The following is a 72,089-nucleotide window of genomic DNA, read 5'->3' as shown; positions in this document are numbered from 1 at the left end:
AGATTTGGTTTTAACAGAAATAGATGGAGAAGAGTTCCCTAATCCTATGAATTTTGATTCAGTCAAGCGATATTACACTTGAAGAAGAAAAAAATGAAAAAAATGAAAAAGAAAAGAAGAGAAAAAAAAGAAAAAAAAAGGAGGGTTCAAGATGAAAACCCAAAATGGATGTCTTGAAACCAAATGAGGATTCGAGTTGAAAATACATAATGGACGGCTCGAATGTTTAGGATTTGAAATGTCAGATTCTCTAGGAAGCCCAACAGTTAAGGGAAAGATTCTCATACTCATACATCTTTAGTACGATATGAATCTTCGAGACACATGTTAACTTTCAGGAAAGATTTGGGGTGAGGAAATAAAAGGACTCAACACTTGATATCCATTATATTTATCCTTTATTCTTAATGTAATATTTACCTGTTTCTTGTCCCAAAAGATTGTACTTTCTCATTACCTATTTTTAATGAAAATTTTCAAATTTGACTCATTGTTCCTATATATACTCACCAAAATACTAATCATCAACAATATCGATTATTATGCCTTACTCTGAAAAGTGTCAGAGTATAGGGATTTCAAAACAGGTATTTACCAGAAAGCATATGGAAAAATACATTTCCCTAAATTATTAAGCAGATCATTAAAAAAATGATGGTCTAAAACAAAGAAATCAATTTCAGCATAACTCTACCTTTCCCAAGCAAAGAAGTCCTAATCGAAAGATGCAAAAAAGAGGGGCCAATCCAATCAAATTTTATCGAAAAGAAAGTCAATCAATGGCCAAAGAGCCAACAAGGCAAGATAAATTTTCTCGGGGTAGATCAGAGAAACCAAGTTGAGCAATATTTAACAAGAGGTTATGAAAGTAACCACAGACAAAACCCAAACAATGGTAAACACATAAATCTCACCTGTTTCGATCAAAGATCAGGAGAAGTCCCAAATGAAAGGATCAAGCTATGCATAACCATTCAAACATGCATGCCAAATTGCATTTAGATCATCTTTAGGGCATATTGCAAGCATGAAATCATAGCATATAACCCTCGTGAATAGGTTCAAGATTAATCTCGAGTCAATCAATGTTAATTATAACTAGACTTCCTCAATAAGAAGGAGCAATGTCATTTGGCACCGAAAAACGATCAGCTCTCCTCAGCGTGAAAGAGCAATATCATTTTTAAAGTCAAACTATCCTTAGACAATCAAACTTTCTCAACGCGTAGGAACAATGTTGTCTTTAAATTATCCTAAAATGGCTAGATGTCCTCAACACGAAGGAACAATGTCATCCACTGACAAGATCTCCTCAACACGAATGAACAGTGTCATCATCTGATAATCAGAATTCCTCAATGCGAAGGAACCGTGTTGTCTCCAAATTTACCCGACTTCCTCAACGAGAAGGAACAACGTCATATGAAAACGACCAGAACTCTTCAATATGGATGAGCAGAGTTGTCTTCAACATAAAAGTATATTCAGATTGACCCAATTTCCTCAACGAGAAGGAATAACATCATAATCAACAAACAATTTATCTAAAAGCGGCCATACCTCGTCAATATGGATGAAAAATGTAGTTTTTAACTTTAAGTTTCAAAGAAACAAAGAGAACCAGACAAAAACTCACTGTCTTGTTGTTTTTACCCTATTCTTATTAACACAAGAATAGACAAAGAGGGGCAGCTGTAGACACCCGTTTTTGTCCAGGTTTTAATCGTTCGTTATTAATTATTATTATTTTAATTATTATCACTATTATTACTAATTTTATTATTATTTTTAGGATTATAACTTGGCCTAAACCCAAATTACAAGAACCCAAATGGGCCAACTCAACCCAGACCCAATTACATTCAGTCAACCCGAAGCCCAATGCATTTGCTCAACAACCCACCAACTTGGGACTAAAAGAGGAGGCCCACGTATGACTGAGCCATCAGCTAGGTTTTTAGACTCTTTCCATCCACCACACAGTATGAACTGTTAGATCTACGAGAGATCCAACGGTCCAGATGGTGATAACATTAGGGTTTTACCATCGTTGGAGCCACATCAGTCCTGTCACCACCATTTTTTGCTCCCACCATCGTTGGAGCCATATTAGTCCCGTCACAGTCACTGTCTGGTTCTTCCAACGCCGTTTCAGCCAGTCGTATACAGCAGTCAATCACCAAGCAGATCAAATCTAAAGAAAACAATAAAAAAATAAAACAAATCCAAAGAAAATCCTAACTTGTCAATCAATAAAAATATGATAATGATATCATATCTCCTCGGCAATAGAGATATCACCAAGTCCACAGGCAAGGTAAAAGAAAGGAGAAAGAAGAGAGAGAGCATATTTTCGAGAGAGAAAAACAAGAACAACAAAGGAAAAAATAAGAACAACCAAAACAAAAAAAGAGAAAAACAGAAAGAAAATAGAGAGAGATATTACTTAATAGAGAGATATGGTCGTTGAGCCCCACAGAAACTAAGAGAACCCACCACCAAAGGTAAAACCTTCTTGTTTTCTTTTCAGAACTAGGTTTTCGAGAAGGGTGGGTCTCGATTTTAGGTAGTAGAAGGGTCAATTTTCTAAGAAAAGATAGAGGGGAAGACAGAGGGTTTGTCTCAAGTTTGGTTTCCCATGCCATCGCCATTGACTTACAGCAGTTGTGGCTTTTGTATCTCTCCTTATGGCGAGGGAATGAAGAGAGAGGGGAAGAAGAGTTGAGAAAGTTTTTATGTCTCTCTCATTTGGGTTAAATGAAAATGAAAGAAACGAGAGGAGAATGACATACTGAGTTTAGTTTCAAACTTATATACTTTGCTCGAAACGACGTTGTTCTGTGAAGGGTATTTTCTCATTTATTTTGTTTGAATAAACTATGTTATGGGGCCTTTGGGTTTTGTAATTTTCTTTTACAACCACTTATTGCAAATTATTTTATTTTGTATTTCAAGCCTTAAATTTATTAAATTTACATTATGGTCACTTAATGTGTAATATCCCAAACACCTGGTTAGTGACCAAATTGCAAGATTTTAAAATTTTGGGATCAAATTAAAAAAATTGAAAAGTTTAGGGACTTAATTGGAATATCTTTGTATAGGATTGAATAGCAAAGAAGGAAGGATGGAAGGGCATAATGGTCATTTGATAAGAAAATGAATTTTTAATTCTTAAGTGGTGTATTATATACACGTGGAAAAGAAAGAATAGGGAAAACATGCCCAGAAATTTCTTCATCTTTCTTCCTCCTCTCCACCGTGAGCTCTCTAACTAAGGTAAAAACCTTTCAGTTGGTTACTTCTTGTAAATTATGAGTGGTTTTGATTCATGGAGTAATAGGAAAGCATAAGTAAGCTTAAAGATAAGTAGAAACTAAAAGAAAAATAAATGAGTGACTGAATAAAAGGGGTTTTTGAGTGAATTTGTGATAAAGAGTTTGTAAATGGATTTTGAAGTCATATTTGACTTGTCATCAGTCAGAATAAGAGGTTTAAAAGGTTAGAGAGGATTAATAACAAAGTTGAATATTTGGTAAGATTTTTAGTTTCAATTGTTCTAGTTAGATATTGGATGTTAAGTTGAGTTAAAGTGATATAAGTTGATATGAGTAAGTGTAGATGAGTTTAAAGACTTTAAAGAAGAGTAAAGTGAGGAATTTAGCAAAGTTTTTGAAAATTTTTAGGTTAAATGAGTAAGTTCTACGCAAGGGGTATCAGTACTGGATGAACAGTACCGATAGTTCAAAGTAAAAATAGGTGATTTGTGGATTTGGGTATCGATACTAGATGAACAATATTGATACCATAAGTTAAAAGTTGATGAATCCTTCAAAGAGTATCGATACCAAAATAGTAGTATCGGTACCAAGGGTATCGATACCAATGTTTAAGTATCAGTACCATTTTTAGAACTGAATTCTAGATATAGAAAATTTATCGATACTGAAGTATAGTATTGATGCCACCATAAGGAAGTATCGGTATTGTACCTTGGGTACCGATATTATTCAAAGTGAAATGGTGAATTAAGTGCTTTGTTTATCATATGTTATTAGGGATTTATTATAGTGATATGAATTCTTATATTTATAACAATCATATTATTGTGTAGATATCGATCGAAAACAAGTTCAGGATGATTCTAAGCTATAAGAGTGCTAAAGAGTTATAAGTATTTTGCTTTGACTAGTGAGGCCAAGGTGAGTGTATACAAATATGTATATGGTGTTATATGGAAATGAAACTTGTGATGGGTCTATTTCCAATGTTTTAATTGCATGATTATAAGAATAAAAGCATATTGTTTACATGGTTTCTATGTGTACATGAATACAAGCATATGTCTACATGTTATTTGCATTGTTGTACATGAGCTATGTGTTACATGTTATCCTATGTGACCTTGATCTATGAGGATATATGAGAATAATATATAAGCTATGTGAAAATGGTCTATGTGAATACATGCCTATGTGATAAGCTATGTGAAATGGTATAGAAGCTAAAGCCCATAAGTAAGTGATATAAGAGCTGAGGGTATTATCCGCTATTTGTGAGTACTATAAATGAGTGCGGATATATGTGCAAGTATACACAATCGAACAAGTAATACAGTGATAAGTTGAGTATCATCTCCACAAGGATTGGAGGAAATCAAATAAGTTTGTCAAGGCACTTTACTCTGTCACCTAAGTAAAGTTAGTGATGGTATATACAAAAGATAATGCTGTGGCAAAATGAAATGAGTGATGTGTAAATGGAACGATGGCAGTGTGGTAGCAAATAGATATGTCGTGGCAAAATGGATTGTGTTTAGTGCAAACAGATGGAAATGTCAAGGCAAAATAAATTGTAAATACTGGATTCAATTAATAAGACTTTATCTTTCTCACATGACAAGCTACTTTGGGAATGAGTTGTAGGAGTCACTAAGGAAAATCTAAGTCTACTTCTCTGAATGGTATTCCTTCTATGCCTAGTCTGCCCGACAGAGTCTACTAAGGTGCCCTATGCTATCTCTAGTAAGGGACTCGACAGATTAAAGATGTCCTGGCAAAATCGATTGGCGTAAACCCCTACAGTGATCCTATTGGTCCATATAACAGGATATGTCTCGACAATACCTTTTTGTGGCAGCATTAACATCTAACCTATTGTTCATGCATAACTCCTTTTAGTCGAATGAAATCCTAACATTATCTCTAAGGTGGATTAGGTCTAGTTACTATCTAGAACCCCTTGCTCATGTGGTTCCTCCCTAGTTTCTCTCGAACACTAAAGATATTTTACCTATGTATTCTCTCGAACCCTAAGAATCTCCTAATAAAAGGCTACTCTCGTAGCTCTTACAACCTTAAGGCACTAAGTCTCATAAACAAAACAAAACATATCATAGAAAAGCAACCATTCATTGAAATAAAACTTATCCAAGTGAACCCCCACCAAATAGGTTTAGTTCATGGTGGAGTTTGAAATAAACAAGCAAAAAGAAAGTTTCATCCGTTCCTTACAACCCAATAACAAAATATGAAAGCAAAGAACTAAGGGAAGGAGAAAAGCCTTCGACGTGCACTGCCGGAGCTTCCCTCGGCCACCACGACTGCCCCCAGCGAACTAGCTCCTCTCGGATGCCTAGAACGTCACTCTCTCAGGCTTGTCACAGAGAAATGCCACAGCAAGTAGGATTGACTAAGAAAAGTGATACCTTTTCTCTATAACATTTTAGCTCAAATCGGCGTGGAACCAAAGTCTTTTTTAATATGGTTTCGTCTTCAATTTATAAGGGAAAATTAACCCTAGGACTTGGTGTTTAAATTCCTACAAAACCCCAAAACCATGGTTAAGTTACTTGGGAGTCGGACATAGCTATCTATGATCCAGCCTGGGGTACTGGCTGAGTACCAGGCATGATCCCGCTGCAGAGGTGCAAGGACAGACAGGATCTGCAGAGCAGGCAGCTTCATCAACAAGACCGACTGTAGCAGCACCGATCCCTCCAGGCGGATCTTCGAGGTAGATTTCTCGGGCAGAGGCCACGGAAAGTCGAGGACAGCTGGCTTAAAAAATATCTTCTTTAACTTTGTGCGCACTTGAAATGCCAGTTCAACTTGGCATTTTCATTTTGCTTAGCAATGTCCTTATTTCATGGCATTTCCTTTCCTCTTTTCCTCGCTCTCAATACCTGCACATCATCAGACAAGCACCTTTCCCATAATGCAGCACCGCTTTAAAAATAAAATGCCGCGGTAAACCGAATTCACCACATGCAACTAAATGCTTCTAAATGCATCTACATGGTCCTAAATGAGCTCTTAGACATTTAATAACTTAAGTGAAAAGGTCACAAAATGTGACCTTTTACGGAGTTATCACACCCCTAAACTTAAGCTATTGCTTATCCTCAAGCAATGGATAGTAATAAGCAAAACAAAAATACCATGACAAGCTCAAAAGCAGAATAGTTTTATGGGATAAAATTTTAGCCCTCAGCACAAATTTCTTCAACATTCTAGACTTAAGTCGAGAAATCTAGTACTGTCCCCTAGGGCAAGATTCTTTGTATGGGTGTGTGCGTGTTTGTATCTAATCCATGCTTAACAAACCTAAATATTTTCTAAGCAAGCTTTCTTAATTTTCCATGACATTTACAAACTTTACTCCCACCTTATTTTCTTCTATTTTATTAATTCTGCTACGAGGGGAGTCAGCCATCACTCTACCATCCCATACTTTAGGTGAAAGGGAGCATACCTTCCACCCCTGAGTTAGTCAAGTAGAGTCATCCCGTGACTACTTTTATTCACTCATATGCCTTGGCATAGCGGAGTGTCCCTCTACAAATATGCCGAGGCATTTATTCATAACTTCATTAATTTCATTTTTTTAAGTGGGTTTTTCATCATTCAAAGTTTTATGCCACGACATTTTTGAATTTTCTTATAAAAATATTTCTAAGTTTCTCAAGCATGGAAACCATACAATTGTGTATTCAAGGATTTCAATGAAGCAAGTACTAGAGTTGGTTCTATCATCCTCAACTAGTCATGTACATACTATCCTAGCCATCAAGATTCATTATCATCGGGCATCCTTAACTAATTCCAGAAAATATTCAAACATTTGTTAATGTCATGGCATATTTATTTTACTGATACTATCATGCAATTATGCGAGAACCCTACTTCCCCTAAACTTGAGAGAACCATTATCCCCAATGCTTACTAAAACTAAGGAAAATGAAACTACATGCTATGAATGTAATGCAATGCAAAGTACCTTGTCTTTATACGGGTGGTGGTGCAGCGGTCGCACGACGGGTTCACTTTCTTAATTTTACAGGGCTAGAATATTCAGAGTCAGAAGCGGGTGCAACCGGATCAGTACTGGGACCTTCTGGGACAGTTGAGAGATAGGGCTCCTCGCACTGAGATGCCCTCTTCAGGCGGCGTCGGCTCCTACGAAAAGGAGCTTTCCATGGTATCTCAGATTGTGACTTCTCCATGAACTCAGTAGGTTGTGGTACTTCGGGTGCTCTTCTTCCATTGGCACGACAATTTGCGGCATGTCGAGATGTTCCACCGCCAGGGGTTCAACAAATTATGGGGAGTCGGGAACATGTACGAGTTAGAGGTTGGCTTCTCAATCTGCATCAGGAGACACAATATGGACTGGATCAGGGTCAGCGGGCTTTTCTACTTCAGTGGGCTCTTCTACTTCAATGGGCTGGTGACTTTCTTCACTGGGTGATTGATGATCATCAGCTGTGGCAGGACGGGGTACTTCTGCAGATGCCTCAGCATCCGACGGAGAAGTTTATATGCGGTAGAAACTCCAAGAAGGCGTTGGTGAGAAACTCATCTCGGCGCTTAGCGTATGCGAAATATGTCATCAGTTTGTCGGGCAGCTGCCTGACTTTCTCTTGAGTGCGCTGAATGGCCTTTTCCAAGGAATTTGGTTTTGCCTTGGCACGAGGAGATGCTACAGTGAGAGATTTGATCGCCTCCCTTTCCTTCCCTTTGGCTTCCTTTAAACCCAACAACATAGGGATTTTTGCCTTGGTAATTCCAGCGATGCCCGATAAAATCTCATCAAACTGTTCTTTAGGAACTTTCTTTTTACGGCATAAAGTTGTGATGAGATTTGGGAATACCATGGCACTTACAGGTCACTTCAAGCATTAATAAGCATGCTCCACAATGATTTTACTTACATCGATGGCTCGCCCAAAGATGATTGAGTGCAATAGAAGTATCCGTTGGCAGGACACTATAGTGTTATGGGCAGAAGTTTATGCTTCATAAAGTGGTTCCACAACTTTACTTGCGGTAGCAACCGCCCTCGGTCCATAGTCTTGCGGCTAAGTTGCTGGCCATTCCATTGGGTGTCGGGAAGACAGAGGTCTTCTAGAATGCCTTGGTATGTTTCATTATCTGCTTCTTGTACGAAAGTGGTATGGCGGTCTTCAGTAACCTGCAGTTTAAAGTAACGATTAATAGTAGTGGAAGTAAATCGAATAGAAATGCCACGAACCACAACGACATGCTGGTTTGGCTCGGTGATGTTTGAGTAAAACTCCTTCACTAATGACGCGTTGACATTGGCAGGGTGTTTGGCAAATTTTTTCCATTTATGCTTGTTAACAACGTTGATCACATCACTCCCTAAGTCGATCTTCTCCTCATCAGAGAAGACAAACCCCAACTCGAAAAATATCCTTTAATTTTTTATGGTTTAGAACTGGTCTCGGGCGACGTCATCACAAAGCGCGGTGGAGAAGCAGTAGCAGAGGCGGATAGACGGGTTCATACCATGATGAAAGTAGAAAACAAAGGACAAGTAGGAAAGTTTGAAGCTTGGGTCGGTTATGGAGGTAGTCGGCGCAAGAGAGGGAACAAAGAAGATGAGAGAAGAAAAAGTTAAAAGTAAAGTGAAAATGAAAGGAAAATAAGACAAAAGAAAGATTTTGTGGGGGAGAGTAACTAAGTAAATGGTGGGGTAAGGCGGTAAAGTGAAAAATATCACCCCAAAGTAAAAGTAAATAAAATGAAAAAGTGAAAATTTTCCCTCCTTGTACTGTTTTTGTTTGCCGCCCAAATTTGCCTAGCTTCCATGGTACGCCTCACGTGCTTGCTACGTTGGTAACTCTTGCAAAAATAAAATCAAAATAATTAATTAAAAATAAGATATACTAAAATAATAGCAAAGTAAAATTATTTATTCACATGAGTAAATTTAAAATGTCTTGGCATCCTCAAGATACTAGGCCATTATCAACATCGTGCAAAAGAAACACCGACTTGTCACGCAATGGTGGGACTCCTTGGCAAGCCTTTAGGCAATGGCCATTGACTTTAAAGATGGACCCATCGTCCATGTTCTTGATATCAATAACGTCGTACGAGTAAACATGGTGGACTTCAAATGGTCTTGACCATCGTGACTTTAGTTTTCCAGGGAAGAGTTTGAGCCGAGAGTTAAACAATAGCACTTTCTGGCCTACATGAAAATGTTGTAGCAAACACATTTTTTCATGCCACTTTTTGGTTTTCTCCTTTAGAGCTTGGCATTTTCATATGCTTGCGCTCGAAATTCTTCCATCTCATTCAGATCGAGCAACCATTTTTCCCCAGCTAGTTGTGCATCGAAGTTTAGCTGCTTGATTGCCCAGTATGCCTTGTGTTCTAGCTCAACTGGCAGGTGGCAGGCTTTTCCATATACCATCTTGAAGGGAGACATTCCCAAATGTGTCTTGAATGCCGTTCGGTAGGCCCAGAGCGCTTTATCAAGTTTTGGGGACTAGTCTTTCCTTCGAGGGTTCACCATCTTCTCTAAAATTTGCTTGATTTCATGGTTGGACACTTCAGTTTGCCCATTAGTTTGTGGGTGATATGTAGTTGCAATTTTTTGTCGCACTCTGTATTTCTGTAATGCCTTGGAAAATAGCTTGTTATCAAAGTGGGTGCCTTCGTAGCTGATAATGGCCCTTGGTACTCCAAATCGAGTGAAGATGTTCTTGTGAAGAAACTTGAGCACCGTCTTCGAGTCGTTCCTCGGTGTGGCAATCGCTTCAACCCACTTAGATACATAGTCTACTGCAAGAAAGATGTATAAGTCTCCAAAAGAATATGGGAATGGTCTCATGAAATCAATGCCCCAAACATCAAAGAGTTCTATCTCCAAAATATTTTGCAGCGGCATTTCATGTCATCTGGAAATGTTCCCAGTGCGCTGGCATCTATCGCATGCTTTGCAAAATTTATGGGTATCCTTAAATAGTGATGGACAGTAGAAGCCTAATTGGAGGACCTTTACAGCAGTCCTCGCACCTCCAAAATGTCCTCCGCAGAGTGCTATGTGGAAATGGTGTAAGATATCTCGTTGCTCATCTTCGGGGACATACCGTCGAATCATTTGATCGGCACATTGCTTGAACAAGTACGACTCGTCCCAAAAATAGAACTTGGCATCATGCAGAAACCTATTCTTGACCTGGTGTTCAATTCATAAGGAAAAAAACCACTAACAAGAAAATTAACAAGGTCAGCATACCACAGAATTACCGTGGTATATAAAATTTTCTCGTTAGGGAATTTTTCTTTAATATCACAAATGTCATGGCATTCAATATGTTTTCTAGCCTAGATAAATGATATGTAACCTAGTTTTCAGTACCTTTCCTATTAATTATCTCTAAATCGAACTCATACAGTAGTAATATCCACCTAATAAGTCTAGGCTTGGTATCATTTTTGTACACTAAGTATTTTATAGCTGAGTGATCGATGTGAACTATGACTTTGGTGCCTATCAAGTATGGCCTAAACTTGTCAAATACAAATACCACGGCAAGTAATTCTTTCTCAGTGGTAGTATAATTCAATTGTGCCTCATTCAAGGTACGACTAGCATAATATATAACATGAAAATTTTACCTCTATGTTGTCCAAGCACAACTCCCATGGCAAAATCACTTGCATCACACATTAATTTGAACGGTATCATCCAATCTGGGGGAACCACAATCGGTAGAGAGATAAGTCTTTGCTTCAGCTCTTTGAATGCGCCATAACATTTCTAATCGAACATGAATGGTTGGTTCTGTTGCAGCAGGGTGCATAAGGGCTTGGATATTGTGGACAAGTCCTTGATGAATCGTCTATAAAATCCAGCATGTCCAAAGAAACACCAAATACCCTTGGCAGAAGTTGGTGGGGGTAGCTTCTTGATCACCTTGATCTTGGCTTTGTCTACCTCAATACCCTTTGTAGAAATTTTATGGCCTAAAACAATGCCTTTGGTTACCATGAAGTGGTATTTTTCCCAGTTCATCACGAGATCAGTCTCCTCGCATCGCTTCATTACTTTTGCCTAATTGTCGAGACATTTTTGAAAGTCATCTCCAAAAATAGAAAAATTATCCATAAAAATTTCCAGAAAGTCCTCAACCATGTCTGAAAATATGGCTTGCATACAGCGCTGAAAAGTTGTCGGGGCATTACAAAATCCAAAAGGCATTCTTCGAAAAGCATAAGTGCCATAGGGGCACGTTAATGTTGTCTTCTCTTGTTCCTCTAGTGCGATGTCAATTTGATTATACCCCGAGTATCTATCTAAGAAATAATAAAATGAATTGCTAGCAAGTCGATCCAGCATTTGATCGATGAACAACAAAGGAAAATTATCCTTCTTGGTTTCCTTGTTGAGCTTGCGGTAGTCCATGCAGATTCGCCACCCGGTGACAATGCGTGTAGGTAGTAATTCATTGTCTTCACTAGTCACCATAATTATGCCTCCCTTCTTTGGCACGCATTGGATGGGACTCACCCAAGAACTATCGGATATGGGGTAGATTACTCCAGCATCAAGCCATTTGAGAATCTCTTTCATCACAACTTGCTTCATGATGGGATTTAATCTTCGCTGTGGCTCTATGGATTTGCCATGGAATTCCTCCAGCAGGATTTTATGCATGCAGATTGTTGGACTTATTCTCTTCAAATTTGTCATCATCCATCCTAACACTCTCTTATGTTATGACAAAACACTTTACAAACTAGATTCTTGGTTAGGAGTAAGGGCAGAGGAAATAATCACAGGAAAAGTTTCATTACTACCCAGATAAGCATATTTAAGATGTTGTGGCAAATTCTTAAGTTCTAGGGTAGGAGCATGCTGTAATGAGGGCTTAGGAGGAACAAACTCTTTAAAATTCAAAGGTTCAAAATGCGTACCTGGGCTAGCTTTGAGGAAGCTAGCCTGTTGTTCCTCGGATGAAAAATCATTAGGCTCTTCGGCCTTTAAGTCTTCCAGTAGCCCCTCTTCAGCATCCAACTAAATAAAATTGTCATGAAAAAATTGATCTGCTTCTTTTGCAATTACTGTATCCACTTATAAATTGCTCTGGCATTCTTCATAATCATCCATGTACTTGAGAGATCGGAAGACATTTACAGTGGCATATTGATCGACTACTCTCATGGTTAGCTCGCCCCTCTCGCAATCAATGAGTATACGACCGGTAGCTAGAAAGGGTCCAAAATTATGGGTGTTGTGGCGTCGACCTCATAGTCCTGAATCAGAAAATTTGACAGAAAAAATGAACTTGTCGACTAATTGTAAGATGACAGAGATGGGTCTCGCATTTTCTATCCCAAGCTTTACGAAAATTAACTTAGGCATCAAGTTTACACTTGAGCCAAGTTCACATAATGCCTTCCCAACAAATTTATCTCCTATTGAACATGGATGATAAAACTGCCCGGATCATGTCTCTTTGGTGGCAGCTTGCTTAAAGAAGAGCAAAATTCTTTTGCCGTGGCCATTGTCTCGTACTGCTCAACCTTTCTCTTCTTGGTAACGATTTCCTTGAGGAACTTCTCATATGTAGGCATCTGCTCCACAGCCTCTAGAAAAAGGAACATTGATTTGAAGTTGACTCAGAATGTGAACGAACTTCTTGAACTGAATATCTTCGTTATGATTCTTCAGTCTCTACGGAAAAGGAGGTGGGGGTCTGACTTCCTTTACTGACGGGGTGTTAACAGAAGTTGTCTTGGCATTTTTATTTTCCCCCTCAGTTTCTTGATAAACCCTCATCCTTATCCTCTTCTACTGGTGCTTCTTCTTGCACTTCTTGCTCAGCTTACACGGTCACAGGGGGTGAATCATCCTTCGGTATTTCCCCAAACTTATCTTCAACATTAATTCATGTACCACTTCGGAGAGTCAGTACACTGCATTACTCTTTTCCATGAGGTTTGGTGACTTCAGTGTCACTCGGCAGATGTCCTGGTCTGTGTTCTTGTAATGTCGGCAATTTGACCAACCTGACTCTCCAATACCCTCAGCGACGAACAATGGCTTGAAGTAGGGCCACTTGATTTTTGATGGAGGTCGCATGGTCTTGTAGCATTGTCTTCATTGTAGCTATGAACTCTTACATTGTGGCCTCCAAAGAATTGGTGGTAGATGAAGATGGTCCTCCCTTGTTAGAATTATGCTATGGCATATTCGATTGAAATCCCTAGGAGTTATTGAAATTCTACTGCCGAGCTGGTTGATGAGCATTACTGATACCTTGATTTCCCCATGAAAAGTTTGGATGTTGACGCTATCCAGGATTAAATGTGTTGGAATAAGGGTTGTTATTACCTCGGTTAAAGTTACAGACATAATTGATGGATTCTTGATTGGTCGGGCAGTCACTCTCATTGTGATTGTCGTGGTATAATAAACATGTTGAATTGGCTGCCTTCACTTCTCTCATCTCACTTGGCCTTTGCAAATTTTTCAACATATTGGTGATAGAAACAAGTTGGGCGGACACCGAATCTTTAGAATCTAGCTCGAAATCTCCATGTGATTTGCGCCCAAGTCCAAGCCTTGTAGATGGAAACTGATAATCGTTGGTGGTAATCCTATCCAGAATGTCAAATGCCTATGCTGATGATTTGTCAATTAGTGTCCCATTTGCCGAGGCATCTAGCATCATCATCGTGGGCGTATTAACTCCATTGTAGAACATCACCACTTGCATCCAATCTTGAAAACCATGATTCGAACATTTACAAAGCAATCATTTGTATCGATCCTAGCACTCATACATCGACTTGTCATCACCTTGACGAAAGGAAGCATTGTCGTTCCTTAGTTGGGTGTTCATGTTTGGGGGATTATATCGCAACAAATTTTTTTTCACATATCAGTCCACGACTCCATTGAACCCGCTGGAACGCCACTTAACCAAGCCCTTGCTCAGTCACGTAAAGAATATGGAAATAATTTTAATTTCAGAACATCTTCGTGCACTTCTTGGCGAAAGGAATCGTACACCTCCAAGAAGTTACGAATATGCTGCCTAACATCTTCATTTGGTATCCCCCAAACTGGCCTATAGAATTCAACTTATTGAACATGAGAGGTTTGAGCTCGAAATGGGCTGCCTGAATTTCTAGTGCCACTATTCCAGGATTTAAGTCATCTAAGATCAGGTTTAAGTGATCACGAATGTCGCGAGGTCTGGCTGCATTCCCAACATTTGGATTTGCCTCGGCATTCCGATCATCCTCATGACCAATGCCTTGATTTCGATTTAATACATGTTTGCACTTTGAGCTCACATTCTTCTCCTAAAGAGCCTCTCAATCTCAGGTTCAACCGGTTCTAATGGCTCGTCAGGATGTCCTCTGGTCATACACAAAGAAAATTTTGAAAAAGATAAGAAAAATAAAAGGTAAAACTATATAAAAGAAATATAAACAAGTAAAATAAAAATGCTTTGACAAAATAATTTAACTTCTAGTTGTCAATCCCCGCAACGGCACCAAAAACTTGTCCGCTATTTGTGAGTACTATAAATGAGTGCGGATATATGTGCAAGTATACACAATCAAACAAGTAATACAATGATAAGTTGAGTATCGTCTCCACAGGGATTGGAGTAAATCAAATACGTTTGTCAAGGCACTTTACTCTGTCACCTAAGTAAAGTTAGTGATGGTATATACAAATGATAATGCTGTGGCAAAATAGAATGACTGATGTGGAAATGGAACGATGGCAGTGTGGTAGTAAATGGATATGTCGTAACAAAATGGATCATGTTTAGTGCAAACATATAGAAATGTTAAGGAAAAATAAATTGTAAATACTAGATTCAATTAATAGGACTTTATTTTTATAATACAACAAGCTACTTTGGGAATGAATGATATGAGTCACTAAGGAAAATATAAGTCTACTTCTCCAAATGGTCTTCGTTCTATGCCTAGTCTACCCAACAGAGTCTACTGAGGTGCCCTATGCTATCTCTAGTAAGGGACTCGGCAAAACCGATTGGCATAAACCCCTGCAGTGATACTATTAGTCCAAATAATAGGATATGTCTCAGCAATACCTTTTTACGGCAGTATTAACATATAACCTATCGTTCATGCACAACTCCTTTTAGTCGAATGAAATCCTAGCCTTATCTCTAAGGTGGATTAGGTCTAGTTACTATCTAGAACCCCTTGCTCATGTGGTTCCTCCCTAGTTTCTCTCAAACACTAATGATATTTTACCTAGGTATTCTCTCAAACCCTAAGAATATCCTAAGGAAAGGCTACTCTCGTAGCTCCTACAACCTTAAGGCATTAAGTCTCATAAACAAAACAAAATATAGCATAGAAAAGAAATCATTCATTGAAATAAAACTTAAACAACCAAGTGAACTCCCACCAAATAGGTTTAGTTCATGGTGGGGCTCGAAATAAACAAGAACAAAGCAAGTTTCATCCGTTCCTTACAACCCAATAACAAAATATGAAAGCAAAGAAATAAGAGAATGAGAAAAAACCTTCGACGTGCACTGTCGAAGCTTCCCTCGGCCACCACGACTACCCCCAGTGAACTAGCTCCTCTCGGATGCCTAGAACGCCACTCCCTCAGGCTTGTCACGGAGAAATACCACGACAAGTAGGATTAACTGAGAAAAGTGAGACATTCTCTCTCTAACTTTTTAGCTTAAATCGGCGTGGAACAAAAGTATTCTTTAATGTGGCTTTATCCTCATTTTATAGGGGAAAATTAACCCTAGGACTTGGTGTTTAAATTCATAGGAAACCCCAAAACCATGGTTAAGTTACTTAAGAATCGGGCAGAGTTGGCTATGATCCAGCCTGGGTTGCTGGTTGAGTACTGGCATGATCTCGCTGCAGAGGCCCAATACAGACAGGATCTGCAGAGCAGGTGGCGTCATCAGTAAGACCGGGTGTAGCAGCGCTGATCCCTCCAGGAAGATCTTCGAGGTATTTCTCGAGTAGAGACCACGAAAAGTCATGGACAGTTGGCTTCAAAAATATCTTATTTCACTTTGTGCGCACTCGAAATGTCAGTTCAACATGGCATTTTCATTTTACTCAGCAATCTCCTTATGTCACGACATTTCGTTTCCTCTTTTCCTCGCTCTCAATACATGCACATCATCAGACAAACACCTTTCTCATAAGGCAACACTGCTTAAAAATAAAATGTTGCAACAAACCAAATTCACAACTTACTACTGAATGCTTCTAAATATATCTACATGGTCCTAAATGAGCTCTTATATATTCAATAACTTAAGTGAAAAGGTCCCAAAACATGACATTTTATGGAGTTATCAGGTATAATTGGCATGAAAAAAGTCAAGGGTTCTATGCGATCCTTCGGGACAATTCTACGTGGTCCTTTGAGACATTTCTACACATTCATTTGTGACAATACTATGTGGTTATTCGAGACATTTCTATATGGCACTTCAATGTAAATTTCTATGCGTCACTTCGGTGCAATTTATACGAGATGTGGTGACAACATTTATGCTCAACCTCAATGTACTCACATACCTTAAGTTTTCAAGATTGTACCATGGGCTATTAAAAAAATAACACGAATAAACAATACATAGTATTACATGTTCTTGTTTGGTGAAGTGTTGATGTTACATGTTATTGTTTTGTGAAATATATGATGTATTTTGTACATTATGAAAGTTTATGATTACATGTTTTAATGTTTCATTTATGCATGATATGTCTCACTAAGTCAAAGACTTAGCATATGAGTGTTTCACACGTAAGATAAAAGAAGCCAGAGGAGAAAAGATAGAAAGTCAAGACAATATATCTCTACCAAGGATCATATCAGAAGCGATTTAAAACCGTAGGTTCTCTTATTGTATTAAATATTGTTGGCATGCAATTAAATGTTTGAATCGTATATGCTCTGATAGGTTTGTAAACCTATTTTATTGTAATTAATGTAAATTATTCAGTTTTATTTTAATGTGAATTTATACATTTTAACTATCTTTTAAAAGTAAATATTTTGAAAAGTCAATGTGACATATTGGATTCGTATCTGGGTCGGATACAGGTTAGGTGTTACATTTAATGGTATCAGAGTATGGTTTAGTCGATTCTAGACATAAACTAAAGTCAAATATGTTTTTAAAAGTATACATGCCAATAAAAAGTGAAAAACTTCTGATCTGATAAAGTAATGAGTATGATGTCTTACTAATAGAGTTATATGGTTATGTTTTATTAGATGTCTGGTCACAAGAGATCCCAAAGTGAAGCGGGAGATGATAGGCAAGAAGGTAATAGCAATTCACCTGCCCTGACTAGGCAAGGTGAAGAACAAACATTTGAGGGAGTGCCTGTACAAGATCAATGAGCGTTTTTCAGGACGTTGGACGCTATCCTGACGCGTTTCCAACCTCCTACTCCCTCAACTCCTAGAATAAATATCGCCAAAGAGTTGAAAGAATTAGGAACTCCTGAATTCAAAGATGAAGCTGAGAAATGTCATGTTGATGTGGACCTTTAGTTAAATGATTTCAAGATAATGTTAGAAGGTCTCCATTGCTCTGAAGTGGAGAAGTTAGATGGAGTGGTTTCACTAATTCAAGGGCAAGCTAGAGTATGGTGGACCAATGTCACCATGAGAATGACAAGTAACCAAATGACATGGTCCTTGTTCTTAGAAGAGTTCAAACATAAGTACATTCGAGATAAGTTTATAAAGCAAATGAAGCAAGAGTTTATGAGCATGAATCAAGAGAATCACACTGTGTATGAATACGAGTGCAAGTTCAATAAGTTGAGTAGATTTGCTACTGAATTAGTTCCGACTAAGAAGGATGCTTGTGATTGGTTTGTTGAAGGCTTGCGTCCTAGATTGAAAGAGATGTTAATAGTCTTAAATCTGTCCTCGTTCCAAGAGGTGGTTAATAATGCTAAAGCTCTAGAGAGAGCTTCGAATGAGAGGTTTGGAGAATAAAAAGCTCAAATGTCCAAGAGAGTTGGTGCTTCGTCGAGTTTAACATCATCAAAGAGGGGCATAGATTCTAGTTTTTGATCTCAGATGAGGTCTGAGTCAGCTGCATCCTCTACCTGAGGATCAAATCTGATGAGAGCTAGACAAACTCAATCAGTAGGGTCTGGTGCTGGGAGATTGAATCAAGGTCAATCGAGATAGTGTCAGCATTTTGGGAAGAATCATACCGAAGCATGTCGAGTGGTCCCTGGAGCCTGTTTTCGATGTGGGAACACCAGATATTTTATCCGGGATTGGCCCATGATGACGGGAGAGACTGCCTAGTCTAAACGATCTACTTTTGTATCTTAGAGAGGTAGAGGAAGAGGTAGAAGAAGGAATTAGTCTGAGTCATCCACTCAACAGGAGATGTGTTCAACTGCCCGAGTTTACAATATTAAGACAAATGAAGATCGCGATGATCCGGAGATCATTGCAGGTATTTTCTAGTTACTTGATAAATTTTTTTGGTATTGATTGATCCAGGTTCCACTTATTCATATATTAGTAACAAGTTGGTGAGAGAGTTGAAAATCCAACTAGAAGCAATAAGTAACGATGTGATAGTGACTAACCCATTAGGGCATAGTGCTCAGGTAAATCAAGTATGTCAATGGTGTCCCATAAAGATTCAGGGAATTGAATTCCCTTCTAATCTGATAGAATTACCCTTTGATGAATTTGAAGTAATTTTGGGCATGGACTGGCTGTATCATTATCATGCAAATGCCGACTGTAGATTGAAAAGAGTATCTTTGATAAGTCCTGATGGATTAGAAGTGATAGTAATCAGCGAAAGATTTAATCAGTTAGTAAACGTTATATCAGTTATGTCAGCAAAGAAGTTATTATTGCAATGATGTCAATGTTTTATTGCTAATGTGATAGATACTTGGGTTAAGGAAAAAGGACTAGATGAGATTTCAACGGTCAAAGAATTTCCTAACATTTTTCTGACTGAGTTGCCATGATTACCTCCAAATAGGGAAGTTGAGTTCCAAATTGAGGTAATGTCTGGAACAGCACCGATTGCCATGTCTCATTACCGAATGGCTCTAAAAGAATTTAACGAGTTAAATAATCAGTTATAAGAGTTGTTGGATAAGGGATTCATCAGACCTAGTGTGTCACTTTGGGGAGTTCCAGTGTTGTTTGTAAAGAAGAAATATGGTTCAACGCGTCTTTGCATTGACTACAGACAGCTCAACAAGGTGACCATAAAGAACAAGTATCCCCTTCCAAGAATCGATGATTTATTTGATCAGTTAAAGGGAACTTTAATTTTATCTAAGATCGATTTGTACTCTGGTTATCATCAATTGAAGAATCAGGAAAGAGATATTTGAAAGATGACTTTTAAGATGAGATATGGTCATTTCGAATTCATTGTTATGTCGTTTGGATTGACTAATGCACTGTTGCGTTTATGGATTTAATGAATAGAGTTTTTCAACCCAATCTTGATAAGTTCATGGTTGTCTTCATTGACTATATTCTAGTGTATTCAAACTCTAACGAAGAGCAGGACACATATCTTAGAGTAGTGCTTTAAACTCTACGAGATAAGAAGTTGTATGCCAAATTGTCTAAGTGTGAGTTGTGATTAACTGAAGTGGCATTTCTTGGTCATGTGATATCTGTAGAAGGAATTTGAGTAGATCATTAGAAAATACAAGCAATTTTAGATTGGGAAATTCCCAAGAATATGTCAATAGTTCATAGTTTCCTAAGTCTTGCAGGTTATTATCGAAGGTTCATTAAGAACTTTTCGATGATAGCTTTGTCTATGACCAAGTTGTTGAGGAAAAATGTTCCATTCGATTGGAAACCTGAGTGTCATGAGAGTTTTGATTCTTTAAAGAAACTTTTGACAGAAACTCCAGTATTCGTCCAACCCGAATATGGCAAGAACTATATGGTTTACAGTGACGCGTCCCATAATGGCTTGGGATGTGTATTGATGCAAAAAGGTAAGATAGTTCCATATGCATCAAGGCAATTGAAACCACATAAGAAAAATTATCCGACCATGATTAGGAACTGGCTGTATTAGTTTTCGCTCTGATGATATGGTGTCACTACTTATATGGTGAACGTTGCTACTTTACACGGATCATAAGAGTTTGAAGTATCCAATGACTCAGAAAGAGTTAAATTTGAGGCAACGAAGATTGGTTGATTTTCTCAAAGATTATGATTTAGTAATTTACTTTTATCGTGGGAAAGAAAATATGGTGGTTGATGCTTTGAGTCGGAAAACGTTCGTAGCTTTGCGAGATTTAGATGTGAGATTGTCAATGACTGGAGATAGTGCATTACTTGTAGAATTAAAGCTTGAGCTAACATTTTGGATCGAATCAAAGGCTTGCAAAGTAAAGATGAAAAGTGTTTGAAATGGATGAAGCAAATGGAAAATGAAGGAAATAAGGATTTTGAGGTTAAGCTAATGAAAATTTGTATTATCGAGGGAGGCATGTTATTCCGGATGATGAAGAATTAAAGAATGACCCGTTGAAAGAAGCTCATTGTAGTCCATTGACTATGCACCCTGATGAAAATAAGATGTATATGGATCTTAAGAGTCGATATTGGTGGCTAGGAACGAAAAGAAATATCACAGAATTTTTGTCCAAATGTTTGACGTGTCAACAAGTCAAAGTGGAGCATCAAGTTCATTCAGGATTGTTGCAACCAATCTCCATTCCTCAATGGAAATGGTAGAATGTGATGATGGATTTTGTAACGGGGTTACCTTGGACTCCAAATAAGAAAGATTCAATATAGGTGATAGTTGACCGATTGACCAAGTCAGCACATTTCATTCCAGTTCGAGTGGATTTTTCTATGGACAAATATGTTGAGTTGTACATTAAAGAAATTGTTCGGTTGCATGGTATGTCTGTTTCAATAGTTTCTAACCGAGATCCTCGATTCACATCGAGATTTTGGACAGCTTTGCATGGAGCCTTAGGAACTCTATTGAATTTTAGTACAACCTTTCATCCTTAGACAAATGGATAGTCTGAGAGAACTATTCAAATCCTAGAAGACATGATAAGAGCATGTGTTATCAAGTTCAAAGGATCTTGGGAGAAGTATTTGCCGCTTTCCCAATTTGCTTACAATAATAGTTACCAGTCAAGCATTAAAATGGCTCCCTATGAGGTTATATATGGAAGGAAGTGTCATGCACCATTGAACTAGTATGAGCTTCAAGAATCAGAATGTTCTTGTTCCTGATTTGATTAAGGATGTAGAATAGAAAGTTCAGTAGATTCAACACAATCTCAAAGTGGCATCCGATAAACAGAAGTCATATGTCGATTTAAAGAGAAAAGAGATTGAGTTTGAAGTTGGAGATAAAGTATTTTTGAAAGTATCTCCTTGAAAGAAAGTGCTACGTTTTGGCCGGAAAGGAAAACTTACCCCTAGATTCATTGGGCCATATGAGATTGTTAAAAGAGTGGGACCAGTGGCATATCAGTTGGCTTTGCCACCGGAAATGCAGAAGATTCATAATGATTTTCATGTTTCCATGCTTCGAAAGTATCGATCTGGTCTTTCTTATATTATTGCATCGAAAGAGATAGAAGTTCAACCTGACATGACTTGAGAGGAAGAACCGATGAATATTTTGGCATATTAAGTTAAATAGTTAAGGAATAAAACGATTTCGTTGGTCAAAGTTTTGTGGACGAATCACAAAGTAGAGGAAGCAACATGGGAACGTGAAGAGGATATGCGTAGACAATTTCCCCATCTCTTTGTGTAGTGAAAATTCGAGGACGAATTTTCTTAAGGGGGAGATTTGTAACATCCCAAACACTGGGTTAGTGACCAAATTGTAAGATTTTAAAATTTTGTGATCAAATTCAAAAAAATTGAAAAGTTCAAGGACTTAATTGGAATATCTTTGTGTAGGATTGAATAGCAAAGAAGGAATAACGGAAAGGCATAATGGTCATTTGATAAGAAAATGAATTTTTAATTCTTAAGTGGTATATTATATACACGTGGAAAGGAAAGAATAGGGAAAACATATCTAGAAATTTCTTCATCTTTCTTCCTCCTCTCCATCGTGAGATCTCTAACTAAGGTAAGAATGCTTTCAATTGGTTATTTCTTATAAATTATGAGTGTTTTGATTCTTGGAGTATTAGGAAAGCTTAAGTAAGCTTAAAGATAAGTAGAAACTAAAAAAAGAAGAAATTATGAGTAATTGAATAAAAGGGGATTTTGAGTGAATTTATGAGAACGAGTTTGTAAATGAATTTTAAATTCATATTTGACTTGTCATCAGTCAGAATAAGAGATTTAAGAGGTTAGAGAAGATTAATAACAAAGCTGAATATTTGGTAAGATTTTTAGTTTCAAGTGTTCTAGTTAGATATTGGATGTTAAGATGAGTTAAAATGATATAAGTTGATTTGAGTAAGTGTAGTTAGTTTAAAGGCTTTAAAGAAGAGTAAAGTGAGGAAGTTAACAAAGTTTTGGAAAATTTTCGAGTTAAATGAGTAAGTTCTGGGCAAGGGGTATCGTACTTGTAATATCCCAAAATAGGGTTGGTGATTAAAATATACATTTTGAAAACTTTGTGCTCAATTTTGAAATAAGTTAAAAGTTTAAGGACTTAATTAGAGAATTTTGATGTTGGATTGATTAACAAAGTTAGAAAGATGAGAGGGTATAATGGTCATTCTATAAGGAAGATTTTTATTTTCCATTATAAAGGATATAAACACGTGGAGTTAAGAGGAAAAGAAAGAAAATTCCGGAGGCTTGGTTAATTTCTTCCTCCCGTGGCTTCAGTGGTAAGGTGAGTTGGATTCAACTTGATGGTTTCTTTAATTTTAAGGTTTATTTTGATTCTTAGAGTGATAAGAAAGCTTAAGAGAAGTTTTAAATGGTTTAAAACGCAAAGATGAACAAGTTATTAGAGATTAAGTAAAAGGAGTTTTTAAGTGAATTATTGAAAAAGGAGTAGATGGATTTGGAAGTTGAATTTGACTTGTCATAAGTTGAAATAAGAAATTCAAAGTGTTAGAAATGAATTTGGAACATGTTGATTTATTGGCTTGATTATTGAATTCAAGTATGTATGTGGGATATTGGATATTATGATGAGTTAAAGTGATCTAATTTTATTAGAATAAGTGTAGTTAAGCTTAAAGGACTAAAAGGAGGTTCTAGTATAAGATATAAGTAAGTTTGGTAAATTTTTGGGGTATGATAAATGAATTCTAGGCAAGTGGTATCAGTACTGTTCATCCAGTACCTGATACTTGAAAGAGGAAATGAGTGTTAATTAAATCATGGGTATTGATACTGGTTGAATGAGTATCGATACCATAAGGCACAAATTTATAAATTTTACAAAGAGTATCGATACCAAGGAGCAGTATTGGTATTGGGAGTATCGATACCATCTAGCAAGAATCGATACCATTTTGAAATAAGGATGGCATAATCGAAATTGGGTATCGATACCGTGGAAGGGTATCGATACTACAAGCTTAGAGATATCGGTACTGTGCTTGTAGTACCGATACTACTTGAGCTGGAAATTAGAGATTAGTGCTTTAATTAGCTTACAATAAGAAGAATATTTGCAAGTAATTCGAATTTCGATATTTATTGGATTGTGTATTCGTGTAGATAACGATCGAGAGCAAATTCTAAATAAGTCGACCAAGTAATAGTCATCGAGAAAGAGATAAGAGGTCGGCATTGACCAGTGAGGCCAGGTGAGAGTATATCGGTTAATATATGATATTTGATGGAAATAAGACTTGTGATAAGTCTATTTTCCATATTAGGGCTTATGAATATGAGTGTATGTGTCACATGTTATTACATGAGTTACATGATATACTATGTATGTTAAATGAGTTATGTGAATGCATGTTGGTATGATAACTTATGTTAAATGATATAATTGAATTATGTGATTTGTAAGAAAGGATATGAACTATATGAGAACATGTATATGTGAATGAGCTATGTGATAAGAAGTTATGTGATTAAATGATCAAGAGATATAAGCCATGTGATATATGTGACATGTGAATTATATGGAAATGATCTATGTGTAAGTGAACTATATGACTATGTGAATATGTGATAAATATAAAAGATAATGCCCATGTTATGTGCTATGAGAGCTAAGGGTATAGTTGGCATGCCAAGAGTCGAAGGTTCTACGTGGTCATTCGGGACATTTATGTAATCCTTTGGAACATATATGTGGTACTTAGGTACATCTATTTGGTGCATTGGAATATGTATGTGGTCCTCAAGGAGTGGTCCTTCGGGACATCTATGTGGTCCTTCGGGACATCTATGTGGTCCTTCGGGACATTTCTACGTGGTCCTTTGGGACAAATTCTATGTGCCCCTAGTGGGAATTATACGAGCTGTGGTGATAGCATAAGTGCACAACCTCTATGTACTCGTATATCTTTAGTTCTCATATGTGTACATGGGCTAATAAAGAGATAACAATAAAAATATTACATGTGAGTATATGCTTTTGTGATATGGAACGTGTTACATAAATTATATGATGATGTGTTCATTGTTTGGTTAATAATGTTAGGTACAATAGCTTATAATTAAGAGATATGAATGATAATAATGCTAATAATGATAAGAATAACAATAAGGATAATGAAATGATATGTATGTATTTATGTTTTGATGCATAATATGTTCTATAGTTTAGTATAATTACATGAAGTGTGCATAGTAGGAATTAGTAATGAGATGTTATAGTTAAGTTTATTTATGCCTCACTAAGTCATCGACTTAGCGTGTGAGTTTTTTACACGTAGGTTCCGGGAAGCAAGAAGATGAGCAAGACAAGTCAGACTCTCCTTTTCGAAGTTTAGATCAGAAAAGAGTTTTGAATCATGTGTATTTTGTGATATTAAATATAGTTGGCATGTACTAAGAGATTTGAGTTGAATATGCTCTGATGTGTTTTGTACAACCAATTGATTTTGGATTAATGTAAAATATTCATTTTCTTGAATTGTGAATTTAAATTTTTGTCAATCTATAAAGAAAAACGTTTTTAAAAGTCAACGTGACACTTCAAACTCGGATCCGGGTCGGGTACGGGTTGTGCTTGTTACATAATGCAATTTTAGTATTTCCATTTCCATTTCGAGTTCATTATTCATTTTATTTTTTATATTGGTTCCTGTAGACTTGCATTTATGTTTGTTTATATTCAAGTTTTGGTTGTTGCTTTTGGTATAATATCTCTTTTGGTCCTTTGCATTTACCTGTACATAAAATCGGATAATTATTGCATTGGGTTCCAGGTTTAGCTTTATATTCATTTTAGTCTTCACTTTATTTGTTGTGTTTTGGTTAAACCTCTATCAGGTGGATGAAGTTTCATTTCTTTAAATTTTGGTCATGTAGTTTATTTTGGAATTATTACTACTTAAATACTCTCGTTATATAATGTTTGTACATTGGACATGATTCTTGATAAGTTCACTGATTATATTTAAAATTGTTGCTTTTATTATTTTAACCTTTTAAAGCATGATTAGTTTTATTTTAATCCATCATATTTATACATTTATATTTTAGCCCAAATTTGTATCCCTATGTTCTATTATCAGTTTGTATTATAATGCATGATTTCATATAGGAATATATATAAGTATGTAGATCAAATAGATGTTACTAGTCATTAGTATTAAAAATAGTTTTATTTTATTTTATTATTTGTATACGTGTAGTTATATATATAGGTATATATATTTTCAATTTATTCATTTTTTATTACTATTTTATACTACTCCATTTATCGATGTATTACTCGAATATTTTCAAGAACTGTATTTGTAGAATGGGAGTGAAAAGTAATGCTTGATCGAAGTAATCCGATACGAACGTTCAAACGGAATATGAACTTGAAAACACGAGTTTTTTTAAATAATGTTTTTTTATATAATGTTCTACTTTATTTTAATTTTAATTTTTATTTTGTTATATTTAATGTTGGTATTAATGATGTATGCTTTAGAAAAATGAGTCATATTTTGGTTTTATGCAAAATTTCGATATTAATTAATTTATTTTTAGGTAGAATATTCTTTAACAGATAAGAAATATGTGAGATAACTTTCCGATAGAGGATTGCAAATCTCGAGATTTCTTGTCAAGTTAAAAAAATTTCTATAATTAATCAATTTGGAGTAAATTAATTAATATTCAATAAATAGATCATATTTGTTTTACTTTTTATTCAAGTTCCACCATTACAACATTGTATAAACGGATAAGTACTAATTTTGGGCATTGCGGGGTGCTTATTCTTCCTCATGCGTAATCGATTTCCGGACCCGTTAAGTCGAATTTTTGGTAAACGCGGACCAATTTTTGTCTTAAAAATGATTTTTCCTTAAAATGATTTTAAACGATGTTTTTAGATATTCAACCTACCTAGTACAAAGGTCGATGACAACTCCTATTCAAATTAATTCAAATCATTAATTTTTCAAATAAAGTCATAATTATTTTTTTAAACTTAAATATTTTTCAAAAAAATGATTATGACAATCAAAATTTGAACTCGACTCAACTCAACTCAACTCATTTACAACCTTAATTGTTCCAACCTTTTCCCGTGTTTCCCACATTTTAGATCGAGCCTTCTTTCATTTTGCCATAATTCTCAATTTCTGCAAGTGATTAACTCTCTCGATTTTCCCCTTTTCTCTCCAATGACCATGACATTTTTGTTTATGTAGATAACAAGAAGAAAAAAAACTTCTTTCTCCTTTGCAAGTTCTTGGTTCTATCATTTCCAACTTTTTCTTTTATAATTTATAATTGGTTTTAAAAACAAAATTGGGTAGTAATTATGTCAAATTTAAACAAAACCAAAATATCATATTTTTTTATTAAATCAGTCCTCGTTCATTCAGTTTTAAATTATTCAAAATAAATTCATTTTAACGATGTTGTTTGATTATCGTATCGATCATTTTTTTGATCTAACTAGTTGAATGTCTAGTTTAATATGTTTTTGATATCAATCTTCATCCCTAAATGTAAGTATTTTTACTCTGGATAGTTAATGATATCAATTCTTTAGATTAACTAATGGTACTATAAAAATATAAATTAATCATGTCAAAATAATATATAGGGACTAAAGTTCATATTTCAAAATAATAGAGGTACCAAAAATTAAAATTTGATCTCAAGTAAACTGAAAATATCCTTTTCCGTTCTTTATTAGGAGAAATTTATGCTTGGTGAAAAGACCAGAAAGGACCGAGGTTCCTGTCTAATAAACTTAAAAGTATATGTAATTTAATTAAAAGGCCAACACCAATTACGTCCAATCCGAACTTGGAAATTCCAACATAAACAAACAGTGAAAATAAAACTGAAAAACCCTATCCTTTGTTTTCCTTATCATCCAAACAGACCATTCAGAAAATGCAGGAAAATGGCAGTAGAGCTGAAGCCCTGCGCCTTCTGGGGATGGCCGAGAAGCTTCTCCAAAACCGTGATTTCAACGGCTCAAGGGAATTCGCTATCTTAGCCCAAGAAACCGAACCCTTTTTGGAAGGGTCGGATCAGATCCTAGCTGTCGCCGACGTCCTCCTTGCCGCCGAGAAAAAAATAAACAACCACCACGATTGGTACTCGATCTTGCAAGTCGATCGCCGATCCGAAGACATCGATTTCATCAAGAAGCAGTATCGTCGCCTTGCTCTCCTTCTCCACCCCGACAAAAACAAGTTCCCTTTCGCCGATCACGCCTTTAAGATCGTAGCCGATGCATGGGCCGTTTTATCGAACGCCTCGAAAAAAGCTCAGTACGACAAAAAATTTGGGCTTTTCACGAGGATTGACTTTAGCAGCTCCGGCGATCCTTCAAATCAGTCCGGGAAATTACCGGTCACGAGAAGAGGACAAAATCAGAATACTGTGCCGCGGCGGTCGACGGGTTCTACGGTCCATAATGAAAATCAAAGGCCGAAATCGTCAACATTTTGGACAGCTTGTCCGTACTGTTACAGGTTGTTTGAGTATCCAGGGTTTTATGAAGGTTGCTGTTTAAGGTGTCAGAATTGCGAGAGATCTTTTGATGCTGTTTCAATTCCGACACTCCCGCCGTTGGTGCCGGGAAAAGAAGCGTATTATTGTTGCTGGGGTTTTTTTCCGTTGGGGTTTTTGTCTGGGAATCAAGACGATGGAGGAAAAGGAAAACCAGCTACTGGATCTCCGAGTTGGATGCCTTCTATGGTTCCAGGAGGCCAGCCAGAGAGTGAAAGAAATGGAGGGAATATGCCAGCTCAGGCTCCATCGCCGCCGCCGCCGCCACCACCACAACCACCAGCAGCTGCTCCTAAGACGACCGTGAAGAAGGTGGTGCAAAGTGGTAAAAATGCTCCCAATTCCACCCCAAGGAAGAGAGGGAGGCCAAGGAAGAATCCCATTTGAGGTTTGGGTTGGCTATAATATATAGTTGGTGTTGCTTCGATTTAAAAGAACCTGACCGGATGACAGGAGTGTTTCCGAGACAAAGACAGATGATGTTGCTGAACGGAGAAAGAAGGATAAGGCTGAGGGTGAAACTCTGCTATGCTGTAAGGAAATTGTAGGTATTGCTGTACTTTTTATTGTTTTGTTTGTAGACTGTAGATTGCTTTCATGTGCTGGCTAGCACATAGATAATTATGTAACATTTTGATATATGCAGCTATAACAATTCAGCGAGTTGTTTAGGTACGGATATTGTGTAGTCTCTGTTGTTGTGGTTCGTTCGAATGCATGCATAATGTCGTCATCTTCCAATGTCTTGTAGGAAAACATGGTTGGATGCAGTTAACAGATATTGACACAAACGTTTTCATGCATTAGCGTAATTATGGATTTACGTTGTTTATTTGGTGTGGCTAGTACATCTTTGAATGGCCCAACTGCAAATGAATACTAATGATGATATCAGGGGTTGAATACAGGAGAGGAATCCTAGTGTTTTAGTACAAGTGTTGTTTAGTTGACTGAGATTGAGGCACAGATGGAAAATTAAGACTGCAGATTCCACAGGCAGTTTAGCAGTGGGTTAATATTATTTGGTTTTGTTACTAAACCCTTGAGTTTTGTTCATCGGATTATCCATTCACATTGCACTGCTCTTTAGGTTTTGACCTTGTTATTTGCTGAAGCAGTTCTTAGTGCCTTGACACGGCAACGAGAGATTGATCCCAGTTCATCTAGTCTTTTTTTTTTCGTGGATTTGATCATATATGTTTGCCTCACTTGGTGATCATATACTTGTAAATTAACCCAAAGCCCTGAACTATACAGCATCATATGCTTTGTTAGGGTGGAGCCGAGCAAGAAATCTAAGTAACAAGACCAAAACTAGTTGAGAAACCAAAATGTTGGGAAAGATGAAGACTTCACTGCATTTTGATATAGCTCTAAAACCTTCTGTTTACGTTGTTACTACAGTGAAAATATGTCTTATAATCAATTATTAAAGAAAGAGAGTTTTCCTTTTTTATTTTAACAATTTCATGTTGCAGGCTGCTTCTTATTGATTGATGTTTGGAGCAGAACTAGAAATCTTAAATTATGGTGTTATAATTTTAAATTACTGTATTGATATGTTGTGGGAAAATTGAGTTTTAAATTTTTTATTATTAAATATTTTATTAAATATTTCGAAAGTCACACTAGTCACTAGAGTGATAAAAAATATATTAAATAATTAAAGAAGTACTATATAGGCATAAAACTAGTTTAATATCTCAAGCCACAGTTAAAAAAATAAGAAATTAGATTTATTATTATATTTGTAAAATTGAGATTCAATCCTCATGGTATTAAACCTAATGTCAAAGGAAAAAGATTGAGATAGAAAACTAGCGTGGTCTAAGTGTGCAATAAAAAAAGCAAAAAAAGAAAAAAGTTAAGGTCAAACATAGATAATTTTTCATGACAGGCATACGTATATGAATCAATAACAAATATTTTTTTTTTGTTGCCCTCCCAATTTCAAGATTTTATATTGACTAATTCGAATTGACCTGCGTCGCACATCTAGTTTGGTGAGTGAGTCTCCCAACTGAGATTTGTTACATACACAAAAACTCAAATTTGAGACATTACTTAAACGATATTAAGCTGATTATCACTTAAACCAACCCTGTTAGTAGTGACGTAAATATTCACAAACATACGATCAGAATAATAAAATATGTATCATCAAACAGATAAATAATTCATAGAACACACAACACGAAACTAGCAGAAAAAAGATCATGCAACATAACATGTATCAAAATATAGAAGAAATGATTGACTTAAAAATGCAGGAATGGTAATAAGATCCTAACTAAATTCATCCGCTAAACTATCATGATACAATACCCCTGAACTCATATCACTAGGAAGCCAAGCAAAATATAGAAGGCTTCCCTATTGTGGGTGTTTGTGACATATAATACTGATTCAAGATTATCCAACTTGAACATCGAATGTCATTTAAGTCGTCGAAGTAACTCATATACATATCACCCTTTATGAATATTTAGATAAATGAAAATTCTATTTAAATAAATATTCTTGACATTCAACTCAGTCATCATTCAATAAGTCAACTTAATTCATACTTGAAGTCTATTAAAAACAAACGATTGAAAACGCGGAGATGTTTTCATTTCACAAGCCAACTTTTGTCGCCTCTACTGCCATTACGTCATCGGCTTCATATTTAACTCTTCGCTGTTAATTGTTAAAAAGGCTGGACTAGCTTCTCTCTTATCTTACTATATTTTTTTTAATTTAATCACTGAACTTTATATATTAATTTTTTTTATCACTCTACGATAATGTGGATTATTTTATTTTCATGTGACGTGACAGATTTTAGTAGTATTTTAATGCTAGATATGATTATAATAAAAAAATAAATTTAAAAATATTAAATTATACTCTTAAAATTTAAACACAAACCATAACCCTCAAAGAGTTTGTGAACATTTCTTCCTTCCAACCATTCACCACACCCTTTCTCTTCTGAGAAACGTCGTCTTCCTTGACAGAATTGGTGGGAACAAGGGTGCTGCAATTTGGGTTTATCTTAGGGACACCATGGATAACAACCGCTGGCTCTCCCCGAATTTCGTATACAACAGGCTCTGATTCTGCCGCCAAGCTGTTGAGGGTAAGTGTGGTGGGGTTGTAATTTGGGATTTAGGGTTCGGTATATGATTTAGAAAATGATTGGGGAATTAGGGTTTATGTTTAAAATTTAAGGTATAATTTAATTTTTCAAATTTTACTTTTTTTAATGTAATTTGATGTAACACTAAAATATTAATAAATTTGATGTAACACTAAAATATTAATATATTTGATGTAGCACTAAAATGTTAATAAAAATTGCCATATCACATAATAATAATAATAAAATAATCCACATCATCGTAGAACGATAAAAAAATTGCAATGTATAAATTTCAACGAGTAAATTGAAAAAACTAAAAGTACAGTGAATAAAATAAAAAAATGAAAATAGTTCAATTACTAAATTTATAATTTACTCTTATTAAAATCAGATAACCAGTCTACTCAATGAAACACGGTTGTGTTAAAATAATTTAAAAACATAAAAATTTTAAAATAAAAAAACCAAAAACCCGTAATCTATTTCGCAAATTATATATTTTTTAAATTATAATTATGTTTAATTGTAAAAGTTCACAATCATAAAAATACTTGTTGTGCTGCTTTGACATGTTTTCGGCTTAGTGATCCAGTAGTGTGTAAAAGTTAGTGACATTCATAAATAATTTTTAAAATGAACATATATATATATATTAATAACAGAATTTTTTGTATACAATATATATAAATAAAATTTTATAATGAATATTATCAGTAAAATAGATATTTAATATAAAAATTCAGAGTTCAAGATAGACACGTGTCCACTATAGAAGAATCCACTTGCGTATGCCACTGATGAAAGTGTTTACGAGACCATTATTTATGGTAACATGTCTAATGATGCCAATGGTTTCGAAAGATGCAAAACCAGATGAAATAGTAAAGTTTGATGGCTTCAGTTTAGTAATCCTTTAAGCTTTGGTAATGAATTTTCTTATTTGCATTTAGTAATAAAATTCTACTTAAAAAATGTTATTTCTTTGGGGTGGAAATGCATCACCACTTTAACAATAACTACACTTGAACCTACTAAAAACACTATTAAAAGCAAACCTAAAAGCACGATTAGTCCTCAATTGTCTCTCTCTTATGATGTTCAAGATCGATAGGGGATGCAAAAAATTGTTACACCTGAAAATTTGATTGAAAACAATTTGAGTCTAAAATACTTATGATTCAAGGTGGTGATGACCTGAAATCAATTCAAGTTCAAATTGGTGTTGATTTGGACCTAAATTGAACCTGATTATTTTATATATGAACTAGACTTAAGAACAACCTGAATTCGAATTGAACATGATAATGTAATAATCAAACCCGACCTGCATCCGACCTGATATGAGTTCGAACTCGAGATTAACCTAGTAAATAACTAATATAACCCAATTTGAAATGATCCAAGATTTGATTTCACCCGACATGCAATTAATTCAACCTGTTAATTGATCGGACCTATAAATGATCCGACTTGTTAATGAACCAATCTGATATTGATTTAACTTGGTATTTACCTGACATGTAAGTTGTAAACTTGTAATTTGTACTCGCTATGTCCCATAATTTGTGTCTTATATTGACTATGCACATAGTTTTAAGAGATATATTTGACTAAATGGAAATGAAAATAAGGATAAAAAGGAAAATATAAGTGTTGTGGTTTATTGACTTTTCTGATATAACATTTTGAATGAGATAATTTTAAAAATCAGACACATTTAGTGGGACAGAGGGAGTAATTGACAAATGATATTATAATATGATAATTGACAAAATAATTCTTCAATATTTAAGACAAGACAACACATAATTAATTATGATCATTAAATTAATAAGTTTATTTTTTTATAATATAATATATAATTATATTAAAAAATTAATTTAATTAATAATTTATGGTCGATAAATATATTAAAAGTAATTCTTTATCATTTAAGATATATAATTAATTATGATCATTAGAATAATAAGTTTAATTATGAACATTAGGTTAAAAATTTTACTTTCGATATGTGTACATTGTAATAAATAAATCATTTCTATTTTTATATCACTAATAATAATAACTTTAAATTATTAAATCTTTTATTTTAAATTTTTTTATTAAATGATTCATTTATTGATTATTATTTTTATTAGATTAAATAAACTAATTTTAAAATATAAATTAGTGTAAAGCATTATTAATAATATAGGGAGAGAAGAAAGAAGAGAAAACGTTTCTATTTTAAATTTTACTAAAATCTTAAAAAGTATGGAGGAAAGAGAGAAGAGAAAATGTTTTCATTTTACTAAAATCTTAAAAAGTAGGGAGTGAAGAGAGAAGATGAAATGTTTTCATTTTAAAATTTCACTAAAATTTTATGTGAATTATTATATTAAATCAAAGTATATAATTTATAATTTATATTAGGGTAAATTACAGATTTGGTTACTTTCGTTTGAACTATATAAACTTATGATCACTGGATTAAAAAACATAAGTTTTGATCACTTACGTTATCGTTTTATTAAGATTTAGTCACTGAGACGTTAGCTGTCATTAGTTGGATGACGTAACACGTTAATAAAAAGGTTAAATTTTTATTTTAACCCTTGAACTTTAGATAACCATGAGTCTTTTTGTAAAAATCCTAAACAGTTTAGAGATAAAATATCAATTTACCCCTTTTTTTTCCATATGTTGTCCTTCTTCTGCTTCGTCTCTAAGCCGCTGGTAACACATCAACAGGGGTTTTGCTCTATATGATAGATTGTGCTATCATATGAACTCTGGGATTTTGCTCAAAATTGGTAATTTGATGCGATGGGGTTCATCCAATCGTAGGTGGAAAGCGGTTATGCATGAAAATTTTGTTTTGTTTGATCATAGACGAGTAGATAGCCTAGATGATGCCGATGTTTCGATGTATGATTTGTTTTGAAAAAGTTGTCTGCAAATGAAACGAAGGCAGCCTCGTTCGGTGACCAGTGACCAACGGTTTTTGATCAAAAATCATTATTAAGTTGGACTTGTTTTCCAGAGTTGGAAGAACAGGACAGCCAACAAAACAAGTTATCAGAAACTATCTATGTCGTGCAAGAATAACATGCTGGTTTGGGGAAGAAAACGAGACTCTTGGGTGGGAAAATGAATGGAAAACAGTGACCAGTTTGAGTCGAAACAAGAATTACCGAGGAGCTGGGAGCAATTGGGTCCTACAGATGTCCTTGCAAGCTTTTAGAGATGAAGCAGGGGAAACGGAGGAGAAGATAGATTTGGGGAAGAAAACATATGGAAAAAAGGCTAATAGCAATGAATCAAACAGGAGCACGGATTGTTCTACAGTTCTGAGGGTTAAAACCTTGCATATCATTTCTCCCATTTTAGCAGCAAAAAGTCCATTCTTCTACAAGGTAAGAGATTTGCTATTTCAAGAATGCAAACGAGTTTGCAAGAATATTTCTCCCCTTTTCTTTGTTGATAATTACTTTTCTTTTACTTTTTTTTTTTGGATAAATGCTTTTCTTTTACTTGTTTGTTGATAAATTGTAGCTTTTCTCAAATGTGATGAGGGAGTCGGAGCAGCGGCACGTAACCTTAAGAATCAATGCCTCTGGTATGCATACTCTTCGGTTTATGGTTATTGGTTATGTTTCTTATTCAAACAAGTGTGAGCAGGCTAATTTAAATGGCAACTTTTATATTATCATGTACAGAGGAAGCTGCTCTCATGGAGCTTTTAAATGTCCTTGCAAGCTTTTAGAGATGAAGAAGGGGAATCGGCGGAGAAGATAGGGCTGGGGAAGAAAACATATGGAAAAAAGGGTAAATTGATATTTTATCTCTGAATATTTTGGATTTACAAAAAGACTCGTGATCAGTAATTTATGTAAAGTTCAAGGATTAAAATAAAAATTAAACCTTTTTACTAACATGCCACATCATCCAACTCACGGTAGCTAGCGTCTCAGTGACCAAATCTTAATAAAACGATAACGTAAGTGACCAAAACTTATGTTTTTTTGAATCCAATGATCATAAGTTTATAAAACTCGAACGAAAGTGACCAAATATGTAGTTTACTCTTTTTATTATTCATTTAATCAAAGTTTGTGAGTAAATTTAAGTTTTTAACTAAAATTGATCCCTAATTATTTCTAATTTTTGTAATTTAGTCTATTAATTTTAATATGGTCATATTTGTGTTCATTTTAATCCATCAAATTATATTTTTATATAAAATTAACCCATATTTTTTGAAATTTAGTTCAAACCCTATAAATTATATCATAAACTCCAAACCCTATAAATTATATCATAATCTAATCCCTTTAAACTTTTGTTCACCAACGTTTCAAATTAATGCAATTTAATCCAATTTGATATTAATTTCAATTATATATTTTGCAATTGTTTCAATTTGTTCTCTGTGCATTGTTTAAGTTATTTAATTTTTAGTTTGTGATTTAATATTTGTTCAATTTAATCCTTAAAATTATATTTTTATCCTAAATTGGCCTATATTTATTTTTATTTTTTGTAATTTACTCTGAACCCTATAAAATACATCATGAGATTTAAACCCTATAAATTATATCATAATCTCAAAATCTTATAAATTTTGATTCACCAACTTTCCAAGTGAATGCAATTTAGTCCAATTTGATATTAATTTCAACTTTACATTTTACAATTGTTTCAATTTGATCCTTATATGGTTTTTAATTTATTTTAATTTTAATTTTTAATTTCATGTTTATTCAATTTAATTCTAGTTAGCAGTTTGTAATAAATTATATATGTATTCAGATATAATTATTATAATATCTCTATTTATATTTTTTTTCAACTACATAGCTATAGCCTATGATGACCACAATGTAAAACTCTTTTAATTTTATAGAGATTTAGGATCATTAGATGAATAGAAATAGATTGTTGATATTAACTCTTTGGTTTTTCCCAGTAAATAGTTTCTCATTTACTACTGTTAATAAAGGTCATAAATATATATTTAACTAAAAGAGTTTTACATTGTGTAATAAGATCTTATCCATATATATATATATATAATACAATTAGACGTTCGTGAAAGGTGAAAGATAATTCAACTGAACATGACCTGACCTGAAGTCCATCTATATCTAATAAGACCTGACTTGAAGTTCACCCAAAACTAATATTACCCAATATGGGTTTTATCTGTCAATGACTTGACCTGACCTGAACGAGACTTGACCTGAAGACCATCCAAACCTGAATTAACTTGATATTTAATTGATTCGAACCCAAATGTTTTAACCTGAATTAATATTGACCCGACCTAAAATTAACTTGACCCGAACTCAAACTGAATATGATTTGAAATCAACCTAACAATAACCTTACCTAAAACCTAAACCATTACCTAACTTCACATCCCTAGGTTTAGGTCAGAATGTTAATCTAAAATATCTTTAAAATACTTTATAGCTACCTTGAGTAGACGCACCAATGTGATCTCAACTCACCTGTTTAACTCAGGTAATGTTACATTGGAAGAATCATATATCTAACAATAATTTTACATTTTATGAACCAAAAACTATCTTAAAGAAATATTATTAAAGTAATTTTTTGGTGACGGTTAGGTTTTTTAATTTCAAGAAACCATTAGATGTCTTTAACTTCAATTTAAGTAAATGAAAAAAGTCTTTACTGTAAATATACCAAGTAATAATCTTTATTGTTATTATTATTAAAGTTGCGTAATGATGACAAATTAAGAAAAAAATTGAAGAAAAAAACAATGGTAAGCTCCCTTGAGGAAGAAAAGAGAAAAGACCGTCAAGCAAATAGAGAGCCCAGTATTAAGGATGATGATTGTGGGTAAAAGGTGACAACAATTGCTTCAAACCATAAAGGGGTGTGCAAATAAAGAAGCTTAATACATGGAGCTAGACCTGTTCAATGATTGTACTCTACTCAAGTTTCATAACCTGTATGAGCAGGACATGTACCAATACCATAGAAGTTTTACAGGATTTCCGAAGACGATATCTAATTGTACTAAATTCTCAAAACAAGCCCCGATAATATACTAACCAGATAAATTCCAATAGATGATGAAACTTGAATCTATGGGGTGGTTCAACAAAATGTATAATATGGTGAAGAAAAATAAGAGTTACCATCCGCAAGACAACAAATATGAATAATATTGGTGGGGGAGGGAAGGGGGAAGGAGATCTCACCTATCATATTCGAGCAACATATGAATTGGCCTGAGTAACATATCTCACCCATCAATATAGATTATATGAACTAGATTTCTTTGCTATCTGCAAGTATTTCACCTGCGACGTAAGAACAATTATTGACGTTAGCAATTGTAACTTAGTTGGGATTTAGAAACATTGTTGACCCTTATCTACTGTACTACCAAACTATTTGCAAGTTGGCTTTTTCTAATAGCCCTAATGTTGTTAACTCGAATATTCGATCTTACCAAAGCATTCAAGATTGCAAGAATAAAGACCAGAAAGGTGATAAAGCTTTGCAACAATGTTATGATAACTGGTTTATGTAGCCAATTCCTAATTAGAGCCCGTGTCTTCGTTCTAAGCCTCTTCCATCCCAGACTTTATCATAGATCTCATTAAAACTTTGGCTATGATTAGCTATAAAAATCCTAAAGGAAATAGTGGTAAAATAGTATTATTACGTGAAGCCTCGAAGCATTATACATTGGTATTGTGAATGTCATGCTAACTAGTCCGACTTCTTTGTGATATTTCCTTAATAAGTCATAATTATTTCATCAATGAGAAATAATTTTAGAACAGTCACAAATGAAATTATCACATCGAGAGATTTTTGTTTCCAAAATTGAATTATGGATGATGCATACCATGTGATTCCTGAGAAAAAGTCGGCTTTGAGCGAAGTGTATGTTCAAATCCACCTACAATCTGTCAAAATCAAAAAACGATGATTACATAAAAAGGAAAATGCTACCATATAGTTGAACCATTTGATCCTTAAACCTTCTCAAAGGACCTTTAAAACATATTTACCTTTTTTAAATCCCATTCAAGTTTCTTATTTGCTTCTTTGAAATCTGTTCTTTGACCAGTAGCTCCAGGTTCCAACTCAAAACTAGCTCTACAAATACCAAGTACAAAACATATAATCCATAGAAATATATACAATAAAAATATATCCCGCCACAAAAATAATGTAAAAGGAAAAGAGAAAATACCTGGTGGTATATTTAGGAAGTGGCATCTCTACAACAACTGTGTTTGCAATAATGTTTTAGGGGAACTTTGCGCTTATTTTAAGAACCACGTCAGCCTAAAATGTCAATAGCAAAGCAAAAATAACTGAATCAGGAATAAATCCCTCTACTGTAGAACTAAATGAATTATTTACAGAAGAAATAAGTTCATTTATCTTATCATCATCAGGAAAACATAACATGATTATGAAATGACAGGAAAAAACAGGTCAAGACAGACAAGCTCACCTTAAGGTGTCCCGCTTCTTCAATTAAACAATTAATACAAAAAGAAGGCTCCAATTCCTGTGTCATTCGGTAGTCATGACAGGAAATTCACCATCTGGTGGTACTTAAAAGATGATAGTAAAATGAAACACGAGCTCAAACGATGCAAAGATATTTAACAGTCTCTTCAATCTCTCCACAATTTTCCAGCTGCTATATTCTAAATTTCACTCACCAAAGCCAGAGTCCTGTCCACATCGAAACTATCAAGACGCACTGATTCATTAAAATTACAATCGTCGAGTGTGACGGCCGCACCATATGAACTCCAATAATCTACCACAACAAACAGAAAAGAGAATGAAAAACACTGGACTCAAAATGAGGGTGAAAAGTAGATACACAAAGCAGTTTAAACTATATTGCCAAGAACAGTCATTTGAAATACAATAGTTGCCACTTGTTATAGTTAAGAAACATGGCTTATATATATTAATCGTCTTGAATGTTGAAGCAAGCAGTAACCTTAAAAAAATAACCTCACCGAGCAAAAGCAAACAAATAATTAGAAGCACCACTATTGAACAGAATTATCAACAATAAATGCATAATAAATTGGGACATGAGAAGGCAGTACCATAGACCCATCCCCCTCCTCTTCCTATGCTCAAGTCTTCATTAAGAGCTAATCGGATTTCTGGATTTCCTGTAAGATAACTTTTCATTTGAATAGTGCCATCAATCTCGGAAGTTAGTATATATCCCTGTTTAAAACATCATTGAATTGGTTGATAAGTCAATCATGAAATACACTGGAGTATCTAAGAATGGGCTGAAATTTTCAAATAATGCACTCGGTAAAAATAATTCGTCGGATAATGCCGTGGACAAATTATTTCGTCGAATGGGGTAAATGCTACAGTATTGATCGAAGTCGCGTTGCCGTCCTGAAGTCCTATCATATCCCCTCGAAGACACATGGGTGTCCATGCGTTTTTGCCATGGAAGTCGCATGGTAAGCCATGCGTGTTTAAACTCCCAAGGTGCATGGCATCTCCCCCTGCCACATTGCATGGGCCATGCACCAATCACGTAGGTGATAGCTGGTAGTTGGCATTCGAATATAGGTGGTAGTTGGTAGTTGGCATTCAAATACTGGTGGTAGTCGATAGCTGACATTCAAATGATAAAAGTTGAAGCTGCCCATTTCCTAACCCATACCTTGTAATAACAAGTTGAAGATAAAAAAAAGTATTTTAGCTATATATATATAAGAATAAAATCAGGAGTGATCGTCTAAAAACTAAAGATAGGAGAAACAATTGGAGGAGAGTGCAACTGATATAGGGAGTAATTGCAAAGAAGATTAATAGGGGAGCATTTCAGAAATTTTGGTGTGCTTTTTCTTTCGTTGTTCTAATTTGAGTATGTATTATATGGTAAATTAGTTTAAATTAGTGTTATTTTTATCTCAAATTAGTCCAATAGTTTGTTAAATTTTTTTTACAAAAAAATGGTGAATTAAGTTTGAAGAAATTTTATTTGAGGTATTTTACTATTGATTATTATGTTAATATTATTTTTATAATAATTTTATATTGTATAATATCATTTTACGATTTATGATCATAGTGTACCTTTATTTATTTTATTCAAAATTCAAATTTTGAATTTGTAAAGAAAATAAGCAACAACATTTTCACGATTATCCGTTTTAATTGACATATTATGGAAAATGAGGTTGCAGTTATTTTTTAGTCTGAAAGACCTATAAATATGATGTTCAAAAGGGACATCACATTTGTAGAAATGAAGCAGAGGATAAAAAGAAAATTTTGAGCTACAGTTGATGGTTTAAAGTACTTGTTTATGGTATGTCTCAATCCAGTTAGATACACTGTAGTATCAGTTGAAGAAGATATTGATATTAGAACCATGATTAGATTACACGAGTAAACAAATATTGTAGTTATTAAGTTATTTGTTGATGTGCGTAAGATATCTGATGTTCCTGGGTCATTAAGAAATGTGTCTAGAAATTCATCTCAAATGGCTTTCGAAAGAGAGTTGAGGACCTGGCATACAGATCGATACACAATTTTATGGCGCTATTGGAAAGTGTAAATGAAGTTGGTGGGACATCCACAACAACAGTATGAGGAGAAAAACATATATCATTTGGAATTGGTTGTTGAAGCTAAAAATCAATGGGGAGAAATTCATGATGATTCCAGTGAAGATGAAGAAACTAAGGAACTCGTTTTGGCCGAAGATGATAATTTTTGCGGTTGGTGCACCTAACTTGGCCACTGGTGAAGTTTTGACACCGTATGAACCTACCCCTCAAATGTACGAGATATATTATGATGCAATGCGAGCACTAGAATTCCCATACATGCCACATATACCTCCATACGACATGGCTGAATCATTTGAAAATTCTAGTGCATTTTCGGTTGGGATGCAATTTAGAGGAAAATATGAATCTACATTGGCGATTAAAGAGTATTACACAAAGGCCGTGTTGATGTCCATGTTGCAAAGTCCAACCAAAAACCATATATGCGAAGTGTGTTAAATATGGCCTAGAGTGCAAGTGGAAGATCATAATGTCAAAAATTCAGAGGCACAATGCTTGGGTTATTACAAGATACAATATTCCTCACACATGTTTGCGAAACTCTACTGAACAAGACCACTGACTATTGGACTCCGATGTAATATGCGAATACGCGAAGGTGTTGGTTGAAAAGAATCCAAGGATCCCTTATTCAGTGTTAGTTGCATCTATTCGAAGCCAATTTGGATACTGAAACATGCATCACAAGGCTCACATCAAAGGAAGAAGTAATAACTCTTCCAAATGATCCACTCGTCCAAGCCTTCGAAAAGAAGACCAGAACAACAGTAGACTTGCAATGACTTTTTTATTGGGAACCTGATCTTATTTGGTCAACATGTCTTCTATAGATATGACCGTCTGTCTCTTATATTTGCAACGATTTTTTAATTGCATCAATTCGATATTGGGAACTCAAGATATGACCATTTTAGTGAAGACAATGCATGCAGAAAATCCTATATGAGATTAATGTGGGATTTTGTAAATATTACGAATTTTCAATATTTGTATTGATTATTTGTAATATAATTTAATATATGATGATGAATTATATTTTAGGATTATATTTATTATTTTATTAGGAATTAATGTTGAGTTAAAATATTATTTTTAGTTTATTATTATTTTATTAGGAATTAGAGTTAAGACATGTTTAGTTTGTTATTATTTTATTTAGGACCTTTAGAACTCATCCCCTATTCATTCAACTTTGAAAAAAAAATTTCTTTGATTAATAATACAACGAGTGTTCGTTTTTACTAGTGCTCATTGCCTTGTGCTTTCGAAGCTTCTTCTCCTGGAGTTCTTTCAAGTTCTTGTGAGGGAGATTAATCTTCACACTCCAATTTGCCTTTTCATCGTGACTAGGAGGGTTGGTTAGAGCCATATTATCGAGTTTTCCTTTTCATTGCGACTAGGAGGGTTCAATAGGACACTTAGATCCATATTACGTGTTTGTCTTTTCATTACGACTAGGAGGGTTCGATTGGACACCTATCCATCTATTTTCCACAAATCCATCCTCACCATCATCATCTTTACCGTTCACCTTCATAAGGTTGCCACCTTCTACTATTCATTCCCCTTTGTTCTTCATCGAGTCTAAAGCTTTCTAGGTTTGATTCTTCAACAAGAGCAATGTTCATTAATCCGCCACCACTTCCCTATCAATTGGTACACAAAACCGTCAAGGTACCCCAATGGAGCTAGTTCACAAAAGATTCATCGTTTCAGGTTCTTTTTATTTAATATTAGTTTAGATTCAAATCCTTTTTGTTAGTTTGCTATTTTTTAAAAAAAAGGCCAAAAAATAAAAAAAGCCAAAAAAATCACAAAAATTCAAAAAATTGCAAACGAAGGAATTTAGGGCTGATTTTCTCAAGATCTCATATTCATCTTAACGGCGTGTTTGGTTGACATATGGGATTACCGGGGGAATGTAATCCTTATTCCCCTATTAGGTTGGCAAATAATCCTATTCCCCGATAATCTTTTATTCCCAACAGTGGATTTTTTGGGATGTATTACCGGGAATGTGATTACCTCCTTTCCCTTAGGTATTGTTGGATTACCGACGTTTTGGATTAAAATGCCCTTATTGTTTTTCAAAAATATCCTTATTTTGTCGTTGAATAATAAAAATTCTACGAAGGTTAAATTACAAATTTATCCTTAAACTATTTTAGATTTACAAAAAAAAGTCTATAATTAAAATTTTATATGAAGTTCAGGGGTTAAAATAAAAATTTACCCTTTCATTAAACCTATTTATCTTTTCAATTTTGTAAAAAAAAATTATATATATTTTATGAATTTAAAATTTTTAAAGAAAATATATAAATTAATTATAGTAATATTATAGTAGAATTCAACTTGTTAAAAAACAAATATATAATAAGGACAATTTGGTAAAATATGCATTCCAATAATATTTTATTCCTTTAACCAAACACTGTAATCTTACATTCCTGCTAAACCAACCAAACACAAAATACAACATTCCCAGTAATCATATTCCATGGTAATCTTTTATTCCAACTGGTAATTTTAGATTCCGTGAACCAAACCACCCTAAGAGTAATTTGCAGTCAAAAATTTACCCCAATCGAAGTTCATTAGAGCCTTCAAATACATCGTTCAAGTTTCATCGACAGATTCGGTCTAGAATCTAGTTGAATTTCTTAAAAATTCTACATAAGGAATTTCGTGGTGAAAATTTCTAGATTGAAACTAAATATATTGCAGATCATTTGGAGATCAATAACACCTTTGAACAAAGCGATCACGAAAACAGGCTGTTGGAGGATTCACCGTTCAACAGAGTATAATTTTTCAAAATTTTTGGACACCGATAACCTCCTCAAAAACGTTGCTCAAGTTGACCCAACATTTTCTAGGTTTCTGGTTTGGTTTTTTTTCTTTGACTCTTAGTGCTTTAAGTTATTTTGTTTTCCTTTTAATTGTTCTTTTGAATTATCTAACACATTATCTTTCTTATGTTAGTTGGACTAAAGAGTTTGCATATTTTTTCATTCTTTGCATTCTCGTTCTCTTGGAGTCTAAACCTTGTTTGGACTCTTAGAGATTTTAGGTTTTTTTTTATCTCCTTTGCTAGTAATCAAACTCCGATATGAACTGTGGAAGACTACTTGGTAAAGTGAGTTTTAAAGAGTACATGATCTACTTACTTGCCTCTTGTTGTGTTACTTTCTTGGAGTGACTTGTGAGGTTTTTTGCTTTGTTGATTTTTCTTTCTTTTATTTTTATTTTACTGAAATATTTTTTGAGTGTTATGATTTCAGGATGGACGACAATAACAACAAGACACTTACGGCTATCTTAGCCGCACTTGCACGACTCACGACTCAATTTGTATGATTTGATGAACTTAACAATACCGTGAGAGAACGACAAGAACCACAACTAGATCTACCAAACCAGAATCCAAGACCAAACAATGCTAAACTTTTGGTACATAGATGAGCACAACCACGTTTCCAAGCACCCAAACTCTTTGCAAAACCAAAGTTCACGATCCCATCTTTTAAAGGAGACAATGATCCGGACAAGTACATCGATTGGGAAGGAAAAGTTGATCTTATGTTCACATACCATGAGTGCCCCCAAGCTGAACAAGTTCCCCTCATCACCATGAAATTCGAAGGATATGCTCACACTTGGTGGATGCAAACAAGGAAAAAGATCGAGAACTTCCAAATTCAATCAATTACTTCTTAGACCGACCTCAAAAAAACTATGAGGAACTGATTCCTACCGATACATTATAGGCCACATCAGTAATCATATATGTATTTGAACGAATATCTGAATTTTTTATAATAATTAACTTGATTTTATAATAATTTATATATTTTAACTTTAAAAATATTTTATTTTATCTTATCTTATTAAATATATTTTATTATCAAATTAAATTAAAATATACATTTTATTCTTATTTATTAAAATATATTTTTTATTCTTATATTACATAAAAATATATACTTGATCTCACCTTAACTTTTAAAATTTAATAAAATTGATATAATTACACATTTGGTCAGTTTGACTTATATATTCTATCAATTTAGTACTAATTTTAATAAAATTAAATTTTATATATTTTATCTCATCTTAACATAAAATTGATATAATTACACATTTGGTCACTTTTACTTTTATATTCTATCAATTTAGTCAAAATTTTAAAAATTAAAATTAATTTATATGTTTTATCTTTAACTTTTAAAATTAATATAATTAGACATTTGAATACTTTTACTTATATATTCTATCAATTTAGTCATAATGTTAATAAATAAAAATTAATTTATTATTCAAATCAGATCATGCCACGTGTTAGTAGTACCAAATATCATGACATGTGTCATCACATGATTGAAGGTTTTAATTTAATTTAATTTAATATATTTAATTTCCACAAGCTATTGGGACAAGGTTAATTATTTTCCTTGAAAAATATATTTTTATATTAATTTTAAAATATAATAAGAATAAAATTTAAATATTTAAGTTAAGGTAAAAAATTCTAAATATTATTTACTTATGTTTAGAAAATACTAATATAATTTAAATATTTAATTTTAAAATATAAGACCATTTTATTTACTATTAATTTTTATACAAATAACAATTGACTTTATAATTATTTTCGATGTTGGGGTGTTGTGGAATGATAATGCTGAGGCGGACGTCGAATGTATTGTGGGCTTTGTGGTTGCTCAGGATAGTAGTCATCATCCTCATTCATTAGGGGCATATGATCTGATGTTGCAAATATATGTCCACCACTATGCTCTCCCATCCCTACTGGAAACGTAGACTGACAAATATTCGTATTTGATATCATAGATGTCATTTGCTCAAAGTCATACGTCGATTCAAACATGGGAGAGTAGATGGGTGCTTGAGGATGCATCAACTTGGGTATGTATGCCGGAACAGAATAATCATCAAACGATTGCGTTGTTCCCGCTTCATGTTGTTGAGATGAGCTCCCACTCGGTAAAATTTTATCGGCTTTACCAACTATTTTCTTATATTTCTTAAATTGTTGCCTTTCTCCCAACGTCGTCATGTATGACTTTTTATGATCCCAATAATAATGAAGGTAAGCCGAAGTCTCAAAATTAAAATCATCATCTTGAATGAGATCAAGAGGTGGAAAGTATGAAGCTCTGTAGTTCCAAGCATTAATGTAGTTCGTGTGCTTCGCAACCCAATTCACGCTGTGCTTATCCTGTCCATCTAATCTGTGCAAGGGATAATGATCCCATGGAATGGGCGGAATAGGTTGGTGGAAGTCGAATTGCCTCGACACTCGATCTGAAAATTGTATTTCAATAAAAGCAAAATGAATCAATGGCACCAATATTGACAACCATCCAAAACATCTTCCGGCACACATGCTATAATTTCTTCCTCTATGTACAACCTTCAATTAAACTGTAAAATTAAAATTTATAAAAATTAATTAGACGCGAAATTATATAATTATAAATAAATATTATTTACATTTATATTATAAAACTGGGCCTCCAAAAATTAATTAATTAGGTAAAATTATAAAATCATAATAAATAAATAAATAATAAATGAATTTAAATAAATTAAATTAAATTAAATAGAATTATTATTATATTATATTAGAAAATATACATTCTTTTTGCTATAAATGTCGATCTTCAACCGAAACTCTTTAATATTATTATGCATTAGTCTCCCCTTTCTATTTTATGCCTCCATCTGTATAACAAAAAAAATATTTGTTACTTATTTTTAATCACAATAAATAAATTATAATTAGGAATTTAAATTAAAATAGAGAAAAGAAATATTATCTTCCGACAAAAGGAAAGTCAATCGATGTTCGACTAATTGGTGTTAAAAATGGAAGTTTGTGCTAAGCCCAATATTGTAGCAAAATCATACATCCACTGATTTCTACTGTATTAATATTATTGACGATTACTGACGCCTTGCACATCTCACGATACAAGAACGCCAATATCGAAGATCCCCAACTATACTAACGTGTATTCTGAAAATTTCTAAAAAACGGGAGATACTACTTGTGAACCAGATTACCGAATTTATCCAGCATCAAAACTCCCCCAATCAAATGCAAGATATTTTCTCGAGTTGCATATACAATTTCTTCTTGGGTACTATTTTGTTGGAGTTTAAATTGATTCTCCAACCACGATAGCCTTAAACATCGCCCTTTCAATTCTGGGCTTACTGTCATCTGTCCAAGAAACTCATTGCAAATTATTTCCATATTATTTTAACCATTTCTCATCACCATCGACATCTCATTTGTTGGAACCCCGAGTTAGAAGGCCACATCTTCTAAAGTTATCTTGCATTCTCCGCATGGGAAATGAAATGTATGTGTTTTGGCCTCCAACGTTCAATCAATGCATTGTTCAAACATGGGACCAACTTAACAAATGTCACATAATAAAATCCAGCCTCTTATAGGTTATCTTCAATCAAAGGGTGTGACTTAACGGAAATATTGAGCCGATGACAGAAGACTCATTGCTCATCTTCCTGTAATGATAATATTCATGAAATTAATCAATTGATCATAAAATAAACTTCTATCATTTAATAATAATAATTTATTCTCAAATAATAATATTTTAATAATAATAACATCATCGCTCCCAAATGGCTAGAAATATGTTGAGCGTCAAGATGAAGTAGTTGATTTTGTTTTGCCATTTGAACAAATATGTAGAAAAAATAATTTTAATAACATTAACAATTTAATATAAATATTATTATAAAAAACAATTTAATCTAAACTAAGTAACAGATTAAAACACCAACAAAAAAATTACTTTATTGTTCCCTTATCTTATTCCTTTCTCTCTTGTTCTTCCTTTCTTCCTTATTTTCTTTCTTTTTCTTCATTTCTTTCTTTTTCTTCATTTCTTTCTTCCTTCTTCTATTTTTCTTATTTCATCTCCGTGCCCCCTCCCTCCCGTACACTCTCCTGTATAATAACAACCCAAACAACCCGGACCCTATCATTGCAGCCATTATTGACCCAAATTGCAGCCTTTATTGCTGCCCCCATGCAGGCGACAAACTACCATGCAGGGGCAGCGTCACGGGTGCCGTTCACGGGGGAGGGGAGCACATGCATGCAGGGTGAGAGACGCATGGCTTATAGTGCGTCTTTGAAGGGTTTTTTCTGGCCAAACGTGCATGGCAATGCGACTTCCATGGTATAAAGGCATGGACACCCATGCATCTTCGAGGGGTGCAACGCCGGGACAACTGTGCTACTCCGATCAACACTGTAGTGTATTCACCCCATTCGATGAAATAATTTCTCCACAGCATTATCCGATCTGTGTGCTTTATTTGAAAACTTCAGCCCTAAGAATGTGTGTGAAATGCAAACTTCTTGTTTAAAAAGAATAATTACCTGCAATAAACAACTAAAGAGGAGCACGTAAATATGATTTGAAATAATGGGGGTAATGAAAGAACATATGTTAACTACTTTTAAATTTATTTTGTTCAAAAGGAAAGAGAGTGGTAGAAGCATTTTAGGGAGAAAAAAATAAGCTTATATTTAAACTAATCCACAAAACTTAACGGTAGCTGGTTGGTTTGACACTAACTCGACCATAGACTCTATTCATCAGTATTAGATTATAAAATGTCCAAAATAAGTAAAAATATAAACACTTCAAATTATTGAATCCAATAAAAATGATGCAGTTACACTAGAGCTAAATGTAACACTGATTTTCTCGATCATATCCACAAAATTTCCTCTCTTTCGACCTCCAGGCTCATTTGCTACAAAAGATTTTGTAATTGCTGTCCCGGGCATCCTCTTATTTCCTTGCTGCAAGCATCCAAATTCAATCAATTAACTTCCCAAGTTCATGTTGATAAAATTACAGACTACCATTTATGAGGGTTCATAATCAAGCAACCTTATCATACCATAAAGACGGCCGCAGGGCCAAGGGGTTGCAAACGTGCAGCATCAACCACAATTGGCTCATTAAAGATGTAGGACTTCAAAACCTCAGTAGATGTTATTTGCACATAACCGAAGTCCTAGATGGAGGAAAACACATATAAACAGTAGTAGAATCTGTTCAAATCTTTTCAGAAGAGCAATGCAAAATTAATAGTAAACATTTCACCGAAGAAACAAGGCCTAGCATATTTCATCGGAGAAAAATGTTACTGTTAAGTTCTCTAATGTACAGAGAGATTCTAAAATGCTTTCTACTTATATATTCATATTCACTTCTTGAGATAAGCCATGATGCGCTAATCGAAATGAATCTTCACTTAAAACCCCTAAATAATCCTTAATAACACGACCAATCCTTTGCAGAAGTTCCAGGACGAGAGATGGGGATGCATTAACCCTTGTGGCAGCAACAAAGAACAGCCCAACAACCTTCACGTGGAAGTAGTTCACACCATCCACATTCTATCAATTGAAAAGAATCATATAAAGCTATTAGGGCACTACAGCAGCTCAGTTACTTAATAATCAAGTAATATACGCATCGGACTACAATGGCCTTTGATACCAGAAATAGGAGTTGAATGAATCAATCTTAAATCTGAACATATCATTTGTTCAGCCAGTGAAAAGGTATACTGCCTGACATTACTTTCTTAAGATAACACCTACAAAGACAGGAGCACCTCCTCTTATCCATCCTCTTTCCAAAACTTGACTTTACGGAAGAATATCTATGCACTTCCTTTTGGTACTTCACCACGATCTGTGGTAAAAAAAAAATTATCAGTCTTTGAGTCTTGGAAATCAATTCTGTAAATAATTTGCGCTTACGTACATGCTTAAGTACCAATCATGAAAATTCAAATATATGCCAAGAAATTTCTATAGGATTCATTTCATTTTTAAGAAATTCTTACATAGTTTGGCAGGCTAGTTATTCCCATTAGTTTTACATAAATTTAACATGCAAAATCAATTTAAGCCTTAAATCGCTCTGTTGGGAAATAAACGAATAATTTTCCTATAACCAGATTAGTGAGAGTGCGAAATAAAAGCGAAAAAAGAATACTCGAAATTGATAACGGAGTTCGGCCAATTATGCCTACGTCTCCAGACTGCTGCAGATATTTTACTAAAGAGAGAAAATTTACAGGTATTTACAAAACACTCACAACTCACAAGAGAACTCTCTAAACTCTTTAGTATTGGGAGAAAGAAATGATTTGGGATGGTTTTGAAGCTAAATGGGTTAGGGTATTTATAATTGAAGCTTAAGGACTAATATTGTAATACCCTAAAGTATAGGGTACCAATTTGATAATTATCCCGTTACCCAAAATTAAAAAAAACTGCACCAAAATTCGGTGCCTACCATTCCAATGCACTTTTGATGCAACTTGTTGTTATTTTTAACAATCTCCCACTTGAAGACTAATTTTAATTTGTCTTCACACCTCGATCAATGCAACAACATTTCTAGTCTTGTTACTCTAGCATGCCAAATGAAGCTGAACACAACTTGAGTTTGTCCATAGTTACCGTCTTTGTTAACATGTACGCCGGATTTTGAGCTCCACTAACCTTGCGGGGATTATTCATGTACTACTAACAGCTCCCACTGCACGAGCAATATCTGGTCTAGTACAAACCATGGCAGACATCAAACTTTCAATTGCTGAGGCATACGACACCTTCACCATGTGTGCACGTTCTTCATCCGTCTTTGGTTACTGTTCTTTGGAGAGTCTAAAATGAACACCTAAAGGTGTACTTAGTGGTTTAACATCTTGCATGTTAAACTTGGAGAGTACTTTGTTGATGTACTCAGCCTGTGATAACATCAAAGTCCCCGACTTTATGTCTCTCTTAATCCTCATCCCAAGAATCTACTTTGCAGCACCTAAATCTTTCATTGCAAACTGCTTCGACAATTTTTGCTTCAAGTTTATAATCTCTTGCATGTTTGAACCTGCAACGAGCATGTCATCAACGTACAACAATAAAATAATAAAGCTGTTGTCAAACTTCTTGATGTAGCAACAATGATATGCTTGGCATATGGTAAAACCACTGCTACTCATGAAGCTATCGAACTTCTTGTACCACTGTCTAGGAGCTTGTTTTAAACCATACAAGCTCTTCTTTAACCTGCATACCAGGTTTTTCTTGTCTGCTTCTATGAAGCCTTCTGGTTGCCTTATATAGATTTCTTCCTCCAAATCACCATGAAGAAAAGTTATCTTCACATCTAACTACTCTAGATGTAGATTTTCTACATCTACAATTTTCAACACCAGTCTGATTGTAGACAGTTTCACGACTAGAGATAAAATTTCATTGTAATCAATACCTTTTTTTTGCCGAAAACCTTTGACAACCAATCTTTCTTTGTAGCGTTTGCTCCCATCATGCTCTTCTTTGATCCTGTAAATCCACTTGTTATGGAGCGCTTTCTTGCCTAGTGGTAATTCAGTTAATTTCCACGTCTGATTTGACATAAGCGAGTCCATCTCATCTTTCATGGAAGACTCCCACTTGACTGAATCATCCACCTACATTGCTTCATCATAGCACTCTGGTTCACCATTGTTAGTCAACAATAAGTAGTGCAAAGAAGGCGAATAACATTGGGTTGGTTTAGGAATTCTAGAGGAGCGTCTTAGTTCTGGTGTGCCTGGTTCTTCTTGAACTGCTTCAGGACTGATCTGAACATCATTTCCAGAAATCTCCTCAAACTCAACAAATTCCTTTGTTTCAGCTTCGGTGTTGGAGCTACTTGATTCTATGGATTACCTGTCTTTGTACATCACATTCTCATTGAAAATGAAATCTCTACTTCTGATGATCTTTCGATTTTCATAGTCCTAAAACCGATAACCGAACTCATCACCACCATAACCAACAAAGACACATTTGTTGGACTTAGCATCAAGTTTACTTCTTTCAGCAGAATTTATGTGTATATAAGAAATACAATCAAACACTCTTAAGTATGAAAGGTTTATTTCTTTCTTGCTCCAAACTTCTTCTGGTATTCCACCATCCAAGGGAACTGAGGGCCCACGGTTGATCAGGTAAGCTGAAGTGTTGATAGCTTCAGCCCATAGTAATTTGGGCAAGCTGGGATGTATCCTCATGCTTCTGGCACATTCATTCAGAGTTCTGTTCATGCGCTCTGCTACGCCATTCTGTTGCGGTGTCATGGGAATTGTTGTCTCCATCTTGATTTCTGAAGGTATCAAAGACTTCTGATTTCTTCTTCAGAAAATAAACCCACACCTTCCTTGCAGAATCATCGATGAATGTGACATAATATAGTGAGTTTGCAAGAGATGGAACTAGAGATGGTCCCCATACATCAATATGAACCAACTCTAACTTTTTAGCCTTGGGTGTCTTGCCAATCTTTGTAAAACTTACTTTCTTTTGTTTGCCAAAGATACAATCCTCACATAGTCTGACATTTATGTTCTTTAGATCCGATAGCTTCCCTTTTGACAAAAGTGTCTTTATCCCTTTCTCGCTCATATGGCCAAGCCTTTGGTGCCATAGGTTTGATTTTTCATCAGCAGCATCTGCTGCTGCAATGATATTCTCTAAATTTGAGGTTACATAGAGAGTACCAATCTTCTTACCACAAGCAATGACGAGTGCTCCTTTGGTAATCTTCTATTCACAGCCTGAAAAGGTTATATTATATCCTTCTCCATCAAGCTGTACTACAGAAATCAAATTTCTTTTGAGGCCAGGAATATGTCTCACTACTTTCAACCTCCTGGTGGTCTGGTTTGCCAACTTTAATCGGATGTCTCATTTTATGATGATCTTCATGGTTTCATCATCGGCTAGATGAACCTTCCCAAAATCACCACTGGCATAGTTCTCTATGATTTCTTAGCTTGGGGTGGAGTGGAAAGATGCCCCTGAATCCAAGATCTATGATTCAATCGGACTGTTGACGCTTAGAATCATGGCATTACCTGTTTCCTATGTCATGTTGGTAGATTACTGTACGCAGATATCTTTCTTCGGTGCTCGACAATCTCTTTTAAAGTGACCCTTCTTGCCACAATTATAACAGTTAAAATCTTTCTTTCCCGTTCTGGATTTCATTGACATTCACTCAAAATTTGCGTCAGCCCTCTTTACTGCCTGAAGTCTGACACTCCTCGCATTGAACCCTTATCATTGTAGTTCTTTGCGCCATCATGCATTGGAACTTTCTCACGACAAAGTCTGATGCCTCTTCTTGCCTCCTCCCTTCTAACACGAAGGTTGAAGCTCATTTCCCACCTTGTAAATAGGCAGTTTCTCCGTGGTTGCCTTTTCCCTCAACGTCTTGGCTCTCTTCAAATATTGTCCACTAGTCTTTGAAGGATTGTTCCTCACTTGAACATCCCTCGGCAAGCCCCTGCTTCGACCCTTCTCTTAAGATGGTCTCTAAAGCCATGTTCTCTACACGAACATGCTCGGGAAACTCCTTGGACACGAACAACTCTTCTTGCACTCGCCTTCTACTCGCCTTGGCAAAAATGAACCTTATTGAGCCAACTCTCAACGCCTTTTCGATCCTGGGTTCATCCTCTTCTCTGGACAACTCGATCTTGGGCTCATCCATCACCTTGGATGACTCATCTTCACTCGGGTAATTTTGCAATACTTCTAGCATCTTAAGTCTGAACCCCCTCATTTTCTCAACTCTTACCCTCGTCTTAACATCTTTGACACTCGAACTTGTGCCAAGACTGCACACATCTTCCCTAAACTCACCATCTGGTTCATCATTGAGTGGATTTTCTCTTCCACTCAAGGAACAACATTCATCATCCTCTGACTTACCTTCATCACGGAATCTCTTGCCACTACCCTCGACTTTCGTCTTTTCTTTGGAAGTCTTGTTTTTCTTGACTCCAAATTCTTTGATAGACTCAACGGTTGTCAAGGCTTTATACAACTCATTGACTTCCCTTCGCTCCAACACTCTCTTCGCCCATGGCTTTAATCTGAACATGAAGGTGAAGAATCCATCTTCTTCAGTTAAACTTAGGACTTTGAGGATGAGTTTTCTAAATCGACTCACATACTCCTTAAGTGTCCCTTTATGCCTGAGATGCCTCAACTTGGACCACGCCTCTATCCTGGCATACTGTGAGTAGACTTGCTCACTTTGCACCCTCGGCTTGACGACTTTATCTCTTGTTATCGCACCGATTCCCTTCTTGTGCTCGACTGCTTTGACACCTGCAGTCTCATCAAGTTTTCATCCTAGGTTGACTACTTGAGAACTTGTAGTCGCACCACTCTTGCTCCTTGATTCGAATACTTTGGAAAATTTAGCCTCACCAAGTCTTTCCCCTATTTTTATTACTTGGATACTCGCAATCTTGGGCATTCTTCCGGGTTCGGCTGCTTCAACATCAACAACCTGCCTCGTTTCGATCCTTGTTTGGCCGTATTGATCCCATCAATCGGGCTAAGTCTTTTTTTTGGCTTGGTAGCTTTAACACTTGCAACCGCGCCAATTCCCACTACTTCTCCTTCTTCCATCCTCTTCATGATGGCTGTAAGGCGACACTTCTCGAGACATCCTCTAATCAAATGAGGACCATCATAGAAGTAGCACTTCAAATTTTCCTTTCTCCCCTTCTTCTTTACACCAGACTTAGCCTTGCCATTCTTTCCCAATGGCTTTCCTTGGCTACGAACAGTCAATGGCTCACATTGGCCACTCGAAGAGCTTTCTCTACCATCTCCCTACTGCACCTTTTCCCGATCTCCCCCACTATTTCCAATATCTTTAAGCATGGGACTGGACAACACATCGCTATTTGGCTTGTCTTCAGCAAGCTCAGTCAGCTTTCTGGCTATAGCTATGGCCTTCGAAAGTCTCTGGGCATATCTTTTCTCTCTCCTGAGCATCGCCCCTGGTCTAATTCCTTCCAAGAAGGTCTTGAGCGCACCCCATTCACTCACTTCTCCCTTGCATATGAGCAACTCCTTCTTGAGCTCATCCACTTCGTTTCTCAAAGCCATCGCTCCCACTCAAATCTGGCTTCTTTTGGATCGTTTCTTACAATTCCTGCGAACCACCGTGTATTAGAACATCTCCGTCGATAAATTCATATAGCCGACCAAATTTTACTATTAACAAAATTCACTATTCATATGAATAGTAACCTCACAGAAAAACCGAAAAAATTCAACACCAAAAGCTCTAATACCAATTGTTGGAAAATAAACGAATAATTTCCCTATAACCAGATTAGTAAGAATGCAAAATAAAAGCGGAAAAATAATATCTGAAATTGTTAACGGAGTTCGGCCAATTATGCCTACGTCTCCAGACTGCTACATATCTTTTTCTAAAGAGAGAAAAATTACAGGTGTTTACAAAACACTTACAACTCACAAGAGAACTCTCTAAACTCTTTAGTATAGAGACTAATCTTATAAATACCATAAAGTATAGGGGACCAATTTGATAATTATCCCTTTACCCAAAATAAAAAAAATACAGCGAAATTCGGTGCCTACCATTCCAATGCACTTTCGGTGCAACTTGTTATTTTCAACACGCTCTTTATCGGGAAAAGAACGTTGACGACTGATCACATGATTTGAAACTGAAGATAGAGAGAAAGAAAGAAAAAGCAAAATTGAGAGCTAAATAAACATTTATTATATTTCAAGATGCATCCAGGAAGAACTACACAAGGATCAAATATGAAATAATTCAGATATAAGATCTCACTTACCTCTCAGCTTATAGGAAAAAATCAATCTAAAGGATCAAAATACAGTCCTATAAAGAGAAAATTCAAAGAAAAAGTGAGAAAACCAAAAGAGAAGTGAAGTTTATATGGAAAGAGAAAATAAGAGGAAGAGGGCAGTAAGAAAACTGGAAATCGCGAAAAACTATGTTATTGCCTTGCTAAGAGAGAACGAATAACTATGAGATCATGATTTGAGCCTTTCTTTTCTGATTCGTCTCCCCGGTTTTTTTCTCTCTGCAAATTTAGCTCCGATTTTTGTTTTGTTATGCTTTTGTGTAGTTTTGATGATGAAGGTTTTGCCGTGGTCTTAAACATTATTTTTAACGGATCACTTTCTATTTATATTTATAGATTTTTACCAACCAAATTTCAAATAGTTACGTTTTGGTCACTTACGGTATTGATTTATTAAAGGATAAGGTACATAAATGGTTCCCATACTATAGGATACTACTTTGTTAAGTCCCATGACTATAGGAAATTACTTTGTTGAGTCATTCGACTATTAAAATTTACAAAATGGTCACCCGACTATTTATTATGTTCCAAACTCATCATTTACCGTTAAAAATTTAACGTTCATCTGAGCTAGATGTTAACATGCTGAGTGAGATATGATAGTCATTTGAGATTATGAGATCATATTTTATCATATCTCAATCAGCAAGATAATGCCCAACTCAGACTACCATTATTTTTTTAATGGAAAAGGATGATTTTGGAACATAATGAATAGTCGGGTGGCGATTTTGGAACATAATGAATAGTCGGGTGGCCATTTTGGAACTTTTAATAGTCGAGGAACTCAAAATGGCAACTCCATATAATCGGGGGAACATTTTGCAACGTTTAATAGTTGAGGGACTCAACAAAGCAACTCTATATAATTGGGGGACCATTTTGTAACGTTTAATAGTTAGGACTCAACAAAATAATATTCTATAGTCAGGGACCATTTGTGTTCTTTACTCTTTATAAAATAGTAATCACTTACGTTATTGATTATTATATTTTTTATGCAAAACCTTAGTCAAAATAGGTTAATTTTTAATTCAATCTTTAAATTTTAGATAAAATATTTATTTGATCCTAAACTTTAGATAAAATATCGTTATGACCTTTAAACTTAGTTAAAATATAAATTTGACCCTTGAATTCAATTGAAGACTTCCATCGTTGGTCGCCACTCACCAATGTCACCTTTGGTCGTTATCTATTGTCATCACTGAGATGACCATTGGACCCTAAAATTTATAGTTCTCTTATTTTTTACCTCCTAAATGTGAATATGATATATGTTTCATCGAAAAATGTCTGAACTTAATAAATCCAATGTAGAACTATTTCTATTAAAAATAGTGTTGAACCCTTTGATTTCATTTTAAATTAAATCATAATCAAAATTAAATCATAATAAAAATATATAATTAGTATTCCTTTAAAAATAAGGGCAACAAACAATTAATCTATATCATGATTAAATCCATAAATTTTTTGTTTATAATATTATTATGTTATAATTTTTTGTTATGTTTATAATATTAATTATATTTTTTTAATATTTATAAATATTAAAGATATGATAAATTTTAATATTATATATTTTTAATGGGCAAAATATTTTGAATATTACGTTGGAAATTTATTTAGATATATGTAATGCATAGAAAATTATTTTTTTCAAGTAGAATATTTGCTACAATACTTATTGGAAGTCGTATGGAGCACACATTGACTTCTAAAAGTCGTTTAAAGTGCAAAACATCTTCACTAGACTCCATACATGCACAATAACATAGATAGATGGTGGTGCTCTAGAAGTTTATATTACACAGAATAGTTTTGTAAGAATATTGAGAAAGTGATTTGAAATACTCAATGTTTTGGTATATTCTGTATTTTGGTATAGATGTTGGATTTTAGACTACATGAGCTATAATGTATTTCTACCATTTGTGGTCTATGTTTATAGTGAATTATTATTCTTTTCATCTATGGAATTAGGCTAAGTCTAACCACATCAAACCTCTCGCTCTAAAATTATGATATTTGCTAACTTGATTGTTAAATAAGGCAAACACATTATGTCAAATACACCTTTTAGATGTATCTGACAAGAAACATTTTTATCATACGTCATAAAAATGAATGTCATTTTCATAATTTTTTTAAAGATGTTATATTTATAAATATATAGAGAAACGATAGATTTCAATAATAAAACCTTGAAATAGAAATTGCATAACTCAATACGAAGCAGTCTACAATAGGAATGTGTTTTTTTTTGGATATTCAAATTTGTTAGATAAAATGTTAATCTGAGATAAAAAATAAATGTAATAATAATAAATAAATATTATTATATAATTGAACGAAGCAAAAATAATTATAAAGAATTAAAATAGAAGAATGGAATTGGCTACTCATGTGTAGACACGAAATCAGATGAGTAGAGTAAGATAAATCGAAGAAAGATTTTTTATTAGACTTGTATTAACAGTTTCCTTAAGACATATTCGTCCTTTCCTCGGTGCTTTAATTAATGTTGGACGTTATTCTCCCATGATACAACAACAAATGATCATAATAGTAAGCACAATTGTAGTGATCAATAGAACACAATCTTGCATTTCTCTATCATTGGAAAGAAGAAATTTGGAAGAAATTTTCTAGGTGTATTTCTAATTCAACATTATGAATTGTATCTCAAAGTTTTTCTTCTTCAAGGATTTGTGTCTTAACTAGCCTATTTATAGAGAAGGAAATGGATTGAAGGGTTAAGACATTTCAATGAAAGGACTTAACCTTTCAATTAAAGGACTTATCCTTTTGATGAAAGGGCTTAACCTTTTTATGAAAGGATTTAATCTTTTCATGAAGAAAATTATTAAATAGGTATGATTAAATGGGTGCAACTTTAAACCAAAAATTAAGTTCATTCACCAAGTGACATGAATTATTATTAATTAGTTATAAATAACATCAATTCATTCAATTATTTTTCCAATAATCCCACATGAATGAACTTGATGGTTCAAACACTGACTCGATATGGTGATAGATTCTACGTTTGATATTTTTATAGGATAGGTAGGCATCCCTCTTTGAACCTTCCCTTGTGAAAATATGTTTACCTTACTAGTTGTCTAGTAGACGTGATGTCCTTGAACTGTCCAGTCGTTTGTGTAAGCGGTGACATACCTCACACAAATATCTCACTGACAAGAATTTGGTCCATATAGTCGTGGACATCTTCTTGTTCTGGAATAGTTTACAGAACTATGCCCACTAGTGTCTTTGAAGTGGCTCCACTTCACTCTTACATAGGTGACTTACGTTGTTCGGTTCTCCGAAACAAATATTGGTCATTAAAAGCATTGGTTAACCTTTTTCACATTTTAGTCATTGTTTTCATCATAGGAATAAACTTGGGATAATAATCCATACAGTGACCTCACAAGGTCTATGCAAGTAGTTATCCTATTGAACCTAGATCTTGGGATCTCCAATCAACTAGGTTGAGTTTTCCTTCACATAGCACCTTACATATTTATGGGCTTTAGGCACATTCCTTTTGATGTTTTATCAACCTGATCTATATTCAACCCTTTGGTTAGCGGATCCACAATGTTATCTTTTAATTTTACAAAATCAATAGAGATAACTCCAAGTGAGATCAGTTTTCTAATGATATTATCTCGATGACACATGTGTCTCAACTTTCTATTACACATTATACAAGACATCCCTACACTTTTATGTAGTTGTAGGAAGATTTTCTACTTTTACATAACTCATATGGTGTCTTGCCTATTTTCTTGTGGGTTACCTTGTTTTAAAGGTACATTTTGATAAAATAGCTTCTCCCACATGTTTTGTGACAACTCTGAACATGGTCAAATACTATTCATAATTCTTTAGCAGTCTTATAGATACTATAAACTTAATACAATATATCTGACAATCCATTCAAAATGTAGTTCACGTATTAAAAGTCAAAATCTTTCCAAGTTTTCAACAATAGTGAATGTAAAAACAACGTTTATCTCATCCTCTCTAATAATAGGAGGATCGTTATATATTTGGCCATACTCAATTTGATAAAATATAACAACATCTTATATATGTTACCATATCTTAAAATTCTATTCATATAATTTCATAGACTTCTCATTGTGACTGTTGACCACCAGTCATCATTGAATTTGATTCAAAACTTGAGTGTGAATCAACATTCCATATCACAATTTATGTGAATCGGTGGTATTACCCATTATTTCTTTTAAAACACGAAACAAGAATTTGTAAAGTTTCTAACAATAAATTGAAAATTAATTCAATCTATTTATCATCCGGTTCTATTAAACAACAAAGTTTTATTAAAAATTAAAATTCTATAACAAAATCTGTAACAATGTTGTTACTTCCAAACAATTTCTGTTATAAATAGTAAATCAAATAAATTTTATTGAACAACATGATTAAAATCCTGAAACAAAACTATAGGCCCGATTTTTGTTCACAGACATATCATAGTTTAATTTTTGCACCTTATTTATTGCAACAAATTTTAGTCAAAACTAAAATCCAACAGCTTAGTAATTTCTGTTAAACAACGGGAATTTAGTAAAACTAAAACTCGAAATAGAAATTCACAATCAACACTAATTGTTGAATCCGTTAAGCGTCAGGATTTAGTAAAACTAAAATATGAAACAAAATCAACTTATGTTGGACAATGGGATTAAACCCCAAAACATAATTAATTTCTATTGAACGAGAATAATAAATTAATTCTCGAAACAGAATTAACTTTTGTTGAATTGTGAGAATTTAATAAAACACAAAACAATAGTATAATCTCAATGTATAAATATTATAAAAAAATATTGAATGGTTACACATACCTTTTTGATTTTTTCATCTAAATTCACCATTCGTTACAGTAAAATCATACGAACTTTATCATGTTACACCAAGGCTTGTCCTAAATTTTGGAACATTCAAATTTCATACCACATAAATTGATTTGGCTCCACTCAAACTTGAAATTAGGGCTCCATGCAATCTTAGATTTGTATCAAATCTTTCACATATAATTGTTACTGCAACGGTTCAACCCATTGATTCTTTCTCTACTTTAAATTAAATCAACGTGGAGCTTATAGAAAAATCAGCGTGTAACGTTTACTTGCAAATTTCTTTGAATTTTCTTCGAACCACAATTAGTTTGAATTTACTTTGAATCTCCAATCTCCATTGTAAGTCATCAGTAGTCATCATTAGATACATTAAAGTAATGCTACCTTATAAATAGACAATGTTTTATCTTGTCTCGTGTCACTTGAATATGTTTTCAAAATGTCACACCCCAATTTTCGTTCATTTTAATTTGAATTTAATTTAGTTAATTTTGGGAATTAAACTGTTCGATTATGAAGTTTTTAAGGTATTTTTTGGAACTTTTGAAAGTTCAAGGACCTAGTTTTAGATTTACCCTTCTTTTGTCAAGAAAAAAAGGAATTCAATGGTGTTGAACCTATGACCCTTAGCAAGCATGGTGTCTTAGCCATTAGGCTAGGGCACTATTCATGCTTTATTTTAATAAACTATCCTTATAACTTAGTAGATCAGATATACCCCTAATCGTCTTCTCCACTAGAAAAGCTAAAACCAAAAACCATAAAATGTCTAAGTTTCTCGTCACTATCAAGCTTTGATCGATCATCTTTGTCATCTGTGGTGTACACTGCCAGCACCCCAGTGATCGGCATCGACTTGCAAACAAAAATCGGCCAGTCGTTCATTGTGGATCGTCATTGTTAGTCACAGAAAGACCCCCGATCATCCATCAGAGAACCCTTTCGCCGTCTATGTTTTTATTGATTTAATGCTAAACCAGAAGCTCGTTTGCCTCACCACCACCACCGTTGGACTCCCCTCATCTTTCCGAGAAAAACCCACATGGATTCGTCCACTCATCGTCGCGTTTTCACTGTTATTGAGATGCTTGAACAAGGAGAAGCCTTGGCAGTTCGAAAAATCGTACCTCCCTTGTTCTTCGTCGCAAAATGACTCTAAAATGAGACCTATTGTGCCTTAAATGTTGAATCTGGAAAGTATGGAGTCATTTCGGTCATCGGAGATGCCCCACACGCCGTACACACAACCTCATACGCGTGGACGTTGTTATATGTTTGGAAATTTCCAGAACTGGTTTGATCGGACCAAACTACCCGAACCGTTCAATATCGCCCGAGCCGAGTAGGGAGCCAAGCTGAGTTACAATCTGAGGCAAGCTATGTTGACCATATGTTGACCTTTGATCTACTTGGGGTTGACACTTTGATAAAAAGTTAAATTTTTTGAAAAATTATATTTTATGTTTTTCGGCGTCTTAAGTCTGAATTCGAAGTCCGTTTTGTCATATCCAAACTCGATAAGTTGTTTTCAACATTTTTTCTCCTGATTCAATACGAATTTTCACGATTAAGTTATGTTTCTAATGTAATTGGTTTTGTCATGTATCCAAGACATTATGGATATGAAATTAAAGTTTGAGTGTGATCAAATGTAGTTTAATTGGTTAACTAACATGACTCAAAAATCAAAGTAATACATTACTACCTTTTACATGCTTTATGAAACATGTTGGTATTGGTTAATGCTGGGTTGAATATATTTGGTCACATATATGTAGTTAATCATCTCTAAACTCGATCCGAATACAGTAAAAAGTATGTAAATTAATAAGATTCAAATCACTCTAATTAGAAATTAGAAGTTTGGTAATAAATAATTCCAAGCTCAGTGATTAATCAGTGCAACGATTAACAACATAAACCTTAAATTCGATTATTCCCGTTGAAAGTTATAATATCAAAAATATCAAGATAAGAAATTACAAAATTGGCCCTGAGATGTAAAAAATGATACGAAATTGCTCTTGTTAGTGGATTTGACATGAGAATTTGTTTTTGACCTGATAAAATAATTGATTCAACTATTAATTTCATCATTTGTTTGGACCAAATAATGAAATACCATGGAAGTAATTTTTATGTCTTAATTGTTTGAAATGACTAAAATAAATTACAAGTTTGAATTAAATGGAAAGACTGGACGGAAGAAAAGGTTTGAAATACCCTTGAATTATAAAATAACCAAAATACCCCTGAAGTGTAAAATAACCTAAAATACCCCAAGCCCTGGAATGACCGAATACCCTTAAGCTCTGAAATGAGTAAATCTACCTTGAATACCAGAATGATCTAAATACCCTCATGACTTGGATTAGGCAATGCCTTTGGATAACTTTTGAAGGTACCGGTGAAGTTTTAAATACTGCAGCACCCTTGAGGTTTAATACTGCAGCACCCTTGAGGTTTATAGAGTACGACCTAAGTAGGTTGACCATATCTAATACTGTTACATTACAGGAAATAAATAAATACCACTTAAATACATGTTTTTCTTCTCATGATCCATTTAAGATAGTTATGAAGGTGATTGGTTCGATTCTACTGTGCAGTCAGTTTTAGGGAATGAATATTCGTGAAGTTTCTCTATCTAAATAATTGATAAGTGTCGCCTGTTTTGGGAATTATACAGTGCGATTGGAATTGAAAATCGATTAAGATGCTTGAAATCTGGAATTCTGTAAACTGTTGCATACCCTTATTAAATTGGTTTATCAAATTTTCATGAATTAAATTGCTAAAATGCCCTATAGGCTTGATTGATAGAATCACTTTAGGGATGTCTGAATCCTAAATAAATTTTAAAACAATAATTTTTGAATACTTACTGATATACCTGAATACTATGACCTTGATAAATTAGTTCCTGAATGACTGGCGAATCCGCTAACTATGAAACCCTTTTTTTTTTAAGGATCTCTATTCTTAAATTCAATCAGTTTGTAGAAGTTTCATGTTTTCCCCTCATGATAATTGTTAAGTACCTCCGAAGAATAACTGGATCCTCTAGTGTGTTCCTTATGTTCCATATAATTGTTTTACCTGTTCTAAAATGTGATTTTTTGAAATTATTGATTTACTGCTTACTAGATTACTGTTTATGAACTATGATTATTTGATATATATTATCTGGTTACTCATTTACACTAGAAATACGATTATACTGATTACGGATTCATGGAAATAAATGTTTAATGCGTGAACTATTTTATTGAGATATTGTTTTGGGTAGGATACTGGAGTACGGAAATTAACTCTAATCAAGCTGGTAATTCCTTACGAACCTAAGGTACTCCTTGGGTACACTCTATGGCCCCAAGGCACCCCCTTAGTATGATATTTTATTTTGGTGTACGGATGGAGGGCATCCAAATGATTTAAACAACTACATTATCATTTTTACAACATTCTATTGGACCATGATTTTGATATTAAAGTTATTGCACAATCTGATTTCTGTTGGATACTGTATGGTAAGAGTCTAGAGTACGGAAGTTCAGCTACGGACCTAATGAGACCCTTGGGTAGGCCCATAGGCCCCAAGATACTCCCTTAGGATGGCTCCTTTGCTATGTGCTTAGGGTAAGTCCTTATGGATGTAGTTCTGGGGAAACTACATATCAGTGTTCGGTTGGAGGGGTTTGAGGGCATTATTATAGTTTTAAAATATGTTTTAAAGTACTAATGTTTTTAAAGGATCTGTACTTATTTCTCTGTTTTTTTGGAACACACTAGACTCCTCAATTTAATCTTTTGAATATGTCTCTCTAAATACTTCCTTCGGATCGTAAATTCATGTTTGTAACTGAAGACTTAGCTAATAGAATATGAAATCACTGATAGAATCTGATGATGTTTGTCCCACTAAGGAAAGCTATGCTTTACCATATACCTGATAACCTATTGCATTCATCTGGTAGTTTTGTATTGCTGCGCTTTCCAAAGCTCACTCATTACTCACCATATCAGGTTAAAAGAATTGATCCAGTGCAGCTATCAACTTCAGTATTGGGACTTCCTTCGGTTTTGCTGACAGAGTACGGTACAATGTATAATTAGGGGGCATGTAGGTCACATTTGATTTTTTTATATATTGAGCCTAGAACTTGTATGATTTTAATTTTATTTGTAATATATAAATTGTTTTCTGAACTTGTATTTTATTTATAAATTATTTTATGATTTTACAAGTTTTAACAAAAAGTTAATTTTTTCATCGATTTTTATTGTGGGTCGCTCCATGGTCTTAATATGACATATCGAGTTGGATCAGGTCAACCACATCAGTTTGAGGGTGTTACATATAGTGGTATCAGAGCTTAGGTTGAGTCGAGTCTTTTGGATAGATCGGTCGATCGATTGCCATTGGATGTATTATATGTACATGCCCCTAGACTATAATCGTTCTTCTCTAAGCAAAAACTCCAAGGTCAAGTTCCTCTCTGTAATAAGCAAACCCAGGTTTTCTATCCGTTAGTGCTCGATCTATGCAAAAATGAAATACCGATAACGTTTGTGCAAATTCTATAAAGTGCCTCACGAGTAATGTGATAGTTATTTATCCAAAAAATTCTGACCCGACACTCCAGAAATGAAATTGGAATATGTTACCGCTCTATGAACCTATCCTCGTAGACAAGGTCGAATGTTTTCCACAAAGATAATTTTGTTCAGATTCTTTTATTATTATAAGAAAAAGTTTTGATGAGAAAGCATATGCAACTGGTTAAGGTTCAATGCAAGAATAACATTTGTGTATAAATTACATGAGAAATTAAAGAATTGATGAAAGTTCAGTTTCCACTTTTCTTTGACTTGGGTGAATTTTGAGTACAAAATTCTTTTAAGGAGTGAGAGGTATCATACCCCAATTTTCATTTATTTTAATTTTAATTTAATTTGGTTAATTTTGGGACTAGACTGTGCGTTTCTGAAGATTTTAAGGTATTTTTTTGGAACTTTTGAAATTTCAAGGACCTAGTTTTAGATTTACCATTCTTTTATCAAGAAAAAAATGGTTTCAATGGTGTTGAACCTGTGACCCTTAGCAAGCATGGTGTGCCATGCCTTAACCACTAGGATAGGGCATTATTGACACTTTATTTTAATCAAAATATCCTTATAACTTACTAGATCAGATATACCCCCCATCGTCTTCTCCACTAGAAAAACAAAAACCAAAACCCATAAAATGTCTAAGTTTCTCGTCACCGTCAAGCTCCGAGCGTTCATCGTACATCGTCTGTGGATCATTGTACACCATCACCCCGTTGATCGCCATCGACTTGCAAACAAAACTCGGTCAGTCATTCGTCATGGATCATTGTCGTTAGTCATGGAAAGGCCCTCGATCATCCCTTCGTCGTCGCTGTTTTTATTGATTTATGATCGAAGCATATGCCTATTTGCCTCACCACTACCACCATTGGAATCTCCTTATCTTTCTGAGTAAAACCCACCTAGATTCGTCCACTTAACGTCACATTTTTTTGCCATCAAGATGCTAGAACAGGGAGAAACTTTGGTTGTCTGAAATGCGTACCTCAATTGTTCTTCGTTCAAAATGACTCTAAAAAGAGACCTATTGTGCCTTGAATGTTGAATATTAAAAGTATAGAGTCACGTTGGTCGTCGTATATGCCCCATGCGTCGCACGCACAACCTCACACGCGTGGGCATCGTTATATGTTTGGAAATTTCAAGAACCGGTCTGACCGGTCTAAATTGCCCGAATTGGTCTAGATCACCCGTCACTTTGACCAAAAAGTAATTTTTTTTAAAAGTCTTATTTTATATTTTTCGACGTCCTAAGTTCAAATCCGAAGTTCATTTTGCCAAATTTCAAACTCGATAAGCTATTTTTGATATTTTATCTTCGGATTCAATATGAATTTTCACGATTAAGTTCCATTTCTAAAGTAATTGGTTGTTCCATGTATTCAAGACATTATGGAACGTGAAATTAAAGTTTGAGGACGATCAAATAGAGTTTAATTGGTTAACCGATATGACTCAAAATTCAGGTAATACATTATGTTCGAATATTTGAAGCTTAATTGACAACTGATTGATTTGCCAAGAAGGGGTTGAAGTAGATTTGAGAAAAATTTATGGATTCAGGAGATTTAGAGAATAAGAAAAATTGATACACAGTGATTTATAGTGGTTTGACTTCTCAACCAAGTCTACATCCATTACCTTAGCTCCTCACCAAGAATTTTCTAAAAAATTCACTAATTTGTTCTTTCTTATTCACATGATAAAGAGATAACCTTTACAAATCTCTATCTTTTCAATGGCTAAGATAGAATCACTCCCCTTTTACAAAAGGAATAAGAATGTAAACAAGAAAACCTCACAAGGTAGGTTTTTACAAAATTAAGCTCACAAAAACACTAATATTTACAAGATAAAGGAAAAATAAGAATGATAAACTCTTATCTTGTGTTTGAATGCTTGGATAGGTGTTCTAATCTTTCTTCAAGTGTCCTCAACTTGTTTTTAAATGTTGGAATGTGTTTGTTGTAGTTTCTAGCCGTTGGGGATAATTTTTCTGTAAAATAAACTGCCCATGATAGGGAGTATCGGTACTCCTTAATGAGTATCGATACTTCCTTTATAATATTTAAATAAACTAGTTTCTAGTCGTTGTGCCTGATCGGTATCGATGCTACTATGTAAAGTAGTATCGTACTCCTTTGAGTATCGGTACCTATTTTGCATTCTGGAATTTGAGCAATTTGGAAAATAACTGGTAGTATCAATACTACCTAGAGAGTATCGATACTTCTCTTACTTTGGTTTTGGTACCTCGAGAACAGTATTGGTATTGTTCATACAATATCGATACTATAAGAACAGTATTGGTACTACGTACCCATGAAAGCATTTTTGTGCTCAAGTTCTATTTTAATGGACTTTGAATTATTTTTGAAAACTTTGAACAAATTCAATTCAAGTCCAAAAACATTTTTGCCTTAATTTGTTATATCAAAAGTATTATAAAACATGGTTCAACAATCTCCACCTTTTGATATAACAAAACATTTGAAAAATAATTTTTTGTAAACTCCCCCTTAATAAAATATTTCATGAAAAAGAGAAATATTTGGAAAATATTAAAGCTTCCCCTTTTTCATTGAGAAATTGTAAATGGTAAATTTAACATTAAATCCATTTGAAAAATCAAAGCTCCCCCTCAATAAAAGCATTCCAAACAAGAATTTTGACTTTGAAAGCTTGACACTTAAAAGACATTGAATTTCAACAAAGATGAACAACCAAGTTAGTAGCACATTTAATTCAATGTATCCAAGTCTAATATAGTATATGCAATACCAATTTTTTTATTTAAGTGCAAGTGCATAAAGTTATCCAAAAATGTTATGCATTTGAAAAATTGATATGAATTGTTAGAGAGATATCATTTGCAATAAATCACATGCATAAATATTTAAATTAAGGTCAAAAATTAAAATTTGTAAAAACAAAGTATTAGAACCAATTTTGACAAAAAAATCATTATGATGAACTTAAAATTATGAAAAATCATTAAAACTTTAAAATGTCCATCATAATATACTATTCAACATACATGAGATGAAGAAACAATACATAATCATTTAAGATCAAAACTCATGCATGCTTAAAACAAATGATCAATCAATTATACAAGATGATCAAAATAAGCTTAGAGGTTTCCCATTTCATATCAAGTGTGGCTAGAGCATTTGAATATCTTCACTTTCATCACCATTGCTCCCACACACCTACAAGAGACATTTATTTGTATTTTGGTATCCAACTTGCTTTGGATCATTGAACATTAGTTTCAATTCCCCTTGTTCCCTTTGGAACCCATACTTGTTTAATTTTAAAACATTCTCCTTTCTTTAAAGGACAAGTATGTTCCAACTGACCATGAAAATGACAATGCGAGCATTTTTTCCATTTTTACCATAGATGAATTGTTTTTCGAAATGATTTCTTTTTCTTTTGTTAAGCATTCAAGCTTAACTTTCAAATAAAGATTTTCTTTTTTCCAAATCTTCAATTTTGGTTTTTGAAAGCTCAAAATCATTTTTCAAAATTTCATTTTGCTTTTCAAAATCCAATTCTACTTTCAAGAGAAAATCATTTGCAACTTTGAATTTTGAAATCAATTTCGTATATTTGGAATTAATGGTCTCAAATTCCAAATACAATTCATCATAGGCAACTTGTAACTCATCAAAAGAATAAGAATCTAATTCACTCAAGTTAGAAGTTACCATTGAATTTTCTTCGATGGCCATGAGGCATAGGTTGGCTATTTCATATGCATCATTGGAGTCATCTGCATCATTGGAGTCATCTTCATCACTCCAAGCTGCCACAAATGCCTTCTTCTTACTTGATCCCTTCTTCTTCAGGATGGGATAATCATACTTGACATGTCTCGTTCTTTCACATTCAAAGCACACCGGGGACCCTTCTTTTTTTTATTCATGTTTCACTCACTTCCTTAGAAGTCATGAATCTCTTAAATCTTTTGAAGAGCTTGGCCATCTCTTCATCATCATCATCATCTTCATACACCTCTTCACATGAGTCTTGATTGCTCTCATTGGTGGATTTGAAGGCAATGCCTACCTTATTCTTCTTGTTTTTCTTTTCTTCATCTTCTTTTTCTTCCTTTATCATCAACTCATGAGTGAAAAGAAAACCAATAAGCTCATCAGGAGTGAGAGTCTTTAGGTTCTTAGCTTCGATGATTGCCGACTTCTTTGATTGCCAAGACTTTGAAAGATAATAAATCATCTTTCTCATAAGCTTCTCATTAGGGATAAATTCTCCAAATCCCTTGAGACAGTTGACAATCACAAAAAAATCTATATGTTATAGCTTTGATGTCTTCATCCAGTTTCATCTTGAAATTCTCATAGATATGATTGAGAAAACTAATTTTGGTTTCCCTCACTTTATTGGTTCCTTTATGAGTGACTTGCAGCTTGTCCCATATCTCCTTGGCATTTGAACAAGAGAAGATCTTCTATATTCATCAAGGCCTAATGAAAGAAATAGAATGTGCATAGCCTTTGCATTGAGTTATATCGACACCGTTTTTTGCCCAGGTGGGGAAATATTGGTACTGACTCGATGTTTTTTCTTTAAGAGAATTTTTGAAATGTGAGGAGTCACCACCAATCATTTAAGGTTCAATTGGGACACCATAAAAACCGAGTGATTTTAATAAAACATTTTATTTTTATAAAAATACTGAGTTTTAAGGTCTATGAAAATCCATAACTCAGGTTCAGGAGTTAGTTACGCGTGGGAAAGGATTAGCATCCCCACAAGCGCCCAAAAATTTGTACCTAGTTGATTACCCTATATTTAGAATCAAAAATTTTGAGTTCGATCTTTATTTAATTTGAAAATCATTACGGGTGCAAAATTCAAAAGGGTCGTTTATTAAAGTTGATAGCATTTACCCCTAGATTAAACGCGGAAGATCAGCTATTGTTGTAACACCCCCAACTCGTACCCGACCCGAATACGAGTCTGAGGTGTCCATTGACTTTTCAAACTTTGACTCTTGACAAAATTCAAAGAAAATTTAAAACTTTCATTACAATAAAAGCGGTTTATTTACATAAATTGACCAAAATAATCAAAATCGATCAGAGCATATTCAATTCAATCAATTAGTACATGCCAACTATATTCAAATTAACCAAACACATTTAAATCATCTATTTTCTGATCTAAAATTTTGTAAGGGAGATGCTGACTTGTCTTGCTCTTTTTCGCTTCTCTTCTCGCTTCTTTAACCTACGTGTGAAACAATCACACACTAAGTCTATGACTTAGTGGGACATTAAATTTATAAAGAAAACTCTAAATGCTTAAACATGTATGAACATATTACTTCATGATGTCACACAATCATTATATATAATATAATCTACACATATACACATCACACATTATTTCTATCATTAATCTTATTATATTATCTACATTATTATCATTTATATCCTTTAATCATAATTTTCATCAACATATGACTCATTCAAGCCATACACACATCATCATATCAATAATATAATACAGTTCATATCACAAAACCATATACTTCACAAGTACCATATTCATTGTTATCTCTTTGTTTAGCCCATGTACACTTTTGAGAACTATAGATATGTGAGTCTATTGAGATTGTGCACTAATGTTGTCACCACAGCTCGTAGAAATGCACCGAAGTGCCACATAGAATTGCACTGAAGTGCCGCGTAGAATTGCACCAAAGTGCCATATAAAATGTCCCTAAGGACCACGTAGAAAATTCCGTAAGAATCTTATACATTTGCAAAGGATCAAGTATGTGTCTCAAAAGACATCACACATGTTCCAAGGAATACATATATGTCCCGAAAGACCGCGTAGATCCTCGACTCTTGGTATGCCAACTATATCCCTAGCTCTCATGACACATAACATGGGCATTATTATTTATGTCATTTCACGTATTCACATACACACATAATTCACTTTCACCTTTCACGTATCTTAGGTCACATAACTTGGATCACATATACATATAATCACGTAGATCACTTTTACACAACTTATATTAACTTTACACATCTTTTCACATTTCTTATCACATTGCTTATATCTTATTCTTCTCATACATATATTCACATGTTCATATAGTTCACCATCATATAAATATGTACTCATTCATTTCACATATAGTCTCATAATTTATCCTAGTATAAATCATAACATTATTCAACTAGTATATATAAGGTTATATATATATATATATATATATATATATATCATTTTACCTATACTTATATTCACATGGTTTATGTTCTTTTTCTCATAATCACATATATCATATTTAATAACTTATATAATCTCATATAGCTTAAGCTTCATTCTATTATATTTATATATATAATGTAATCTATGACATACTTATAAACATGTATCACTTATATTCAAGCTTCTTCATTAATATACTATTCTCATTTCATTATATGGTCAAATCTTATTTAGCTTATCGCAATTGTTGTTAAATCATATAATTTTATTATACTAATGCATATAAATGATCACCTAACTATGTACTTACCCAACTCATGTTTCTATTGTTCATATAGCTTTTAT

At 34.3% G+C, this 72,089-nt stretch overlaps 2 protein-coding genes and 2 long non-coding RNA genes across 4 annotated transcripts; 1 reads left to right on the top strand and 3 right to left on the bottom strand.

The window, feature by feature from the left end:
- The first annotated feature begins 27,780 nt into the window (after positions 1 to 27,780).
- Positions 27,781 to 29,119, top strand: LOC120138952. Its single transcript, XM_039154333.1, has one exon. It carries the CDS (start codon positions 27,808 to 27,810, stop codon positions 28,816 to 28,818), a length of 1,011 nt encoding a protein of 336 aa, XP_039010264.1. The 5' UTR covers positions 27,781 to 27,807; the 3' UTR covers positions 28,819 to 29,119.
- Positions 29,120 to 37,469: 8,350 nt separating this feature from the next.
- On the bottom strand, positions 37,470 to 38,294 carry LOC120138897. The gene is made up of 3 exons (XR_005517570.1): positions 38,241 to 38,294; positions 37,771 to 37,872; positions 37,470 to 37,515 (listed from the first exon to the last, which is right to left on the bottom strand). It is a non-coding gene; the product is annotated as an uncharacterized LOC120138897 (long non-coding RNA).
- A 3-nt stretch (positions 38,295 to 38,297) lies between these two features.
- On the bottom strand, positions 38,298 to 38,891 carry LOC120138896. The gene is made up of 4 exons (XR_005517569.1): positions 38,778 to 38,891; positions 38,593 to 38,680; positions 38,427 to 38,487; positions 38,298 to 38,313 (listed from the first exon to the last, which is right to left on the bottom strand). It is a non-coding gene; the product is annotated as an uncharacterized LOC120138896 (long non-coding RNA).
- Positions 38,892 to 39,170: 279 nt separating this feature from the next.
- Positions 39,171 to 56,824, bottom strand: LOC120138895 (AP-4 complex subunit mu-like; the record flags this gene model as incomplete). Its single annotated transcript, XM_039154284.1, has 7 exons — positions 39,171 to 39,359; positions 39,661 to 39,787; positions 48,911 to 49,036; positions 49,138 to 49,254; positions 53,218 to 53,220; positions 54,363 to 54,370; positions 56,821 to 56,824. Coding segments are annotated over 7 exons (501 nt in total), but the record flags the coding sequence as incomplete, so codon positions are not given.
- Between the last annotated feature and the right edge of the window lie 15,265 nt (positions 56,825 to 72,089).

The sequence above is a fragment of the Hibiscus syriacus genome, unplaced genomic scaffold (genome assembly GCF_006381635.1).
Source record: "Hibiscus syriacus cultivar Baekdansim isolate YM2019G1 unplaced genomic scaffold, ASM638163v2 tig00110716_pilon, whole genome shotgun sequence".
NCBI lineage: Eukaryota > Viridiplantae > Streptophyta > Magnoliopsida > Malvales > Malvaceae > Hibiscus > Hibiscus syriacus.
This window is presented reverse-complemented; position numbering and strand designations above follow the sequence as displayed.

What these genes read in the sequence shown, in the direction of transcription:
- LOC120138952 (XM_039154333.1), top strand. Translation starts at nt 27,808, where the DNA reads ATGCAGGAAAATGGCAGTAGAGCTGAAGCCCTGCGCCTTCTGGGGATG.